The following is a 70959-nucleotide window of genomic DNA, read 5'->3' on the forward strand; positions in this document are numbered from 1 at the left end:
TAAAGATGGTTTCTCATGAAATTCCTGTCACACTTACTACATGTGTCTTTCTGTTGTGTATTTTTCCTCTCTGTCAAAGCCGCGGATGGCCTGATGATTTCACCCACCACCACCAGCAAGTTACCCGCAGGTGGAGGGTGCTACTGTCTTGTGTGACACTAAAGTTTATGTAGTGTCAGCTTCTGTCAAGCTTAAGGCCATTGTACAACAAGAAAGCAAGGTACAGCGTAACGTGCAAAGTTGATGCTTTCTCTGCAGACTGGTTTACTCTCGCGTGTCATGTCACCAGAGTGTAATCACAGCCTTTGCGATTAGAAAATCTCGTTTTATTACATCGCCATAATATCGCAAATGCAATTAATCGTTCAGCCCTAATTGCTATTACTAGTGCAGAGCACTACTGACTGAACTGACCGGGAACCTAACAATTGTTTTTATCAAACTTATTTGCCGACCCCTGACCTACAGCATTGATAACACTGAAACAACACACAGTGGGGGAGATACTGCTAGATATTCAGCGCTTCACTACATTACTTTCTAACATATATCAAACCTGCGTGATGACGATAACTCGATTTCAGATGGATGCAAGTGTATTTGCTATTCCAACAACGTGGGCGCTGGGCGGGAAAATGACAACTGCGTCAGTTGGAAACTAACCCTAACCCGACAGGATCGATCAGGATCTAATATTAATTCATGTTCTGTGTGCTTCTCCACAACCAAAAGGTCTGGAGAGTTTCCTTTTTCATGTCATGTCTAGTTTATAACTACAGTTTTTGTGTTTTCCTGCTTAAATGCCCCACAACATTTGTTGTGACTTTATTGCGCGCATGGAAACGTTTAAAGTTGCCTTCCTGATCATGAAAGTAAATTGTTAAAGAAAACACTTATACATCAATAAAACACAAAATAAGTTCATCATAGTTTCTAAAAATGCAGCAAAGTGAGGATCCATAATCCATGTATGGTTTGTTCTTTCATAATTTTGTTTCAAAACCAAATCGTAAATAACGTTTTTTGGTTTTAAAACCAAAACGATTGATTTTGATGGGCTATTAAATGAGTCTGATTGGTGTAGCTTTGTGTGTTACACTTGATAAACCTTCAGCAGATACACTTGGGCAATGGTGGTGCCTGATTAAATGTAATTAAGATGAGCTTGAACATTAACATAAGTGGGTTTTTAAAAAACAGGACAATATTATATAGCTGCAGTACTGCAGCCAGCCTATATATTATTGGCTCAACGTTCAGTTTGTAACTCACTAACAACTGGAACAGGAATGCTTTCCTGAGAATCCTCTGGTTCTATTTTGTATAGGCTTCGCCCTCTATGGCTATCGCTGTTGGGTTTACCCCTGTGTGACACTATGTGATACTACAGAGCTCATCACCCTTGCTTTGCAATATCAATCCAAATGTTATGTTGTCTCTGGAGATAGAGGTTGGGAATGAGGACATCTGTTGCTTAACCCATTTATGTATATCACACTAAAATGTCTGTATCACATTACGTGAGAAAAACACATGGTCCGTAGTTTCGATATCATTTTCACAAAATGTACATGTGTTATCATCCATGCCAAAGCGAAGTCTCAGTAATTCTTTAGAGGGGTAAATGTTGTTCATTACTTTGAAGTGTGTTTGTGCATTTTCTATCCACAACAAAGATTCCTTGAATTGATAGTGGGGCCAATTGTGGTTGTATTGGATGATATGCCAAAATGTTTCATGTTAGAAAGACAAATTTTTGGGGTAGTGCTCTATGTGATTTAATAAAGTCTGATTCTAAGGGTTTGAAATTATGTTTGATGCAAAATTGTTCATAATTTAAAAAATGTCCGTTGGTATCCATTAAGTCAGCTAAACCAATCTTCAAAGAACAGAGATCTGTTGCGGTGCAAAACATATCTGTTGTTCCAGAGTGCAGAGGTGTGGGGTGATAAGTTATGTACATATAACATTTTCCCATACAAGTATTTGTCTGTGAAACTCTGACAATGATATAGGTAATTTGTCAACACTAAAGTCCGCTCTAAGAAGAAATTCTAATCCTCCAATTTTCTTGAATAAGGCATTTGGAATACAATACCAAAAGGAGTTGCTGTGTTTGATCCAAGATTTTAATTAGGGCCCGAGCACGACCGTGCGAGGTCCCTATTGAATTTGCTCGGATTATTAGGGCCCGAGCACGACCGTGTGAGGTCCCTATTGAATTTGCTCGGATTATTTTTTTTATTAGGGCCCGAGCACGACCGTGTGAGGTCCCTATTGAATTTGCTAAGATTATATATATATTTAGGGCCCGAGCACGACCGTGCGAGGTCCCTATTGAATTTGCTTGGATTATTTTTTTAGGGCCCGAGCATGACCGTGTGAGGTCCCTATTGAATTTGCTCGGATTATTTTATTTATTTATTTATTTATTTATTAGGGCCCGAGCACGACCGTGTGAGGTCCCTATTGAATTTGCTCGGATTATTAGGGCCCGAGCACGACCGTGCGAGGTCCCTATTGAATTTGCTCGGATTATTAGGGCCCGAGCACGACCGTGCGAGGTCCCTATTGAATTGCTCGGATTATATTTTTTTTTTATTTTTTTTTTTTTTTTTTTTTTTCTGCAAAGTAGGCCCAAATGACATGGCCTAAACATACTCGAAAACTCACCAAAATTTGCAAACATGTCAGAACCGGTGAAAAATTTCGTATTCTACAAGTTTCGCACATGGGCGTGGCAAAATGACTCGCTAGCGCCACCTAGAAAATTGGAAATGATTAGCCCCTCGTTCACGTTCAACCTACATGTACGAAATTTTCTGGGGACATGTATCGTATCAAGACGCACAAAAAAGCCTCAAGAACCCATAGCCTAAAGTCAACAGGAAGTCGGCCATTTTGAATTTTATGGCCATTTTTGGATGATTTACATACTTCGTACTTTAACGAACTCCTCCTAGGGATTTAGTCGGATCGACCTCAAATTTCTGCTGTGCCTTCTAAAGGCATTGACGATGAAAAGTTGTGCTATTTGCGCGTTTTCGTCAATGGGCGTGTCCGTGGCGTCGATGATTCGCAATGAAACAGGAAGTTGTTGTAACTTCAGTGTACATGCTCACATCTGGACCAAACTGTACATGTAGGATGAGAGTCCCGCCCTGAACACATGTACATGCCGACATTCACCCACAGTCATAGCGCCACCTGCTGGCAACAGAAAGTGACCTTTAACGAAGCAGCCCCCGCCGCACGTTTCACCTACGTGCACGAATTTTCTGTGGTACGTGTATCTTGTCCAGACGCACAAAAAAGTCTCTTGGAGCCATAGCCTAAACCCAACAGGAAGTCGGCCATTTTGAATTTTACGTCAAATTTTGGATGATTTACACACTTCGTACTTTAACGAACTCCTCCTAGGGATTTAGTCCGACCGACCTCAAATTTGTGCTGTGCCTTCTAAAGGCATTGAAGATGAAAAGTTGTGCTATTTGCAAGTTTTCGTCAATGGGCGTGTCCGTGGCGTGGCGTCAAAGATCAGCTCTTCGCCATGACACGGAAGTTGTCGTAACTTCAGTGTACATGCTCACATCTGGACCAAACTGTACATGTAGGATGAGAGTCCCGCCCTGAACACATGTACATGCTGACATTCACAGACAGTCATAGCGCCACCTGCTGGCAACAGGAAGTGACTTTTAACGAAGCAGCCCCCGCCGCACGTTTTACCTACGTGCACGAATTTTCTGTGGTACGTGTATCTTGTCCAGACGCACAAAAAAGCCTCTTGGAGCGATGCCTAAAATCAACAGGAAGTCGGCCATTTTGAATTTTACGTCAAATTTTGGATGATTTACACACTTCGTACTTTAACGAACTCCTCCTAGGGATTTAGTCCGACCGACCTCAAATTTCTGCTGTGCCTTCTAAAGGCATTGAAGATGAAAAGTTGTGCTATTTGCAAGTTTTCGTCAATGGGCGTGTCCGTGGCGTGGCGTCAAAGATCAGCTCTTCGCCATGACACGGAAGTTGTCGTAACTTCAGTGTACATGCTCACATCTGCACCAAACTGTACATGTAGGATGAGAGTCCCGCCCTGAACACATGTACATGCTGACATTCACCCACAGTCATAGCGCCACCTGCTGGCAACAGGAAGTGACTTTTAACGAAGCAGCCCCCGCCGCACGTTTTACCTACGTGCACGAATTTTCTGTGGTACGTGTATCTTGTCCAGACGCACAAAAAAGTCTCTTGGAGCCATAGCCTAAACCCAACAGGAAGTCGGCCATTTTGAATTTTACGTCAAATTTTGGATGATTTACACACTTCGTACTTTAACGAACTCCTCCTAGGGATTTAGTCCGACCGACCTCAAATTTGTGCTGTGCCTTCTAAAGGCATTGAAGATGAAAAGTTGTGCTATTTGCAAGTTTTCGTCAATGGGCGTGTCCGTGGCGTGGCGTCAAAGATCAGCTCTCGCCATGACACGGAAGTTGTCGTAACTTCAGTGTACATGCTCACATCTGCACCAAACTGTACATGTAGGATGAGAGTCCCGCCCTGAACACATGTACATGCTGACATTCACCACAGTCATAGCGCCACCTGCTGGCAACAGGAAGTGACTTTTAACGAAGCAGCCCCCGCCGCACGTTTACCTACGTGCACGAATTTTCTGTGGTACGTGTATCTGTCCAGACGCACAAAAAAGTCTCTTGGAGCGATGCCCTAAAACAACAGGAAGTCGGCCATTTTGAATTTTACGTCAAATTTTGGATGATTTACACACTTCGTACTTTAACGAACTCCTCCTAGGGATTTAGTCCGACCGACTTCAAATTTGTGCTGTGCCTTCTAAAGGCATTGAAGATGAAAAGTTGTGCTATTTGCGAGTTTTCGTCAATGGGGTGTCCGTGGCGTGGCGTCAAGATCAGTCTTCGCCATGACACAGGAAGTTGTTGTAACTTCAGTGTACATGCTCACATCTGAACCAAACTTTACGTGCTTGATAACTCTCCCACCCCGTTATGGAGGACCGATCCTGACACAGTCAGAAATAAATACAGAAATAAATAAATGCTCAATAAATAAATAAGCTTCCAATTAAATACACAAAAAAATAAAGTAAATAAATAAATGTTGGTAGTAATTAAATTATACAAGGAGACATAAATGTATATATTTTAATTAGTGCCTTTACTTATTCACCTTTGTTATAATTACCTTATTATTTATTTCCTTATAATCTTCAACTTTATTTATTACTAATTTTTTAATATATTTATTTATGTGTGTGTTTTAATATTTTTGTCTGTTTTATTCTTCCTTTGTATTTTTTACCTTATTATTTTCACCCATGGTATTTATTTCTGCCTGTCTTTTTAAATTTTGTATGCATTTCTGCCTCATTATGCAAATGAGGAGGGGCTGTGTCTCAAGGGGTCATCTTCTCTGCTATTGGTGGACCAGTCAGACAGGAGAGCTAGGCCTACTCTGCCTGCAGACATCAACGATCTTGCCCCTCACACAGTCAGATGGCTTCCTTCAGTGCGCTGAGGTGTTTAACAACTCTGAAGACACTACCAGCATGTCTTCCTTCTCTTTTCACGTAGACGCTCCGACAGACAGTGCTTTCAGTTTGCTGCATGCATGGACACAGAACTGCGGTACAGCACACAGTAACGATGAAATGTGTGCTGTTCTCACATTCTTCCTCTGTATGTACACATAAACAACAAGGCAGGGAAATATAAAAGGAATTTATTTTATTGTTTGGGTACATTATTGTTCAGTGTACATGCTCACATCTGAACCAAACTTTACGTGCTTGATAACTCTCACCCCCAGACATCTACACGTCAATACCGATTTATATTCATAGCGGCAAGTGCTATGTATCTCCACATAGGGGACACAGGAAGTGACATATAGCACCTTCATGCGGACATAACCGTGTAGGAAATTCACAGCCGCACCGGCAGAGCTCCAGAATATGCAACTCGGCCGGCTCACACGCGGACGCGCTTACAAGTGCGAGGGCCCGCCCAACGCTGCTTGCAGCTTTAATTAGGGCCCGAGCACGACCGTGCGAGGTCCCTATTGAATTGCTTTATTTTTTTTTTTTTTTTTTTTTTTTTTTCTGCAAAGTAGGCCCAAATGACATGGCCTAAACATACTCGAAAACTCACCAAAATTTGCAAACATGTCAGAACCGGTGAAAAATTTCGTATTCTACAAGTTTCGCACATGGGCGTGGCAAAATGACTCGCTAGCGCCACCTAGAAAATTGGAAATGATTAGCCCCTCGTTCACGTTCAACCTACATGTACGAAATTTTCTGGGGACATGTATCGTATCAAGACGCACAAAAAAGCCTCAAGAACCCATAGCCTAAAGTCAACAGGAAGTCGGCCATTTTGAATTTTATGGCCATTTTTGGATGATTTACACACTTCGTACTTTAACGAACTCCTCCTAGGGATTTAGTCGGATCGACGTCAAATTTCTGCTGTGCCTTCTAAAGGCATTGACGATGAAAAGTTGTGCTATTTGCGCGTTTTCGTCAATGGGCGTGTCCGTGGCGTCGATGATTCGCAATGAAACAGGAAGTTGTTGTAACTTCAGTGTACATGCTCACATCTGGACCAAACTGTACATGTAGGATGAGAGTCCCGCCCTGAACACATGTACATGCCGACATTCACCCACAGTCATAGCGCCACCTGCTGGCAACAGAAAGTGACCTTTAACGAAGCAGCCCCCGCCGCACGTTTCACCTACGTGCACGAATTTTCTGTGGTACGTGTATCTTGTCCAGACGCACAAAAAAGCCTCTTGGAGCCATAGCCTAAAATCAACAGGAAGTCGGCCATTTTGAATTTTACGTCAAATTTTGGATGATTTACACACTTCGTACTTTAACGAACTCCTCCTAGGGATTTAGTCCGACCGACCTCAAATTTGTGCTGTGCCTTCTAAAGGCATTGAAGATGAAAAGTTGTGCTATTTGCAAGTTTTCGTCAATGGGCGTGTCCGTGGCGTGGCGTCAAAGATCAGCTCTTCGCCATGACACGGAAGTTGTCGTAACTTCAGTGTACATGCTCACATCTGGACCAAACTGTACATGTAGGATGAGAGTCCCGCCCTGAACACATGTACATGCTGACATTCAGACAGTCATAGCGCCACCTGCTGGCAACAGGAAGTGACTTTTAACGAAGCAGCCCCCGCCGCACGTTTACCTACGTGCACGAATTTTCTGTGGTACGTGTATCTTGTCCAGACGCACAAAAAAGCCTCTTGGAGCCATGCCTAAAATCAACAGGAAGTCGGCCATTTTGAATTTTACGTCAAATTTTGGATGATTTACACACTTCGTACTTTAACGAACTCCTCCTAGGGATTTAGTCCGACCGACCTCAAATTTGTGCTGTGCCTTCTAAAGGCATTGAAGATGAAAAGTTGTGCTATTTGCAAGTTTTCGTCAATGGGCGTGTCCGTGGCGTGGCGTCAAAGATCAGCTCTTCGCCATGACACGGAAGTTGTCGTAACTTCAGTGTACATGCTCACATCTGGACCAAACTGTACATGTAGGATGAGAGTCCCGCCCTGAACACATGTACATGCTGACATTCACAGACAGTCATAGCGCCACCTGCTGGCAACAGGAAGTGACTTTTAACGAAGCAGCCCCCGCCGCACGTTTTACCTACGTGCACGAATTTTCTGTGGTACGTGTATCTTGTCCAGACGCACAAAAAAGCCTCTTGGAGCGATGCCCTAAAATCAACAGGAAGTCGGCCATTTTGAATTTTACGTCAAATTTTGGATGATTTACACACTTCGTACTTTAACGAACTCCTCCTAGGGATTTAGTCCGACCGACTTCAAATTTGTGCTGTGCCTTCTAAAGGCATTGAAGATGAAAAGTTGTGCTATTTGCGAGTTTTCGTCAATGGGTGTGTCCGTGGCGTGGCGTCAGAGATCAAGTCTTCGCCATGACACAGGAAGTTGTTGTAACTTCAGTGTACATGCTCACATCTGAACCAAACTTTACGTGCTTGATAACTCTCCCACCCCGCTATGGAGGACCGATCCTGACACAGTCAGAAATAAATACAGAAATAAATAAATGCTCAATAAATAAATAAGCATCCAATTAAATACACAAAAAAATAAGTAAATAAATAAATGTAGGTAGTAATTAAATTATACAAGGAGACATAAATGTATATATTTTAATTAGTGCCTTTACTTATTCACCTTTGTTATAATTACCTTATTTGTTTATTCAACTTTATTTATTACTAATTTTTTTAATGTATTTATTTATGTGTGTTTTAATATTTTTGTCTGTTTTATTCTTCCTTTGTATTTATTTACCTTATTTATTTTCACCCATGGTATTTATTTCTGCCTGTCTTAAATTTTTGTATGCATTTCTGCCTCATTATGCAAATGAGGAGGGGCTGTGTCTCAAGGGGTCATCTTCTCTGCTATTGGTGGACCAGTCAGACAGGAGAGCTCCTACTCTGCCTGCAGACATCAACGATCTTGCCCCTCACACAGTCAGATGGCTTCCTTCAGTGCGCTGAGGTGTTTAACAACTCTGAAGACAATACTACCAGCAATGTCTTCCTTCTCTTTTCACGTAGAGCACCGACAGACAGTGCTTTCAGTTTGCTGCATGCATGGACACAGAACTGCGGTATAGGGAGAAGCACACGGTCAGCTGGCTGCAGCTAAATCTGGAGTGCACTCGTATTCAATTCTGTATGGTAAATTCAGTTTTAACGGAGCAGAGCGAGCTGACAGGCAGAGTTAGAGACTTTTTCTGTCTGTTTCTCTCTTTACAAAGACGCATGTTGCAGTCAGAGTCTTCTCTGAGATGCGAGCACGACATACAACACAATTTATCAAATTACACAACGGATATACAGTATGAAAATAAGATTGATTGGATTATACTCACAGGAAGTATAAAACCTCTTACATGGGTCTATTAAAAGTAAAGTAACACAAAAATGTCAGGGAAATTACTTTACTTAGATTTAAGTACTGCAGTTGTACATTTGAAATACCTTCCTACCTTTCTGATAGGAAGCCTTCTTGAGGTGGTATAAAACATTTCTTCTTATATTCTGATTTGAGTTGTGGACAACTATGACCACATGAATTAAAAAAACATTTCACTGCCCAAGTCAGCTATAACACAAGTCTTGTTCATCAGACTACATGCTGTACAGTATTTGTGGACAGATTTTGTCCCAGGATTTCTTATGCATTTCTTCTTCTTCGTTGCATGATTTAGAATAATAAGGTGAGAAATGGGTCTATTCTGAGTTCATCCTGCACTGCAGCAGCTAATAAAGTCCATTTAATCCCAAAAACGCTTTTCTTTTAGGCAGGCTGGAGCAGAAAACAACTCACCTTTCTCAAGTTGTACAGTAATGTCACATGTGTATGAAGGTGGATCAAACAAGCTAATCTTAAATGTCAAAGTAGAGAGGAGCCTAGTAGGCCTATTTATTTTCATTCATTACACAATATGAATAAGCTATGCAGACAGTTGTAAAGAAAGAACATCTTTTTCTTCTGTTCTCTACTTGTTATAGTTACACAGTATTAGGGGTGTGGGCTGTATTAAAAGTATCCACTGTTCTCCCATGCTCTAACACACAGTAACGATGAAATGTGTGCTGTTCTCACATTCTTCCTCTGTATGTACACATAAACAACAAGGCAGGGAAATATAAAAGGAATTTATTTTATTGTTTGGGTACATTATTGTTCAGTGTACATGTCACATCTGAAACAAACTTTACGTGCTTGATAACTCTCCCACCCCGCAGACATCTACACACCAATACCGATTTATATTCATAGCGGCAAGTGCTATGTAGCTCCACATAGGGGACACAGGAAGTGACATATAGCACCTTCATGCGGCGTCGGAACCGCGTAGGAAATTCACAGCCGCACCGGCAGAGCTCCAGAATGTGCAACTCGGCCGGCTCACGCGCGGACGCGCTACAAGTGCGAGGGCCCGCCCAACGCTGCTTGCAGCTTTAATTTTTTTTTTTTTTTTTTTTTTTCTGCAAAGTAGGCTCAACTGACATGGCCTAAACATCTCGAAAACTCACCAAAATTTGCAAACATGTCAGAACCGGTGAAAAATTTCGTATTCTACAAGTTTCGCACATGGGCGTTGCAAAATGACTCGCTAGCGCCACCTAGAAAATTGGAAAAATTAGCCCCTCGTTCACGTTCAACCTACATGTACGAAATTTTCTGGGGACATGTATCATATCAAGACGCACAAAAAAGCCTCAAGAACCCATAGCCTAAAGTCAACAGGAAGTCGGCCATTTTGAATTTTACGGCCATTTTTGGATGATTTACACACTTCGTACTTTAACGAACTCCTCCTAGGGATTTAGTCGGATCGACGTCAAATTTCTGCTGTGCCTTCTAAAGGCATTGACGATGAAAAGTTGTGCTATTTGCGCGTTTTCGTCAATGGGCGTGTCCGTGGCGTCGATGATTCGCAATGAAACAGGAAGTTGTTGTAACTTCAGTGTACATGCTCACATCTGGACCAAACTGTACATCTAGGATGAGAGTCCCCCCTGAACACATGTACATGCCGACATTCACCCACAGTCATAGCGCCACCTGCTGGCAACAGAAAGTGACCTTTAACGAAGCAGCCCCCGCCGCACGTTTCACCTACGTGCACGAATTTTCTGTGGTACGTGTATCTTGTCCAGACGCACAAAAAAGTCTCTTGGAGCCATAGCCTAAACCCAACAGGAAGTCGGCCATTTTGAATTTTACGTCAAATTTTGGATGATTTACACACTTCGTACTTTAACGAACTCCTCCTAGGGATTTAGTCCGACCGACCTCAAATTTCTGCTGTGCCTTCTAAAGGCATTGAAGATGAAAAGTTGTGCTATTTGCAAGTTTTCGTCAATGGGCGTGTCCGTGGCGTGGCGTCAAAGATCAACTCTTCGCCATGACACGGAAGTTGTCGTAACTTCAGTGTACATGCTCACATCTGCACCAAACTGTACATGTAGGATGAGAGTCCCGCCCTGAACACATGTACATGCTGACATTCACCCACAGTCATAGCGCCACCTGCTGGCAACAGGAAGTGACTTTTAACGAAGCAGCCCCCGCCGCACGTTTCACCTACGTGCACGAATTTTCTGTGGTACGTGTATCTTGTCCAGACGCACAAAAAAGCCTCTTGGAGCGATGCCCTAAAATCAACAGGAAGTCGGCCATTTTGAATTTTACGTCAAATTTTGGATGATTTACACACTTCGTACTTTAACGAACTCCTCCTAGGGATTTAGTCCGACCGACTTCAAATTTCTGCTGTGCCTTCTAAAGGCATTGAAGATGAAAAGTTGTGCTATTTGTGAGTTTTCGTCAATGGGTGTGTCCGTGGCGTGGCGTCAGAGATCAAGTCTTCGCCATGACACAGGAAGTTGTTGTAACTTCAGTGTACATGCTCACATCTTAACCAACTTTACGTGCTTGATAACTCTCCCACCCCGTTATGGAGGACCGATCCTGACACAGCCAGAAATAAATACAGAAATAAATAAATGCTCAATAAATAAATAAGCATCCAATTAAATACACAAAAAAATAAAGTAAATAAATAAATGTAGGTAGTAATTAAATTATACAAGGAGACATAAATGTTTATATTTTAATTAGTGTTTTTACTTATTCACCTTTGTTATAATTACCTTATTTGTTTATTCAACTTTATTTATTACTATTTTTTTAATGTATTTATTTATGTGTGTGTTTTAATATTTTTGTCTGTTTTATTCTTCCTTTGTATTTATTTACCTTATTTATTTTCACCCATGGTATTTATTTCTGCCTGTCTTTTTTAAATTTTTGTATGCATTTCTGCCTCATTATGCAAATGAGGAGGGGCTGTGTCTCAAGGGGTCATCTTCTCTGCTATTGGTGGACCAGTCAGACAGGAGAGCTCCTACTCTACCTGCAGACATCAACGATCTTGCCCCTCACACAGTCAGATGGCTTCCTTCAGTGCGCTGAGGTGTTTAACAACTTTGAAGACAATACTACCAGCAATGTCTTCCTTCTCTTTTCACGTAGACGCTCCGACAGACAGTGCTTTCAGTTTGCTGCATGCATGGACACAGAACTGCGGTACAGCACACAGTAACGATGAAATGTGTGCTGTTCTCACATTCTTCCTCTGTATGTACACATAAACAACAAGGCAGGGAAATATAAAAGGAATTTATTTTATTGTTTGGGTACATTATTGTTCAGTGTACATGCTCACATCTGAAACAAACTTTACGTGCTTGATAACTCTCCCACCCCGCAGACATCTACACGTCAACACCGATTTATATTCATAGCGGCAAGTGCTATGTAGCTCCACATAGGGGACACAGGAAGTGACATATAACACCTTCATGCAGCGTCATAACCGCGTAGCAAATTCACAGCCGCACCGACAGAGCTCCAGAATATGCAACTCGGCCGGCTCACACGCGGACGCGCTTATAAGTGCGAGGGCCCGCCCAACGCTGCTTGCAGCTTTAATTTGATTTAAGGTTCCATTAAGGCAGTCAAAATCAGTAACTTTGAGTCCTCCATCCTTTGTGTCTTTAACCATACTGCTTTTCTTCATATAATGTGGTCTGTTTCTTTAATATGAAATTTAGGTTGATTTGGTTGAAAGATTTAATCAATTTGTTTGGAATGGCATTGGAATAGGCTGGGTAAATATATCTCGATAAACATTCCATAAGTCCCTCTCTAGCCATATATTTAGTCTTGACTTGCATTCTTTCATTTTATTTTCTACATTCAGAAGTTGGCTTTGTTGATGATCCTTAGATAGGTAAATCCCCAGGTATTTAATTTCTGATTTAATAGGGATACTACAGATGTCTTTCAGTGAAGTGTCGTGTACAGCCAGCAATCCACACCTTTTTTAAGTTTAATGTTAGGCTTGCTGGAGAATTTTTGGCAATAGTTGTTGAAATTTGGTATCTATCTTTTAAGAATATTGTTGTCATCTGCTAGTTGGCTGATTATAATATCTGTTCCAAGTACATTAAGTTTTTTAATATCATTACAGTTTTTAATGTAGATTGCTAGCATTTCTGTGGCTAAGCTGAACACGTATAGTGAGATGGGGCAACCCTTGAGGAAGACCCACATTAATCTTGAAGCTTGGGGTGGTACCACTAGGTAATAGGACACAGCAACTAATTTTGGGATCTTTCCCAGGTTTTGGAATTGAGACGATGACCCATGTCTCATTGTTGGTGGAAGCACATGTTTCAAATATTTCAGTAAAAACTTGCAGCAGTAGGTCTCTTAAATCTACCCAAAAATGTCTGTAAAAGTCACCTGTGAGACTGTCGGATCCGGGGGCTTTGTTAAGAGAGAGATGACCAATTACTGCATCAAGTTCAGTAATTGTTATTTGATTATCACATGTTTGTTTGAGGTCATCCTCTAACAAACTTCTGTCTGTCTTCTTTTTTCAAGACCACAGAAATACACTTGAACTTCCAATATGTGTGTGAGTGGACATTGTTGTCATTGGGTTTGTAAGACGACACTATGATCAGTTAGTGGTGCAGCAGAAATATCAGAGCTAATATTATAGAGTAGTAAATGATTTGCAATTAACCAGTGATCAATTCTGGATTTAAATTTGTGGTTTGAGCTAAACAAGGAGTATTAAGATATTCCTGGATTTAAGTATCAACCAAATTATGTTTTTCACAAAAGTTTGTGAATATGGTGTTTGGATGACTTGCAGAGTATCTGCAAGGATATTTATCAAAAAATTCATCATGAACTAGGTTTAGATTGCCTCCAATTATGATGTTATCAGTTGAGTGTGTTAATTTGAGATTGTCTCAATGTAAGCCAATTTGTTCAAGTAAGTTTCAGTTTTCTCTGCTAATGTTATAGCCATAAATGTTGACTAAGATAAATTTCTGACCATCAATGTTAAGATAAGATTCAGCCAGTAACCAAACTCATCTGCCATATAGGACACAATATGACCTTTGAAGTTATTTAGGAGGATGGCGACTCCTGCTGATCTTGGAGTGCCATGGCTAAAATAAGCTCTCCCCATAAATCTCCCCATTGTTTAGACCAAAATAAACCATCATCACCCTTTATATATATATATACAGTGAGGAAAATAAGTATTTGAACACCCTGCTATTTTGCAAGTTCTCCCACTTAGAAATTATGGAGGGGTCTGAAATTGTCATCGTAGGTGCATGTCCACTGTGAGAGACATAATCTAAAAAAAAATATCCAGAAATCACAATGTATGATTTTTTAACTATTTATTTGTATGATACAGCTGCAAATAAGTATTTGAACACCTGAAAAAATCAATGTTAATATTTGGTACAGTAGCCTTTGTTTGCAATTACAGAGGTCAAACATTTCCTGTAGTCACCAGGTTTGCACACACTGCAGGAGGGAATTTGGCCCACTCCTCCACACAGATCTTCTCTAGATCAGTCAGGTTTCTGGGCTGTCGCTGAGAAACACGGAGTTTGAGCTCCCTCCAAAGATTCTCTATTGGGTTTAGGTCTGGAGACTGGCTAGGCCACGCCAGAACCTTGATATGCTTCTTACAGAGCCACTCCTTGGTTATCCTGGCTGTGTGCTTCGTGTCATTGTCATGTGGGAAGACCCAGCCTCGACCCATCTTCAATGCTCTAACTGAGGGAAGGAGGTTGTTCCCCAAAATCTCGCAATACATGGCCCCGGTCATCCTCTCCTTAATACAGTGCAGTCGCCCTGTCCCATGTGCAGAAAAACACCCCCAAAGCATGATGCTACCACCCCCATGCTTCACAGTAGGGATGGTGTTCTTGGGATGGTACTCATCATTCTTCTTCCTCCAAACACAGTTAGTGGAATTATGACCAAAAAGTTCTATTTTGGTCTCATCTGACCACATCACTTTCTCCCATGACTCCTCTGGATCATCCAAATGGTCATTGGCAAACTTAAGACGGGCCTTGACATGTGCTGGTTTAAGCAGGGGAACCTTCCGTGCCATGCATGATTTCAAACCATGACGTCTTAGTGTATTACCAACAGTAACCTTGGAAACGGTGGTCCCAGCTCTTTTCAGGTCATTGACCAGCTCCTCCCGTGTAGTTCTGGGCTGATTTCTCACCATTCTTAGGATCATTGAGACCCCACGAGGTGAGATCTTGCATGGAGCCCCAGTCCGAGGGAGATTGACAGTCATGTTTAGCTTCTTCCATTTTCTAATGATTGCTCCAACAGTGGACCTTTTTTCACCAAGCTGCTTGGCAATTTCCCCGTAGACCTTTCCAGCCTTGTGGAGGTGTACAATTTTGTCTCTAGTGTCTTTGGACAGCTCTTTGGTCTTGGCCATGTTAGTAGTTGGATTCTTACTGATTGTATGGGCTGGACAGGTGTCTTTATGCAGCTAACAACCTCAAACAGGTGCATCTAATTTAGGATAATAAATGGAGTGGAGGTGGACATTTTGAAGGCAGACTAACAGGTCTTTGAGAGTCAGAATTCTAGGTGATAGACAGGTGTTCAAATACTTATTTGCAGCTGTATCATACAAATAAATAGTTAAAAAATCATACATTGTGATTTCTGGATTTTTTTTTTAGATTATGTCTCTCACAGTGGACATGCACCTACGATGACAATTTCAGACCCCTCCATGATTTCTAAGTGGGAGAACTTGCAAAATAGCAGGGTGTTCAAATACTTATTTTCCTCACTGTATATATATATTATAAAAAATTATATTTGACTTCTTACCTTTACAAAATAAGAAAATACTTTTTCTCTTTGTCATGTCTCTTAAACCCCTTGCATTAACAGAGATTAGAGAGATATTACTCTTTAAACTGAACATAGAGCAAAAACAAATTAACAACAATCAACAGTGGATTGCTGAACTTACTTAAAACAACAGTAGAAGTTTCCTATTAGGAATATATAATAGTAGCAAAACCCTGAGAATACATTTTGATTCAAACTCTTCAGAATTCAAAAACCCTGGATAGTCTTTGTCCATTAATGAAAGCATGGGGGCCCCGGAACATTGTCTGTAGACCTGCCTTCCTTGCTTGTTCAACTTTCGTCCATACTGCCCTCCGTGCCTCTCTGTCTTCTTTGGTGAGGTCTTCTGCAAAGCTGATGTTGAGATCCTTGCAGACAGGGTGAAATTTGGTGATCCGCCAGAGTTAGTCCCTTAAGTGGCGCCCTGTGAACTGCATGATGATCTGACAAGGGCAGTTGGTGTTACTCGGCCCTAGTCGGTGCACAGAATCCAGGATGAACTCCGTCTTCTCCCTCCGGTGTGGCACGATCTTCCCGATGATGTCAGAGATGACTGATGATGATGATTTGTAGTGTGTTTTTGTCTGTTTCTTCCTGTAAGCCATTTACTCGCAGGTTCCATCTTCTTTTATAACGCTCCAACTCTGCAGCTCTTTTTTCCACTTCTGCGGCTCTTTTCCCAAGTTCTGTGTTCTCCTCTTTGAGATGTTTCAACTCGACGTGCAGTTTTTGGCACTTTTCTTTACATTCTTTGATTTCAGCAGAGTTAAACTCTACCGCTTTCGCGATGTTGGTCAGCGTGTTCTGCTTTAGCTCTCCTTTGAAGTCCTGCATCATGTTTTGAAGAGTGCCGATAGCAGCCAGGATCGCAGCGTTGGAGGCGTCTTCAGCATGGGCTCCAGCAGCCACAACGTCGTCTGGTTTTGACTTTTTCTGTGGTGCTGGTGGTTTGGAAGGCGATGTTAAGGTGTTTTTGGTTCCTCTGGTGTTATAGTTTCCATACTTTGTGGACCACAGTAGTCGTGTGCTTGGAGAGCCTTCAATTTAGCATTAGCTTTTGTGCTAGCCATGTTATGGTCTGCAGTGTTGTTCTCCAAGAGGTGCTCAGGGTTACTTACACGTTTCTGAAGTATTTTGATAAGTTCCCTGCGGTTTTAGATATAACTCATCCGAAACCTGACTTATTATAAGTTGATTCCGTTGATTTTTTTAAGGCTTTACTACTCTGAGCAATTCACAGTGTGTCTGCTCTCTCTGCCATCTTGTTGGGCTTCCAGATCTGCACCAAACTGTACATGTAGAATGAGAGTCCCGCCCTGAACACATCCATATGCCAACTAACACACAATGTCATAGCGCCACCTGCTGGCAACAGGAAGTGTTTTATGCTGTTATGTACTACTCCCAACATATTTACCTCACCTGCTTCAAAACAGTCTCAGAAGAGCCTGAAGACATTGATGATGCTATGTTGTGAATCTTGTGAGTTGTCGGAGAACAGTGTATCCTTGGCGTGGCATCAAAGTTCGATGCTTTGCCATCACACAGGAAGTTGTTGTAACTTCACTGTAGATGCTCATATCTCTACCAAATTTCACACATTTGATAAGGGTCACGCTCTGAGCACATCTACAGGTCAAAATTCATTCACCCTCATAGCGCCACCTGCTGGAATCAGGAAGTGTCCCTTCAAAGATGTAGCCCCTGCACACTGAATCACCAAGATGCACAAAACTTTTGTGGTACATGTATCATCCCAAGACGCACAAAAAAGCCTGTTGGAGCCATTGCCTAAACCAAACAGGAAGTCGGCCATTTTGGATTTAATGTTTTTTTTGCAATTGAAACACTTTAACAAACTCCTCCTAGGGATTTAGTCCGACCGACTTCAGATTTGTGCTATGCAGTCTGCACAGAGCATTGACTATTAAAAGTTGTGCGAACGGTGAGTTTTCGTGGAACGGCGTTCCTGTGGCGTCCAAAATCGTTGATTCGCCATAAAACAGAAAGTTATTGTAACTTCAGTGTACATGCTCACATCTGCACCAAATTTGGAGTACACTATAAGAGTCCCGCCCTGAACACATCTATATGCTAATATTCACTTAAAGTCATAGCGCCACCTGCTGGCATCAGGAAATGACACGTTTTATGCTGCAATGTACTATTCCGAGCAGGTTGGACATATGACCTTCAAAACTGTCCCAGTAAACCCAATAACACATTGATGAGACCATGTTGTAAACTTGTGAATTTTCGGTTAACGGCTTGGCAGTGGCATGGCGACGAAGTGCCATGCTTCGCCATGACACAGGAAGTTGTTGTAACTTTACTGTACATGCTCAGATCTGTACGAAATCTTACATGTTTAATAAGAGTCCCGCCCTGAACACATGTACATGCCAACATTCAACCATGGTCATAGCGCAACCTGCTGGCAACAGGAAATTACTTTTAACAAAGATGCCCCCCTGGCACTTTTCACCTACATGTATAAAATTTCTGTGGCACATGTATCATGTCCAGACCTACCAAAAAGCCTCTTGGAGTGATGCTCTAAACACAACAGGAAATCAGCCATTTTGAATTTTTGGATGATTTACTCACTCCATACTTTAACTCCTTCTTTTGGCGACAGCGCTAACCACTGCACCACCGCGGAGCCCAGAATTAGAACATGTAGAACAAAAATTTAATTATAACATTTATAACATTTGAACAATTCACATTAACAGTAGGGAGACAACCGTTTCATTCTCAAAATAGATAGATATATTTTATTAAACCCACAAGGGGAAACTCAATGTTTTCACTCACTCACTCACTCACTCACTCACTCACTAATTGTTAGTATTTTTACACATGGAGAGATGTCAGAGTGAGGAGGACTGTAAACGTAGTGATTGTGTTGACCTGAACTTAAGCAGCTCAACTACCTTTCTCTCCTTCCCTTACTCCCTCGTAGTGTCTGGAGCTATTCTTCTGGTACGGTGTAAATCTTTCTTGCATGCTGCTTCCAGAATGCAGATCCTGTTTTGTATGGATTTTATAACCATTAGTGTCTATTAACAACACAGAGCAATTGCTTTAAATGTGTTGTTATAAAGAACATTAGGTATACACACTTAAAAGATACTGATGTCTCAACATGAATAATGAAAACCACAAACTGACTGGCTGGAGTGTTCACTAACGATATGCTGTGTTAATATCACTACACTGTAAAGTTTAGTACACTTTACTGTCTGGCAGGAGTAGCTATTACTTACCCATGATAGAAACTAATGTGCGAGTATCAGCTGTTATCAATCATACAGTCGATGGTCCTGTCACGCAATGCACACAATAACTCCCACTACATTTTATGGTGAGCTTACTTTAATTTACGCGGGGGTGGGGGGTCTATTACTCTGTTGAACTGTATGTAAAGACTTCTCATACCATTGCCTCTGCCTATGCACTGGTAAAGCGGCCGTTAGTAAAATGCATGTTGCAGACTGTGTATAAGTCATCTGTCCTCCAACACTGCATGCACAAATGCCATAATGAACATACCTACTGTAAGTTCTAAGTAAATTACATGATAAATTGGTTAGCTAGCTCCCAACGATGTTTATCAGTTTGATGTTCTGTCTTAATGAGGCGTGGCGGCGTGACAGTTTTTTAACGAGGCATGACAGTGCGCCTGCTCAAGCTTGGAGAATGACGTATGACGTATTTGGCAAAAAATATTTGGCAAACTATGTGGGTTATCAACATTGTAGGGAAATGACTCAGAAAAATATGAAATATCATAGAAATGTCAAAATACACGGGGGCGGGGGGGCTTTAAAAGGTTGCTTGTATTAATATTGTTGTTACACATTCATGCCAATAAAGCTAATTTGAATTGAATTGAATTAAGGAAGCCAGAGGGAGTTATGCCTCACCCTGCAGCTCTGCAGAGCTTTTTAGCATCTTGCAGCTCATAGATTTGGTTGCATGGTTCTGCAAAGCATTGCTTTGGTGTCCAGCAGCAGGCAGCTGTACACTATCTGCCCAGCATCAGACAGCAGGCATACTAAGTCGGGTTTATACAAAGTCTTGAAAGTTTTAAAAATGCTTAATTGTAAGCATTATGTTGACAAGGTTAGGAATATCCTTGATTTTGAATACACTTGTTGAATACACTGATATATGATAATACACTCCTTGAAAAACGCTTGATTTTTAACATAATCTGGTGTTTCATTTACACAGTCACTCATCAAGTGACCTGAAAATGTGACCTACGTGATGTGTTAAAAATATATTTTATGGTCATGTTAGCTTCTCTGTCCTCTGCTCTGTGTGTTTGACCGAGGGTGGGGCTCAGCTCATAAGCGCACAAACACGCCTGAAATTCAGCATGTTGTTGTACACTGAGCTGCTGGCTAAGACAAAGCAGCCCTTCTCTCTCTGCCCAGTACCTGCAGGCAGTGGCACAGCAGCAGAGAGAGGAGCAGGAGGAAGGACTGATACTGTGTTTTTCATTCTTTCTAAAATTCACTCAGTGTTTTGATGTCAGGAATAGGATTTATTAAATTTTTTTAGATTTGTTTCCAGTGAGATATAGTGAGATATTTCTATAGTGACTTTGCTGTTGTAAACATCATTGATGCTGCTGTACAAACATTTAGTTATATTTACAGTAAATATGGGGGTATTGCACGATCAGTGGATATTGACTATTACCTATGTACAAGCAGCTGTATTCTAATGTTAACATAGCTATCGTCATGAGCTAGGCTCATTACATGCTTGCCAATAACTGTCATGGGTAATTGAGTGCAGTGGCAGGAGGTAGGACTCAAACGCAGACACTAACAGGAGGATTCAGTTCAACAGAAAATATTTATTTAAACAAAACTTAACTGTACAAGGTACACGGAGCTCAGAGCAAAAGTCCAAACAAAGGTAATCCAGAAGAAGTTAAATCCAACACAAAGACAGAGTAATCCAAAACAGGGGAACTAACCAGAAATCCAGGGAACAGCGCACAAGGCAGAACACTCAACATAGATGCAAGGACGTGACAAAAACTGAAGACAACTGAGTATATACACTGGTCAACGAGCAGGGAGGGAAGCACAGCTGAAATACATCAGGTAATAGTAAAACAGAAAACGTTGAAAGACAGCAACATCAGGTCACGGACAGAGACGGGACCCAACAGGAGACAAGACTACACTAAAACATGCAGATTAGGGCTGTACATATCGATTATTTTTCAAGTCGATTAATCTAACGATTATTTTTTCGATTAGGCGATTAATCTAATGACTAATTTTGTTTAAAGAAAGAAAAGTTGCCTATTAACATACCAATTTATCCAAAATAAATATCAAAAACGTCAATAAATGAACATCAATAAATCTATATTTTATTCAGTCATCCTGATGAAGCACATTAGAATAATTACAATAGCAGCAAATCTTAAAATGAATCAAATTTCCACGTCACTGATGTGTTGTGATAATAACAATAACAGACATTAATTAGGCTACTTTACTTAAAACTTTAAATGTTTCTAACATGGATTCATTTCAATATTAAGTAATGCAGTATGATAATAAAATGTATGCATCAGTGAACACCTGAAAGGACTCTCAGACTGTACAGTCACAGATTGTCTGTAATCAGATTCAGCTGTTACCATGACAGCAGCAGGGCAGAAATTACTTTTAACATGAAGGCAATGAAGAAATCCTACGTGTCCTCGTGCTGATAATGTTCGGTGCTTGTGTGGCGACAGAAAGTAAACACGATTTGCGGTGCTGCCGTCTAGACAAAGTGCTGCGGGATACTTTTGTTTGACATGTTTGTGCTGCTTCATGTATTCGTGGACAGCAGCTGTGCTGCAGTGAAGCTGTTTCCAGTTCACAGAGCTCACGGAGCAGCACGTTGTTGAGTGTCTGTCTGAAATACTCCAAACTTTAGACGGTCGAAGGCGCGGTCTTGTAGCTGGAACTTGTCCGGGATAATCCCACACCGGATACAGTGTATTTACGTAATCACCCCAGCCCTAATGCCGATATAAGACACAGACAGGAAAACACGAAAACACAGGACTAAAGACATAATGGCAAAAACCAGAAACCCACAGGGACAAAATACAACTCATAACAATAACTTATTTGAAGGTGGGTGTCCAAGATTGACAGCGTGTTTGTGAGAGAAAGAGGGAGCGAGAGGAGGTCCTGACTTAATCCGCGCACTGCAGGCAGCTCTAAGTGGATTTTTTAAAGGGATCAGCATTGATATTGTGGCAGGGCGCCACAAATAATTCTATGTATGGGAAACTCTGAATAATGTGTATTAAAAACTACTGGTTGGCCACTAACACTTTTTGGAAATGTCCCTTTTTGTCTTTCAGAGGCGATGCAGTTCCTGCATGGAGACAGAGGATGTGACCACTGATGGTATTATGTAAACATGTGACAATCTTCCTGTACAACACTGCAGCACGCTGCTGGAAGAACTGTGTCCAAAACACTCTCTCTTATCAGCCAACAGGACCAAATCCATACCATACTATACAATCATTCTGTACATTGTGTACTATGTACTTATTGTCATAATATACTGTTTAGCACTTAGTATACAAAAACCCCCGACTTAATCTTACTTACTATACTATATATTAATACTTAATCGCTTCATACTAGCAGGAAAAAAGTTTTTTCAGCTGTGTGCAGCTCCTCCTTTTCCTCTGTGCATTGCACTGTGGGAGAAGAGCATCTATAGCACACACACAAATCTACATATTTAGTATGCATGAGCTGTGCATGCATCCTTTATTGTTTGAAATTGAAAAACCATCTATTTAACTTGTACGTGCTCCTTTTAAACTAAACCGATCATCTGACCCAGTCTTCCTCTTCTCCCCTTGTTTGTGAGTTGTCCATTTTTGTCTTCTAATCTAATGTTGGACGTGTTCCCTCGCAGGTTCCTGGTCACAGAGGTCCATCTCCCGTTCCTTGCAGCGAGCTGAGACTTTACTCAGAAGCACCTTTAATCCCAGCCTGAAGTGGCTGTTTCATGGCTGCAGTCAAGATGAGGAAGAGGAAGAGGGAAATTTTGTGGTAGCTCACAACCTAGTGTCCCGGTCCTCTGCACGTCTCCTGTGGCTGCAACAAGCTCTTCTGACTGTGGCACCCCAGTGGCAGCCAGTTGGTGGGGCACAGATGGGCTCTCCACAGGTGAGTTCCAGGGATTTCAACAGGTGTAAGGAAAACAACACAAGTAAAAAATGAATGCATCTTTGTCACGAGGAGACACTATTGCTGATGTGGTTGACGATGGATGGATAGATGGAAATAGTTATTAGAATATTTATTGAATACTTTCACCAAACCAGTCAACACACACCACCTGTCCCCTTGTTGTAAATAGTAAATAAAGTAAGTAAAGTAAGTAAACCCTAATAATCAGAAAATCTACAGATCTACACAATGGCTAGATAAACATCATAAATTAATTAACAGCTAGACAATCACTTCAACATATATGCAATGGAAAATATGAAATATGGAATAAATGCAGCATTTCTTAAATTGTGAGAATCTGCACACTAAACATTATTAGCCTTCCAAAACAGATAATAAACCAACATTTACTAAAAGAAAGGTCCGTTACTCATGCATGCACACACAACAGCAACAAGCAGCTTCTAAAACTGAGCTGTCTCTTCCCCTGCAGACACTGAGCAACTAAACGTCCAGCTCCCCTGCTCCTTCACTCTCTGACAGAGCTCCCTCAGTGACCTAACAGGCCCAGATATGCTCCAACCTCATAGGTAGTCACTGAGCTGTTAGAACACAATGTATAAATAATTGAGAAACATCAGAAGAAAAAGAAAGAAAAAGAAGAAACATTAAATAATAATAAAAATAGAAAGTATACTTCTGTAAGTCATTGCTTTTCAAATAAGAACTCTTGATGATCAAACAGGAACAAGAAGCAATGTCATGATGTGAGCTGTCCTGACCACTGGGAAAGAAATCTCTGATTTGACAGTTTTGACTGAGTCCGTACGCTGTCTCCTCCTCCCCCATCAGGTGTATGTTAAAGGACTCCCAGCAGATGCAGGTGTTCTCCTCCTGCCCTCCTCCTCCTTCCTGCAGGGGAACTACAGAGCTCTGTGCAGGCTCCTGGAGCAGCGATCCCTGCTGCTCTTCATACACGAGTACACTAGGAGGGCTCGCCTAACAGTGGCATACATATCCAGAGTGAGACACCTTCTGGAGGATCAGCTGAAGAAATCCCATCTGACGCTTAACCAGGTTAGGCTAAGCAGCAGGAATTTTTCAAACAGTAAAGGATTCTGTCAGCCATCTCTGTGATATGAACATGTCATCAGATTGTGTGTAATGTGAAACCCACTGAGAATCAACTATGTCAATGTTCACGAGCTAGTCTCTAGCTGTGTCCGTCAGCTGTTTGGTTCTCAGCAGGTAGTATACAAAGGTACTTTATACTTTATTTATTTCTCACATACACATACATGTAGTGAGATTCATCCTCTGCTTTTAACCCATCCCTAAGGGAGCAGTGAGCAGCCACTGTACAGCGGGGAACCAACTCCAGATTGAAATGCAGTGTCTGGTTAAATGACACTGACTGGAGAACCTACTTAACATGTTTTTGATGGTGGGGGAAACTGGAGCACCATGCAGACACTTCTTGGGACCTTCTTGCTGTGAGGCCACTGTGCTGCCACCAAGCTTTTTTGATGGAAGTGACTGTGTGTGGGTGTTGATGAGAGTGGCTTTCATTCAACTGTACAGTAACATGCAGTAACAACCCAAACAACGAGCTAAAAGATGCTAAAAAACAACTGATTTTGGCAGATTAGGGACCTTTTTTGTGGATTAATCTGTACCCTGTTTCCTGTAGACCCTCTGAACTGGACGCACAGACTGACAGATCCTGCAATATAATGAAGCTTAGAGGCGCACAGAACGTGTGTTTCTGTGTTCAAATCAATTACTACTGATAGATAAAGATGAGCTATGAGGTATAAAACCAATGCGGATATCATGAGTTACTGAATCATTTGAATTATTACAGTGACATTATGCATTGCATACAGGTATATTAAGCTCACTGTAAAGTCACTTATCATATTAGATGTTTAGTCCCTGTAATGATCTTATCACAAGGTCTGAAATGTTTTATGATTTATGTGATCATCAGTAGCATAGTTGTAGTCCTGCTGAATAATACTGTATCACATCTCTAATCACATCTCACAAATGATATTTTCATTCTGAAACTAATGGGAGAGTAAACGGTGATGAGGTTCAGTAGCTGAGTTGGCTGGTAGAGGGTGTCTCTTTGCCTGCACCGTGGCTTGCTGTCTTCCAACACATACCGCCAGGAAACCAGAGGCCTTCTATACTCCCCCTCTGTCCCTCTCCCTATGAGAAATAACTAATTCATAAAAATGGCAATCAGCAAAAAGGAAGAAGTAATCATGCAGTATGGAATATGAAATATGAATATGCATGCTTGGAATGACTTAAAGTGCACCCCTGAATGTTATGCACTGTGCAGCTGTTCCACAAAACATCACGTACATACCCAGCTTTTTCAGTCCAGTGTCAGGGTATTTCTACAGGATGCACATAAGATCAACAGGACCATGAGAAGAAGAGTCCTACATAAACATGGCCCACAGAGTAAAGGTTCCAGTGAAGTCTCACAGCCATTAACTCCACGTTTGGAGTGAACCTGAACTGATAACAGGCTGCTACACAGCAGCTTCACCACTTTCAACTGGAAAACTGTAAATTACTGAAAGCTCAGTCTTCTAATGGTTTTGACTTCTTTCTTGATCATTTTGACAGTTATAGACTGTATTTTATTTTAAACAGTTCTTGCATGGCTGCTTGTGTTTAGACCGCTTTTGACATTCCAAACCTTTGGCTTCCTTTCCTCAGTGTAAAAAAAGGCGTTTTTATGATTGTATCATTTTGGGGTCAGTCCTGACACTCTGGAACCGTATCAGTACTTACTTAATTCACAAAAGCATTGTCCTCTACCTTTCCAGACCCCGTCCAGCTGGCCTTCAGTCAAAGTTGGTCTCTGCTCACTGAGTCAGGAGCTCCGGGTCCATCTCAACCACTGGTCTTGTCTGTTCTCGAAAGTCCAATCTGACCACCATCTGAGACCTGCTGTGGTCCAGCAGACCAGGCTGCTGGTGAAAATCAAACAGACTTTGGACTTACTTGGTCTGCAGGCGCTGGTTTTGATGGAACATTATGTGTATGTCATTCTGTGTGCTATAGCCCAGACTGAATTAGAATCTGTACCAAGAGAAGTCCTGGAGGATATTTTAGCTGGTACAGACCTGTATAATCAGGCGGTGGGGGAGCAGAGAGCGCAGCACAGAGCCACCCAGATGAGGACTGCAGTATTACAGCAGGCACATTATTCCACACTGGTTTCTGGTCTTCCGGACTGCAAAGGCCATCACCCTGCTTCCTTCTCAGTCAAAGAGCTGATGAGGATTTTAGCAGTGCATCATGCAGACACGGCAGCCAAGCAGCTGCACTGCTTGGCCTTTGAGCAGAGCTATTGCATATGTCAGGTCCACACCAACTGCGAGGCCAATGCATGTTCTGATAACTCTGTTAGTCAGGCGTCCAGGGTCCGCTGTGGGACCTCCGCTCTGAGATCTGAGTGGACCTGGGAACAGCTGCTGCATACCTACCTCAATGCCTCTCCTGTCTTCTCTATTAATCATCATGCCCCTCTGCAGTCGTCATCTCATCACACCTGCCATAAAACCCCTCCTGTTTACACCACTGACCTGCATCTGGGCAGCACTATCTTGGAAAACCACCATCCTGTTTTAGCCAAGCCCACCTTTGTCCAATATAGAACACAGGGCTCTGACAAAGATCAAACTAGCCAGAGCCAAGCATACATACCCCAGACTTGTCTAACTCAGAGCACTGTCGAGCCAAATCTAGAAAGACAGACCAGTTCAGAAACCTGTAAACTACTGCAGATCATTTCATCCCCATCCCCCTCAGCCCTGCCTCTGTCAGGAGTTTGCCAACAGGACTATTCCTCAGTAGAACTACTTTTTCAGCTGCTATTTTCCTTCAGTGACCTGCTTGCTCCGCTGGCATCACATACACCTACAGCAGAGGCCCAGACCGAACGACTGCTCCCACATACAATAACAGATGTCTTATCACCAAATGGAAAGACTGGCCCGATGATTTCAACTGCTGCGATCATAAATACAGCTGATTCAGTGAAATTGACTAGACTGAATACAGAACTGAACACGAGCCAAGATGTGGAAGGAACGCAGCAGGAATGGGCTGAAGTGGAAATAACAGCCAGACCAGAAGCCACTGTCAGGTAATGTCAAGATTAACCAGCCACCGTTATCTTGATTGTTGATCCACTGTTTTTCCACATGTACTGTAAGGCTTCAGTATGCTTTGATCAAATTGCTCATGGAATCTCCTGAATCCCCTTTTGCAGTGATTCCCATTTGAATGATTCATTGCTTATCACCCCACTCTAGGGCCCAAGTTATGCTTTCTGCACCCCATTAGCTCAGAGGCTCAAGGCCGACCGTCCACATGCAGCCCATAATGTATAACCACAAAGACTATGTACTCAACAAATGTGTGAACACATCTGCCTTTGTAGACATCCCATTTAGGATTCTATCTGCCTTTTAAAGGCCTTTTCACACGAGAAGCGATTTACGCACCTTGTAATTAATTTTGAATGAGAAGCGAGCGTGCAGGAAGGGAAGCACAGGCATTATGATAGGCGGAGCGACAAGTAGCGCATTCCCGTGAAACTGTTGCAGTCGTGCTCGTCTCACGCACACACCCGCCTGCTGCCAGAGTTGAATTGTCTTGAACTTTTTGTTCGTGACTTGCAGCTCAAATCAATGGTGGAGAGACTGATCTTCGCTGTTTGAGAGTTTCCAGAACCTATTACTTTTACTATTTACTAAATAGTTTTAAGGACATGAACAGGAGAGAATTCACATGGCAGAGCATCCCCACAAAACTGAATGTATTAGGTAACCTGTATAATTTTAACTTAAGTTAAATAGGCTGCAGCGGTTCAGCGCACATAAGCCGTTGCCATGGTTACTATGCAAAGAGTGCCTTCTGTTTACTCGCGGAGCGCTTGTCTCCCTGTCTGTTTACATGTGGAGCGCAGAGCAACCCCGCCAGGCCAAGTGACTACGCAGGCAGAGTCACTTCCCGTCTGAAAAGACCTTAAGATGGCAGGCTTCTCATTGCCTTGAGTGTGACGGAACTGACAGAATCATCTGATGAGCATCTGTAATCAGTGTATGAGTGCAGGGCTCGACGATAACGGTGACGATAACGGTGGCCCGATGGCCCAGGGCCCAGTGGGGTCGCCAGGAATTTTGGGCCCCATGACAAAAAAATCAAATTGGACCCCCTCTGCACAGCTGTTGTGATCTGTTCTGTAGGACTTAACTGTCCCATCAAAAGCCTTACATAACTCTAATTAAAGGCTTGCAAGTGTCTGGCTTCTTGTAGTTCAATATTAGTAGTAGGACAGTATTTACTGCTGGTAATTTGCACATGCAAGTCTGCATACAGGATGCAGTTCACCATTTGCTTCTCAATTAAACTGCCCTTCATAATGGGAATAGTAAAGTCTGTATCTATAGATGTCATTAGCGGCCATAATTCAATTTAAATGAACGTATCAAACTGGATTATTTTCATATAGTCTGTAATTTACATGCAGGCTGAGGTAAGCTGCTGTCCAGCATCCAGTACAGACAGGAAGTTGTATTTTTATTTTATTTCATAATGATCATTATGTGAGAAAATAACTTGTGTTTGAATTTCTGTCATTAAGAAATATTTAATTGTCTTTTTTTGTTATGATAAAAAGAGCAAGAGAGACAGAGAAATCCCCACAGACTCCCTGGAATGATGCTAACTGGCATGTCATTAACACAGTGTTGTTCGCCTTCTTCACTGGGACATGGGGGGCTACAGTTATGGGGAGACTGAGGTGCTGCTGACTTATCTGTTGTTAGTCTGCCAAAAGGGGCAGGGACAATGATTTAATATGAATATCTTGCTAAATGTTTCCTTGCACTGATTAAATGCTGATGAAATGTAGGCTAACACTAGTCTGTAGCTAGCTAGCTTATTTCACTATGGACATTAAGCCAACAGGTTAACACCACTCGCAGACTAAAGGCTACTTTGATGTCTTGTCATTATGCAGCTATTATTTTGAATTGGTAAGGCTACAGCCTACTTCTTATTTCTCTCATAAATACAGAAACAGAAGGGGGGAGGTCACATTAAACTAGAAATAAAATATGTAAAAAGTATCGATACCAGCCTGGGTATTAGTTGGTATTGGATCGGATAGGAATTAAGTGGTATCAAACATCACTACTACCGATTGCATCTAAACACCGTACATATATATACATATATATATATATATATATATATGTATATATATATATATATATATATGTATATGTATATATGTATATATATATATATATATATATATATATATATATATATATGTATATATATATATATGTGTGTGTGTGTATATATATGTTATGTATATATATATATATATATATATATATATATATATATATATATATATATATATATATACATATTGGGACTGGGGCCCAAAGATCTTTACAACTCACCTGTCCAAGTGTTTTTCCGTAAGCATAAAAATGTTGTTACTGTGTAGATACAGCAGTTGACAAAAAACTCAAGGGTCTACCTATACAGAATGTGAGGCAGTCCCCTGATATAAGTCTAATTCTGTTAGAATGAGAAAATGTTTTCTCTGTCACATACACATTTGACTTTGGCAGGAAAGCATTTTTGCACCTATTACTATGGGTTTAAAAGCTAAGGTGTACTGCAAATCCACCAGTGATGTGGCCAGAAATATGTTCTGTTGTGCTTGTCATCTCGTCAAATAGTGACACTGTATACCACTTGGATGTTTGTAAATGCAAACAGCCTGCATATTCATCTTGTTTTGTTGCTCTTGACACTGACAGTTCCTGCTACACAGTCCTTGTACAATAACCACACACTGTTTGTGTCCTTCAGCTCAGGTTTTCATAGGGACCCAGAGAAAGAGGATACTGTGCGAGCAGAGGGGATGACAGGGGAGGCAGACTGTCTTCGCTGGCCTCACTCTGTGCAGTGGTTGGACCTCGGTCAGTCACTGCTGTTTGCTGACCTGTTTGGACAGTACCGCACCCTGCTGTGGACTCTCTGCTGCAAAGCCCTGTGGCTGCAGCTCCATGTGCCACAAACAGGAAGCACTGCAGGAAGTATCAGCCTCCAAGACAACCACAGGAGGCTCCAAATCCTGCACAGGATCAGTCAAGTTGCAAAGACAGGTAAGAAGTGTGTTTAAGAGCCTTGAACAATAGCACAAAACTGTAGTGTTGCTCAGGAAATGATACAATTCACTAGTTTATAATGACAAAAACAATATTGTTACCATTTTGCATGTTGTTACCTTAGCAAATATTTAGTTGATTGGTAGAATTTGTGTTTATTTCTTGTGATTGTGAATTGTTGATGATACTGCATGTGGTGTCCACATTGTTTTAAGGATAGGAGAGTGTGTTTTTAAGAAGGGTACACAGGGGTTAAATGTTTAAGCTTAAGATGAGTTATTTTTCATAGGGTGGAGAAATGGTTTTTCCCCTAAGAAATCCAATTTACTGTGCTGTCTACATGACACCTCTGGGTTTTGTGCTGTTTGTTGTAGATCTGTTTCCAATGGAGTACAGAACCATGCTGGAGGACTTCAGTCTGTTACTATTAACCATTACAGCACATGCTCAGTGGGACTATGGTTGGTAGACATGCACACACACAAATCACTCATAGTAAAATGTTGTTAGAGGCAAAGCTGTTGTAGAAACAGTATTCTCAGTGTTAAACAGCGACAGGCAGAGCTACTGAGCAGGACCAGATTTACATACAGTGGGTACGGAAAGTATTCAGACCCCTTTAAATTTTTCACTCTTTGTTTCATTGCAGCCATTTTCCAAAAATCAAAAAAGTTCATTTTATTTCTCAGTAATGTACACTCATCACCCCATCTTGACAGAAAAAAAACAGAAATGTAGAAATTTCTGCAAATTTATTAAAAAAGAAAAACTGAAATATCACATGGTCATAAGTATTCAGCCCTTTGCCGTGACACTCATATTTAACTCAGGTGCTGTCTATTTCTTCTGATCATCCTTAAGATGGTTCTACACCTTCATTTGAGTCCAGCTGTGTTTGATTATACTGATTGGACTTGATTAGGAAAGCCACACACCTGTCTATATAAGACCTTACAGCTCACAGTGCATGTCAGAGCAAATGAGAATCATGAGGTCAAAGGCACTGCCTGAAGAGCTCAGAGACAGAATTGTGGCAAGGCACAGATCTGGCCAAGGTTACAAAAAAATTTCTGCTGCACTTAAGGTTCCTAAGAGCACAGTGGCCTCCATAATCCTCAAATGGAAGACGTTTGGGACGACCGGAACCCTTCCTAGAGCTGGCCGCCCGGCCAAACTGAGCTATCGGGGGAGAAGAGCCTTGGTGAGAGAGGTAAAGAAGAACCCAAAGGTCACTGTGGCTGAGCTCCAGAGATGCAGTCGGGAGATGGGAGAAAGTTGTAGTAAGTCAACCATCACTGCAGCAATCCACCAGTCGGGGCTTTATGGCAGAGTGGCCCGACGGAAGCCTCTCCTCAGTGCAAGACACATGAAAGCCCTCATGGAGTTTGCTAAAAAACACCTGAAGGACTCCAAGATGGTGATAAATAAGATCCTCTGGTCTGATGAGACCAAGATAGAACTTTTTGGCCTTAATTCTAAGCGGTATGTGTGGAGAAAACCAGGCACTGCTCATCACCTGTCCAATACAGTCTCAACAGTGAAGCATGGTGGTGGCATCATGCTGTGGGGGTGTTTTTCAGCTGCAGGGACAGGACGACTGGTTGCAATCGAGGGAAAGATGAATGCGGCCGAGTACAGGGATATCCTGGACGAAAACCTTTTCCAGAGTGCTCTGGACCTCAGACTGGGCCGAAGGTTTACCTTCCAACAAGACAATAACCCTAAGCACACCGCTAAAATAACGAAGGAGTGGCTTCACAACAACTCCGTGGCTGTTCTTGAATGGCCCAGCCAGATCCCTGACTTAAACCCAATTGAGCATCTCTGGAGAGACCTGAAAATGGCTGTCCACCAACGTTTACCATCCAACCTGACAGAACTGGAGAGGATCTGCAAGGAGGAATGGCAGAGGATACCCAAATCCAGATGTGAAAAACTTGTTGCATCTTTCCCAAAATGACTCATGGCTGTATTAGATCAAAAGGGTGCTTCTACTAAATACTGAGCAAAGGGTCTGAATACTTATGACCATGTGATATTTCAGTTTTTCTTTTTTAATAAATTTGCAAAAATTTCTACATTTCTGTTTTTTTTCTGTCAAGATGGGGTGCTGAGTGTACATTACTGAGAAATAAAATGAACTTTTTTGATTTTTGGAAAATGGCTGCAATGAAACAAAGAGTGAAAAATTTAAAGGGGTCTGAATACTTTCCGTACCCACTGTATTAGCATGTTAGCCTATTTTAGGTTAAGGGAGTGTGGTGCTGAATTTTGTATTTACTGTTATGTTTGATAATTTGTTATCAACAGATACTATTAAATTAAATATTAAATCACAAGTTTTAAACCTTGATCTGGACATCAGAACATGCACTTCAAATGTTTCATTATATGAATAAGTGTGTGTGTGTGTGTGTGTGTGTGTGGGCGTGTATATATATATATGTCTTTCTGTTGCATTATTTCCTCATTTTGTCCTCATGCTGTCTGTCTTTCTCTCCTTCTGTCTCTTTCTTCAGTGGTGTGCAGAAGTTTAGGTTCAGCTCTGAAAGACAAGTGTCTCACAAATGTAAATCAAGGCAGTAACTGTTTGATGCCTTCATCGGAGCAAGATGGAAGTGTGATGATGTCAGTGACCATGGAGCACTTCCTACTGCTGTCCCCGCCTCTCATGTCATCTCTGTGCTGCCATCACTCAGACAGCAGGTCCTCAGGTGAAGAGACATACACAGTGTTTCCTCCACAGTTATTCAGTCACCTTGTGCATAATATCAGCTGATTCATCAGTGTGTGCCAGCAATCACTCTGTCTCTGAAACAGTGTCATGTCCACCAAAGCTCCACTTAACTGCTTTGGTAGGCCAGTGTTGGTGTGTAGATCTACTATTGATACATAAACCATATGCAGATTGTAGCAGAAAAATAATCCTCTTGCACTGCACACAGTATTATTAGTGGGATCTCTGGGAGCCAACATTAGTGCCAAATAGTTAGCTTCCACAGACAAATGTCCGCATTTACTGTAGCAGCTGGCAAATTCTGTAACTAATCACAGTTGTGATGTGTTCTGTTTACCAGGCGAAAATCTGTGTGCACACATAGCACCAGCCTCATCTGGCTCGTTTTCTGTAGTTTCAATAACGATAACGTTTGTGTCATCTGCTACAGCTGCAGTATCACCTGTCCGGAGCGGCAGGAGATTCAGCTGCAGGCTTACCAAAACACTGAAAGGGTGTAGTTTGAGTTTGCTTGCGTTTCACATCTCCTTTAGTGATTCACATGAGTTAACTTGTGCTGAGTGCTACGCAGCTGTGTTGTTGTATGGTAGGTGAAGTCAGATCCTGGTCACATGCCACAAAGCCCCAAAAGTCAGTGCTTCGCAACACAGACGGGGTGAATTTATAAATGAACGTGTGAAAGTTCTGTCACAAAACGATGTTACATATCATCTCGCTATTTTAAGTGGTATATGGAAATCTATGACTGTTGGGTATACAGCGTATACCTGTGTATCATGTTGACTACACCACTGGGATGCACCAGTCGATCGGCTAGGGACCGGAACTGGTTATGTTTTTTTTACAAGCATGGACTAGGTAAAGCAACAGTGAACAAAGCAGTTGGTGCTGATGTGGTCTCGTTCGCTAACTAACAACAACAACAACAACACAACAAACAGAAACAGAGAGAGAAAGAGAGGGTGTGTCAAGAAGAACAATGAAAAACAAGGTGAGCAAATTACTGTAGTTTGTGAGGAAACACTAAAACAAGGTGGAGAATTAAGTAGAATTAAAATGGTGAGATCAGAAATAGGGAAATTTATTCTTTAAAATATTTTCAAATAAATACAAATATAGCCCCACCACTGCAGTTACGCTGTCATTCTGTGCGAAACACTGAGCTGTGTTCTGCAGTTTATTTTCAGTTAGATTTTATTCGTACAGAAAGCTCTGTCCAGCAGCCTGACCTGGAGCACTTTTTATTTTGAGATGTTTTTAGAGTGACATGACAATAACCTACCTGTCACCTGTGTGTAATGGTTTGTGCATCTTGTAAACATAGCCAGGACACTCAGCCTTTGCTAGTTTAGTAGAATACAGCACGATTTACTTGTGTTCACTCTACTAATTATCATTAGCCTGTTAGTGCTTTGGCTTTACTTATTATGATGAGACAAGTCAGCATTCCTCCACTGTACATCTAAACTAATTTTTGTATTGTTCGAAAGTCTGTTACTTTCTATCCTTTGTTTTATCTGTGTTCTTCAGAACACCTTAAAGTGTTTTACATTACAGTACACATAGAGGCTGATTAGACTACCTCTGTCTCTCTGTCTCTCTCTCTCAGGGTTCTATAGCCTCTTCCCCTCCAGGCACACTCTCCAAAGGCAGACTGTTAGCTTGGCATTAGCCACAGTGCAACTGTCTACAGTCTGGGTCATGTCCAAGGCTTTCCAGTTCCTCTCCTCATGGAGCCTCAACAAGTTCCTGCTCATCACACAGGGAGACCTCAAAGTAGGGTACTCATTTATATCAGTTTATATATTTTAGTCGGTGGATGAACAAAGAGTTACATTACACAAAAGAAAGCCTGTTTGTCCTGATACAGGGATAATGCTGTATTCACATGCTCCTCGAATGGTCACATTCCCAAGTTGGGAAGTCGTTCTCCTGACTTCCCAACAGCGTGTTCGTGAGCTTTAAGTCGTGATGATTTTTGTATAGCGTCTGAGTGATGGGTTATTGGAAATGCTCCGTACTTGTATAGCGCCTTTCTAGTCTTTTCGACCACTCAAAGCGCTTTTACACTACATCAAACGGAAACTAGCACTCACACTCACGCTGGCCAGGAGCAAATCGGGGTTCACACAACCAGGGGGAGCCAGGGATTGAACCGCCGACCTTCCGATTAACGGCCAACCGCTCTACCTCCTGAGCCACAGCTGCCCCTTATTATGGATGTGGTGTTACTATCCAAATAGGCTGAAACCTATTGAAGTTTATCCAACGAAGGTTGCCCTTGACCTCAGCCTCATAGTTATCCAATGAAGGTTGACCTCAACCTTTGTTGGACCTGGATGACTGAGAACCATCACAGACATATTGAAGCTTAGTGATTTTGTTCCAGATTTGTTGCTGTAACAGTACATTCCATAAAACCACTAAAATATTATAGTCTAATACTATTTTACAAAATATATATGAGCAAAAAATGTATACACACTATGTGAATTAATGAAAAGCGTTTACTATTCAATTCAAGAAAGCTTTATTGGTATGAGCATGATGACAATATTCCCAAAGCCACATACATACACATATAAAAGCAGAATGATAAAGTTGAACAGAATTGAAATTAAATAAGATAGTTGACGTAATGATTCCAGACAGAAAAGGAGTTGGTGTCTTCACTGGCCATCCCTCAGGTTGTGACAGGCTGCTACATATACTGCCAGTACGGCCAAATCTTTGTTCTCTCCCAGAATGTGCTGTAGTTTTTCTTCATTTGTGTAGTTTTGAAACTCAGGGAGGATTGAGTTGAATTTACTGAATGAAAATTGGTTATTGCTGTTTGATATTCATGCCAATAAAGCTGAACTGAATTGATTTGATTCTCTAATTTCAGTATATTTGGTACATTGGGTTAAGAAGTGCAACTCAGTCTCTGCATCCCCTAGACTGCAGTGCAAGCACAGCCTCTCCTCTCTGGGCAGCCAGGTCTGCCTGTGTCTGCCTTTTTTGATGGCGAGGCTGTGCTCACTGATTCTGTACGCTGTCAGGGTTTTCCTGTGTTTTAGTCTTTTTAGTGTGCTCAGGTAAGCAGTAGTTGTATATTTGTGTTTTAGGACCGAATTGCGTTGTAGTTTGTGTTGTGTTGTAGTGACTTCTTTCCAGTGCTTTATGTAATTTTCCTTTTCAGTGGCGGTGATTTTGTTGGGTCTGATGGTCCTGGCTAGTGTGTTGCTGTCCTGAGCCCCTGTGATGTGAGCTGGTGTTAAACCACTGAGTCCCCGGGGCGAGTTGGTTCAGTGGGCTCCTTCTTTTTTCCAGCTCTTGGCTTTTTAGAGCTGTGTAGTGGAGTGAGTGTGAATCACTCATTTTTAGTTGTTGCCAGGTGTTTGAATGCTCTTTTTTGCATTTTGATAATAATTGTTGGGCATTTTCCTCTGGACCCAGAGGATACTCTTGCAGACCTCTGCATGCAGGTGCAATGCAGTTTCATTTTGTGAATGGACCCCACAACTCACAGCCATAAAGTGCAATGGGTTCAATAATTGATGTAAATAGTTTAATCCACGATTGAATTGCTAACTCTAATTGGAATGACCTCTTGATGGCATAAAATTCTCTTCTTGCCTTTTCTGTAAGTTCCTTCACAGCCAAGCCAAAGTGTCCTGTTGAACTGATAGTTATGCCTAAATAAGTGTAGTTGTTTGTTAAATTTTGATGTTGCCAATTGTAAAATTGTTGGTGTTTCCCTGTAGCCTGGAGTGTTTTTGAAAGATTAAAACTTTGTTTTTTGGTGGATTTATTTTCAGTGCCCATGTTTGACAAAATATTTTGAGTACATCCATGCTGTGCTGCAAGCCCTGTTTTGTTGGTGACAGTAAAACCAAATCATCTGCGTAGAGTAAATACTTGATTTTAGTGTCCATCAGAAAGAGTCCTGGAGCTGTAGAGTTTTGTAATTCAATTAAATTATTATATAGTGCCAAATCACAACAGTTATCTCACAGCGCTTTTCATAAAAGAGCAGGTCTAGACCGTACTCTATTATGTTATTTACAGAAGCCCAACAATTCCCACCAAGAGCAAGCACTAGGCGACAGAGGCAAGGAAAAACTTCCTTTTAAGAGGCAGAAACCTCAAGCAGAACCATGGCTCAGGGTGGGCGGCCATCTGCAAGAGAGGGCAAGAGAGGAACAGAGAGAAAGAGAGAGAGAGGGATGGAAGGAGAGAGAGAGAGGCAGCATACACAATATACACACAGAGGTACAGTACAATAATCGCAATGTTAATAATTATAATTACAATAGGACTAGTAACAATAGTCGTTGCAGCAGAGGGTGTCGAGCAGGAACACGGGGCAGCAGGTAACTCGCAACCACAGATCCAGACTCCACAGCTCCAGAGCCAGAAACACCTGCAGGAAGTGATAGGAGGAGAGAGGAGAGGGACGAGAAAGCTCAAGACTATGGGAAAGGGAAGAAGTCGAGTTAGTAACATGCATTAATGGGATGAGGTTGCATACAGAGGGAGAGAAAGTGGAGGAGAGAGGAGCTCAGTGCATCATGGGAAATCCCCCGGCAGTCTAGGCCTATAGCAGCATAACTAAGGGATGGTTCAGGACTCACCTGAGCCAGCCCTAACTATAAGCTTTATCAAAGAGGAAAATCTCAAACCTACTCTTAAATGTGGAGATGGTGTCTGCCTCCTGAACCCAAACTGGAACCTGGTTCCACAGGAGAGGAGCTTGGTAGCTGAACGCTCTGGCTCCCAGTCTACTTTTGGAGACTCTAGGAACCACAAGTAACCCTGCATTCTGGGAGCGCAGTGCTCTGGTGGGGTAGTAAGGTACTATGAGCTCTTTAAGATAAGATGGTGCCTGACCATTAAGAGCTTTGTGGGTAAGAAGAATGATTTTAAATTCTATTCTGGATTTTACAGGAAGCCAATGCAGAGAAGCTAAGACAGGAGAAATATGATCTCTTTTCCTGGTTCCTGTCAGAATACATGCTGCAGCATTCTGGATCAGCTGAAGAGTCTTAATGGAAAAAAGGTGGTCCTTGAAATTTGCTTAATGTGAGACATAAACGACATGTCCTGATCAAAGATAACTCCAAGATTCCTCACAGTGGTGCTGGAGGCCAGGGCGATGCCATCAAGGGAAACTAAATCTTTAGTTAAGGTGTTTGCCAGCTTGTTAATGTAGATGTTGAATAGTTTAGGACTCAAACTGCAGCCCTGTCACACCCCCCTCAGTTGGTGGGAAGTTTGACTGCACACTTACTGCTGGAGGACAGAGATTTAATAACATCATACAGTTTCCCCCTTGTTTAACAGTATAAATTTGCTGTCCCCTCAATAACACATCACACAACCATTAATGTCTAAACCACTGGCAACAAAGTGAGTACACCCCTAAGTGAAAATGTCCAAATTAGGTATTTACACTCACTACTTAACATTGTAGCAAAGTGTCATTTCTTCAGTGTTGTCACTAGGGGTGTAACGGTACACAAATCACGGTTCCGCATGTACCTCGGTTTAGAAGTCACGGTTCGGTTTATTTGTTTGGTTTATTTTTCGGTACAATAAGGGGTTGGATAGCAAACTTGATTATATAATATATAAATTAAAAAAGAATAATAAATAAAATACTGTTGAAAACTACTACTAAGTTCTCCACTAAATTAAATATCAAAACAATACCACATATAGCTAATAAAATATAATAAAAAATATAAATAAATATGGATTACAGTGCAGCATTCTCTTCTTCTTTTATACCGTCTATGAGCATTATCAATTCCAACTAGAAGGCCTGCTCAGATAAAAAAAAACTTTTACGATGTCTAAAGTCTGGCGTTTGCACTGTGCTCGTATTTGTTTTTTTCATTTGTCACAAAGACGTTCTCATTCATTGAGAACATTAGTGAGTTATCAAGTTTGACGTGTTGCCAGAAACATACCTGATCAGTACTGAGAAATGTCAGCCCACTGCTTTCATCTTATTGACTTGTCTTTGTCTGTTGTTGTATTTCTATTAGGAAACCGAAGTGTTCCCAAAAAGGAGACTTTAACAACAAGGGAGGGTCTTCAAGCTCTGGCTTCTCTGCACTGGCCATGATGCTCAATTCGCTAGTTAGCAAGAGGCTTTTATTTTATTAAGGGTCCAAGCCAGCGGAGCGGGGAACCCTATTGTAATCATTCTCGTTTAATTCCACTACTGCAGCCTAGATGGTAACTGCTAGGGATGCCATTATTAGGGGCACTATATAAGCATGACCATCTCTGGACCAAGCTGATAAAATTTGTAGAGGAAAGTTTGATAAAAATATTTGCTAAAACGCTAAAAACAGGAAGTGACATCATATCTTAGGTTTGGAATGGCCGATCAGCACCAAACTTGAGGACCTTATGTGCCATGCTACCCTGGATGGGCTGTGCAAAATTGGTGCAGTTAGCCCCTAGTTGGCGCTATTCAAAAAAATATCCCTATGACTTACATTAATTTTTTATCTCCGTAACTACAACTCCGATTGATATCAAATTTGGATAATTTGTTCCCCATGGGCCCCTGATGATACCTGAAAACTTGGATGCAATTCGGGCTAAAGGTGGCACTATAATCGAAGCTCAAATACCGTGGAAAAACCCCATTCATTTCAATGGGATGTCGAACCAACGCACATTTTGCCTCATAACTACTATATCTCACAATCATAAACCTTATGTCTACGTGTTTAGGGGATACTGCCAGTTCCTATGGTATAGGACACGCCTCTGTGCGATGACGTTTTCATTTCTCTACATCCCAAAAACTGGAAAACATATTTTAATTAACTCCCCGAATCCACAAGTTTACATGTTCCATTAGTTTCCAGGGAGATACTGATTTTATATAGTGACTTTGCTGCTGTAAACTTTACTTTTGTTGCTGCTCTGAAAACAGTTTGTTATAATAAAATATAAAATTTGATTACTGTTCTGAAGTTATTCTTTTTTAAATAACATATTTTTAAAAGGCAATTATTTAGTAATGAAAAACCAATAAGAGTGTAGATAAAGAACAGAATCAATAAATAATATCAATAAATAGTATCAAAAAATAATATCAATATTAACAATATAAAATAAATGCAAATGGAAAAGACAAGACCTACAATGAAGTGATCCTACTAACAGATTGATATATCGTATTCCCCTGTGCCGTAGAACTCCATTTTTGTGTGAAAAGCATTAAGAAAAACCTAAAGTAGCCATGCGGACCCCAAACAGACCACTTAAGTGATTGATTAGGGCTATCATTGTATTTCTGGCCACCAGTCCAATATGAACTTGCTTTTTATCTCAGTTTTTACTTTTTAGTGCTGAAATCAAGTCAGCATCAGTTTGATAAAGTGTGTGTGTGTGTGTGATGTATTTGTATTTTATTTCTTTGTCTCTGCAGGTGCTGAGAGGGTCTTTAGAGATTATGGTGCATCGGACTAAGTCCCTAATGATGGATTCAGACAATGACCATCATTCCACTCTTCATGACCACAACCAGCTTCTGCTGAGACAGCAACTTGAAGCACTTGACAGGGCTGTATCTATGCTGCAGGTGACCTGTCTGATTTATTCTACAGGTCTTACAGGTCTTAGTTAGTTTACACCTGCTTTATCAATGGGCTAGAAATGTGTAATGCATTTATATTGTTGGATTAATTCTTCTTATAAGACTTATAACAACGAGATGAGCATGATTGTGGCATTGTGCAAACCAAAGAATGTAGATGTCATCTGATTCTGATTCCACTGCTCTGTGTCATTGTCCATCAGACCTTCTCTTGTCTAGTGCTGAAGACCTTTTCCAGGGACTGCAAGAGGATTTCAGGGGTGATCTTTGAACAGACCATGCCTTCTTCTGGACACTGGAGTCCCAGCCTCAGGGCAGGTACTGAACTCTGACTGTTATTAATGGAGAAGACATAAACTCAGACAACAGATATTTGCTGAACCCCAACGACTCAGAAAGATATGTTAAAGGAATACATTATATGGGCTGTTGTATGTCCGTCATCCATCCATCGTCAACCACTTATCCTGCGTACAGGGTCGCAGGGGGGCTGGAGCCAATCCCAGCTGAGATCGGGTGAAAGGCGGGGTGCACCCTGGACAGGTCGCCAGTCTATCGCAGGGCTGTTGATGTTAATTTTGGAATGGCCCTCCCTTCATTTCATCACCCAAAGCCACTGAAAACCTGGCTTCGAGCCAGTTAGCCCGGAAGTACTTAACACCTAAAGTTTAGTGCTGCTTTGCTGCATGCATGTTCTATTCCTCAGTCATCCAGAAGTTCACTTCATGACTCTTTATGGTCATTTCTAAATGTTAGGGTTTGAATGGGATCACATAAAGTTAGTAAAGTAAAGCAGTGCAGCTTTTTCCAGGTAGTCATGCTGAGCGTGCCGTGAACAGCTGCAAGCAGATGGCACAGTGCGAGTGAAAATCAGGGAGGCAGTTTTACAGGCTCAGGCAGCACTTAGACACAAGGATGTTGTACGACAGGTACAGAGCAAAGGGGGGGTTGGATTGAGTTGAACAGCCTTAATGGGGCAAAGCAAAGTAATAGGCAGGAGGAAACTGGTTATAGAGGAGAGTCTCCAATATCTTTGTCAATGGTTAGGCGAGGATCCAACATGTCCTTTGTGTTGAGGTATAGTTTAAAGAGGTGGTATTATGCTCATTTTCAGGTTCAAAATCTTAATTAGGGGTTGTACCAGAACAGGTTTACATGGTTTAATTTTGAAAAAAACACATATTTTTCTCATACTGCACATTGCTGCAGCTCCTTTTTTCACCCTGTGTGTTGTACGCTCCGCTCTTGAGCTACAGAGTGATGCATCTTACTTGTACAAAATCTTTGTTGGGAGTTGCACATGCACAGTTCCCAGGTAAGGACTACTAGCCAATCAGAAGCAGAGAAGGGCGGGTCATAAGAAACAAGGTAGTGTGATCCAAATCAAAGCCGCTTCAGACTACGACCGTAACCTAGAAGATGGTATAAGTTACTCAAGTCCACAACCACACAACATCATTGTTCCACATCTTACCATTAGGACTAAACGTTGAACTGTTGCTGGTGTTCTGAAGATCTATGCTGCCTTGCCAACGTAATGACAACTGCTGCGACGTAATGTTCAGTGCGACACATACACCAGCGATCCACACAGCTCTTAAAATATATACAGTCTACGGTTAAAACGTTTAAACATTCCTCAGAATGTAAAGACAGATAAGCGGTATGAAAACTTTCCAGCTGTGTTTTCCTCTGCCGTTGTTGCTGTGTGACGGCGGGAGCAGAGGGCTCTGTGAGCGGGCGGCTGGCCGCAGCCACTTGCGGAGCTCCTCAACTCCGGAAATATTCAAGCACATTTTTGTTCCGCCATCACTTTTCATAAAACTGTCAATATTCGAAATCTACACAGCTGATTTCTCACCTCAAAACTTCTCAGAAGTGGATTTAGTGATTAAATTCCATACGAAACTGTAAAATATAAAACTTTCTGTTGCTGGCCTCTGTCTGGCACGCGCAATGATGATGCAGTGAATAGTGAATATTCTCTCTGACCAATCAGCAGTCTGTCATGTTTTCACGTTACATTTTAGTATCCCTCAGCTCGCTTAGAACCTCGATGGAGGTAAGGTGCTACGAAAAAAAGTACCTGGAAGCAGGTACAGGTACAACATTTCTACAATGGAAAAACAAACAAAGGCTAGTCGAGCCAAAGGGCCTCCGCTCAGACTAGCTTTGTTTGAGGGCGTGCCTGACCCCGCTAGCCGCTTGGCAAGCCTTATGACGCGTTTTCATTGTGACGTCACAAGTAAAGGAAGTGAAGGGCTGGACTACAAACGAGCTGTTTTCAAGCGGTTCAGAGCAGAGCTTTCTGTGGGAGATGGGAACTCCCTTTGGGCTGGAGTTTGGGCTTTTTCACTTTGCAAACCTGTTACATGCACAAAAAAGATATATAACTCAATAAAGGAGAGGGAAAAAGCCAAAAGCATAATACCACCTCTTTAACTTAGTATATGAGCTAGTATATCAATACTATATCTTGAATATCTGCTGAATTTATATCCGAATGTAAAATAAGCAGTAGCATCTGCTGAGAGCAAGCAATTAGAAGTAACCTCACTGGATGCAAAATGAGAAAAACTCAGGCAGCAAGCAATTTTGAACAAGCATGATCTAGGGCAGCTAAGGGCAGGAAGTGATGATGGAAAATGAAAACAGCTTATAAAGGAGACGGTGCCCACTAATCTCAGAGCAGATTTTGTGTGCTAAAAAACACTGTGCATTCAATGCAGCTTAAAGCTAGGTTAGGTCAGGGTTAGAGAACAGCGTTCCCTCTCAGAGGGCCCAGTAGATTTATGACGGCACAGCCTGGTCCCCAGTGCAGGGCCCGGTCATAGGACAAAACATTTAACAAGAATACTGGGCTTCCAAAGGAGTTCTCACCCAATGTTTTGGTCCATTTCACTGTGAACTGATCATTCTGTGTTTCTCTGTTGGTGCACAGGTTTTCCCAGCAGTCCCAGTGAGTATGCATCTCTTGCAGCTCAGACTGTGGTTGGTCAGGTTTTAGAGGGTGTGGCACCATTGTCTGATGATGCCCGTGTCCAAGCACTGAGTATAACAATGACAGCTTTCATGGAGGCATGGATGGAACACATCCTGAAACAGAAGATCAAATTCAGGTATGTTGTGGTCATGGCATCATACAGTGTCCACCACAGTGTTATCCACCAAGTCCATGACACCATTTAAAACAGACATTAAGAACTTTTATGGAATGGGGCACACTGTAGTAGTGTTGTAGTTAAGACCACCCAAACCGAGACCAAGTCATGACCAAGACCAGAGTGTATCGAGACCGAGACAAGACCAAGACTTTGAGGGACTGAGACCAAGGCTACATCCACACAACTATGTTTTCATTTTAAAACGCAGACCTTTTTCCACGTTCCAGACTAAAACGGTGAATCCGAACACCTAAAACTCCGGGGACAGCTGAAAATGGAAGACTTTAAAAATGACGACGCAGACACTCACATTTGGCTACCTGATTGGGTCATGCAAAGCTCTGTACTCCTGTGTTGCTTTCAGTAACAGTAACACCTCGTCTGTCAGTCCATGCAAAAAAATCTCTGTTGTGGTTCTTCGCCATTGCTATTCTTTGTTCGTCTGTAGTAGTAGGCTTTCTTCTTTCGCTGTATCTTCTGCAACTGTGGAGTAGACAGTCTGTTTCCTGTTTACACCAGCAAGTGCATTGCCAGTTTACGTGAATGGCCACTAGATATGCATTTCAGTCATTTTAATATAGACAGAAATCAATTCTGATACGCAGCTAAAACGCTGGAGTGGACGGAGATAGTTTTCATTTTAAAACTCTGTTTCAAACAAAAACGTAGTAGTGTGTATGTAGCCCAAGCCAAGACCATGACCAAAGGAGGGCGAGACCGTCTCAAGACCAAGATCAGTGTCCCACACTACATGACACACAATAAAATGTGGAATGTGATCATACAGGGTACCCACGGGGTCTTAAAAGTATTGAATTTAATATTCTCAAAATGAGGCCTTAAAAGTATTGAATTTCATTTACAAAGTCTTAAATTTTGTTAACGAAGGTCTTAATTTTTGTCCTTTCGTAGAATTAAATAAATACTGTAACATCATAAAGAGCTGTCAAATGTATAAATGTTTTGTGTGTGTTATGTTACAGTTGACTACTTGACCACTCAGCTGACTGTCAGCTCTACACTAACTTGCCACCACTCTCCTTACAGAGCAGTGTCATCATTATTTTAGCCACTTTTCACAGTTACCTTTGTATACTGTTAATAGTATTTGCTGTTCAATTTTGTATTGTATTGTATTGTTTGTTTTGATCATTCCAATAGCCTAATCACCTTAGTGTTTTTAGAAATCGAGTTACCTTAGCCAGTTATCCTTGTTGGCTACTAAAATGAAGAAAAGCATTGTCAAGCTTCTAAGGAGATCCGTCAGCGCTACAGAGTTTTGTCAGACCCTCTCTGTGAGCTTTCACTCCATACCTGCAGGAAAACCGGGAGGGGGGTATGGGGGAGAAAAAAAGACGAGAGACAACCAGCCGAACAACAGCAACAAACAGTACTGAAAAGAAAACATATGCGGGAGGAAAATAGTCAAGCAGAACAAACAAAATGACACAGCACAGCAATTCGGAAGTGTAATAATGACAATTAGTTAAAATAATAAACTCGATGAAAAGCATAAATAACAACGCAACTATCAGTTTGGCAACCACAGACAACCCAAATTCGTGTGTAGATCCTGGAATGGAATAAAGTTACAGTCCTGAATGACATGCTCTAAATGTCTTATCTCTTTATTGTACCACAATGGGGATTTTAGTTTTTTCTTATTTTGCAGGATGTCAGGATTGTTCCAGATTGGAGTAAGTCTGCATGGGATAGGTGAAGACCTAGATATTGTGAGAAATTCCCACCAGTCTGCTAGGGATGTGCTCATGTTAATTAATACTTTTAAAGCAGGTATGATGTTTGAAACTGGAGCTGATGAATGACATATCGGAAACTTTAATTTCTTTACAGAATGTTTTTTATATGGCCGTCCATGAGTTGTCCAGTGTGCTCTGATTGATCCATTTTAAAATATATTGTAGTGCGTTTTTAAACTGATTCGTGGGGGTTTATTTTTCCACAATAATTTAGAGATATTTGAGTCCAGTAATTTAAACCAGACAGCAGAGGGCTGGGTGCATAACGTTAAAAACAGGTAATTGATTTTAATTAGGACCATGGTGGTGACTCCTCCCTTGAGTGATATGGGCAATTTTGTCCATCGCACAAGTTCATCCGTAGAGGCATGTAGTTTATCCCTTTCAGTTCTGACAGCCTGGAGAAAATATTGACACCCTGATATTTAATATTCCCTGACTTTAGCGGTGTGGTAGATATACTCTGGAAATCACACATTACAGGTAAAACTATGGATTTACTCCAGTTAATGGAGCAGTCTGAGATGGATGAGAATTTATCCATAAGTGTGATTGTCTCAAAGAAAAGTTTGTGAGTTTAGGAGGAAAAGTAATACATCTGCATAAAGGCTTATCTTGTGGTGTATATTTTCTGTTTGAATTCCTTTCATTTTTAAGAGCTTTATTATTCGGTATATGTAACAGGGCTTCGTGGAGTGTAGCTATTGAAACAAATAAATCCAGAGCCCTGATCTGTTCATCATCTAACCTTGGCAAATCTGTATTGTTCAGAAATACATCGATGGCTGGATGGATCAATTTGTGATGTATATAAGGTTTTATAAAAATCTCTTTTTCTTTATTCAATTGTAATTGGTTGGCTAAGAATCTGCTGGATTTATTGGCATGTTCAAAGTTCTGAGCCTGTGCACTCAACTTTATTGCTCGACCATGGCGAGGCCTGTTGTGGAAGCTGTCCTGTTTAATCACTGTGTGGTCTTGGCCACTGTGCTGCATCTCAGTTTCAGGGTCTTGGCAATCTTCTTATAGCCTAGGCCATATTTATGTAGAGCAACCATTCTTTTTTTCAGATCCTCTGAGTTTTTTGCTATGAGGTGCCATGTTGAACTTCCATTGACCAGTATGAGGGAGTGTCAGAGCATCAAATTTAACACACCTGCTCCCCATTCATACCTGAGACCTTGTAACACTAACGAGTCACATGACACTGGGGAGGGAAAATGGTTGATCCATCTCCAATAAACCTCCTTCTTATCAGGAACAGGACTTAGCGTCGCTCCAGGACCTCTCATGGAAACTGGTCGTTCACGCTGAAGTTTGTTCCTCTCAGCTCTCTGCCGCTGCTTTTAACCAGTTCCTTCTGCTTGAAGTGTTCAAACTTCGCAACGATGGGCCTGGACCTCTGATTTTCCGGCTGCTGTCCTTCCAGGCGGTGAACCTGGTGGATGCTGATGTTCTTCACGGTGTCCACGGGAGCTTCATCTGATTTTGAATGAAGCGTTTTACTGTCTCTTCTGGGACGTCGTCCGCCTGCCCCAGGATACCTGAGATGACCAGATTGTCCCGCATACTGTGAGCCTGGAGATTGATGATCGTTTCTCTAATGTTTTTATTTTCCATGGAGACCCCTGTCATTCCCTCTGTGAGAGATTTTACTGAACCTCGTTCACCTTCGTTTTCCACTGCAAGTTCAGCCAGTTTCTGGCTGAATTCCAGGGATTCCCGTAGAGCCTGAATCTCTTTGTGAAGGACTTCCACCAAAATAATCAGGCATCAAAGCTGAACAGTTTCTTGTTTGAGTCCAGGATGTCTGCGAACTCACTGCTTTGCGTGGAGACAGCTACAGGTGAGTCTTCAGTGCGGTTTCTCTTGGGCTTCCCCATGACTAAGGGGACCAAAAACTCATCTTCGAGGTCCTCCAGAGCGATGGGATTGTTTTGATTGTTATTGGCTTAAATTTGCAGATTGTCCGATTAATAAAATGTTTGTTTAGCTGCGCGCCACCATGTTTGAATTGCACAAAGTCTCACGAGATTACACAAACGCTCATTGTGTCATCTTATCCTCACTGTCCATCTCTCTCTCACTCAGATATTTTTCAATTAAAATTCAATTGAATTCAGATTTTCACTGTGCAGTCTAAACCCATTGACAATTAAGTTGTACAAAGTTGTCCCATTGGTAGCGTTGGAAATATATGATTTGCAAGAAACAGGAAGTTGTTATAACTTCAGCGTACATCTCACATCTGCACCAAACTTTACATTTATAATAATATTCCTGCCCTGAACACATCCATATGCCAACATTCACTCAAAGTCATAGTGCCACCTGCTGGCAACAGGAAATGACACGATTTCCGCTGTGATGTACTACTCCAAGTAGGTTAGCCATATCAACTTTAAAACTGTCCCAGAAAACCCTCAACACATTGATGTTATGTTGTAAAGCTTGTGAGTTTTCCTTCAATGACATACCTGTCGCGTGGCAGTGAAGTTCAATGCTTTGCCGTTAAACAAGAGGTCATTGTTACTTCACTGTACATGCTCAATTCTATATCAAACTTGACATGCTTGATGGCGGTCCTGCATACAGAGGGAGAGAAAGAGGAGGAGAGAGGAGCTCAGTGCATTATAAGAAGTCCCCCGGCAGTCTAGGCCTATAGCAGCATAACTAAGGGATGGTTCAGGACTCACCTGAGCCAGCCCTAACAATAAGCTTTATCAAGGAAGAAAGTCTTAAGCCTACTCTTAAATGCGGAGATGGTTTCTGCCTCCTGGACCCAAGCTGGAACCTGGTTCCACAGGAGACAAGCTTGAAAGCTGAACCCTCTGGCTTCCATTCTACTTTTTCAAGTAAACCTGCATTTTGGGAGTGCAGTGCTCTGGTGGGGTAGTAAGGTACTATGAGCTCTTTAGCTAAAACAGGAGAAATGTGATGTCTTTTCCTGGTTCCTGTCATAACACGTGCTGCAGCATTCTGAATCAGCTGAAGAGTCTTAATGTATACTGATGTATACTGTATACTAAAGGAAGCATATTTAAAGTGAAGAGGATTGGTCCAAGCACAGATCCTTGTGGAACTCCATGACTAACTTTGGCGTGCATGGAGGATTCATCGTTAACATGTACAAACTGAGATCGATCTGATAAATAGGACTTAAACCAGCTTAGAGCGGTTCCTTTAATGCCAATGAAATGGTCCAGTCTCTGTAATAGGATCTAATGGTCAATGGTATCAAATGCTGCCCTAAGATCTAATAAAACCAGTACAGAGACAATCCTCAAATAAACTATTGCTATGTAGAAAGTCACACAACTGTTTGGTAACTGCTTTCTTAAGGATCTAGAGAGACATGGAAGGTCAGATATAGGTCTATAGTTTGCTAAAACATCTGGATCAAGGTTGGGCTTTTTCAGAAGAGGTTTAATTACAGCTACTTTAAAGTACTGTGGTACATAGCCTGTTGATAAAGACCGATTGATCATATCGAGTGAAGAAGTGCTGACTAAGGGTAAAACTTCTTTAAGCAGCCTAGTCGGGATGGGGTCTAAAGCTGCGTTTCGACCAAAGGAACTATACCCCGGAACTCACTGCGATTCTGTGAGAACATTATTAAATGTTCAATTTCAATACCATACACCAGAACAAGTTTGAGGATGTGGTTAACAGTGAGTCGGTTTATTAACACTTTGAATCTAATAGAGAGATAAACGCAGTACTAAGGCTGTCATTCTCAACGTCCACATGAATATTAAAATCCCCTACAATAATAACTTTGTCCGTTTTTAAGGACTTAAGTTGACAGAAACTCTGCAAATTCAGATAAGAATTCAGAGTACGGACCAGGTGCTCGGTACACTATAACAACTAGAATTGGTAGCAGTGATTTCCAACTTGGGTGTGAAAGACTAAGAACAAGGCTTTCAAATTAGTTATAATTTAGTTTATGTTTAGAGCTGATTAGTAGGCTAGAGTCGAAGATAGCTGCAACTCCACCTCCTTGGCCTGTGCCTCGAGGAATGTGAGTGTTAATATATTATATATATTCTCTCAGGTGAAAAGAAAGGGAGACAGCGCTCCGTGAGTGAACGGCAGGCGCTCTATGGATAGTAACCATGGCAACGGCTTCTATGCGCTACACAGCCGGAGCCTTTTTAACGTAAATTAAAATTATACATAGGCTAACTTAACCTAATAGCCCTGCATTTAGTCCTGATAACTATTTAGATTCTGGAAACTCAAACAGCAAGGATCAGTCTCTCTTCCAATGATTTGTGCTGCGCGTCGCGTACAAAAAGTTCAAGACAATTCAACTTCGGCAGCAGGCGGGCGTGTGCGTGAGGCGAGCACGACCGCGACAGTTTCACGGGAACGCATGCAGTACACCTTGTGCTCGACCACTTCACCTCACTGTAACAGGGAAACTTGGTACTGAACATAGACTGTTTCTGCTGCTCCCTGATAAAAGAAAAATGTTTCTGCTGATACCTGCTCAGAAAAAATCCCAAGAAAACTGGACTCTGATGGTAACTTGTTTTAACAAGCTAGATAAAAGGTAATTCCCTGGCAGTGGCAAATAGCTTTGGTTTAATATTTGATTTGATTACAATAATGTATAAGTTGAGATTTCTAAGAAATATTTTATTGCTACTGTGTAATGGGAATACTGCTGGTAAAAAGCACCTTATTTGTTTAGTGTTTGCAAACCACGTTATTGCACTTCTGTGTACATAGCAGTACTTTTAAATCAAAAGTGTGCAATACACTACAGTAGAATTCATTATTCAATTTTGCAAGTAACAATACGATTAATCGCAAGAAAATCATGCGATTAAAATCTTTTTATTTTTGCCTAATATTAATTCATTTACTAGTACACCTTTAGAGGAGAGAGATCTGATGTTTAAGAGTCCACATTTAATGATCCAATTCTTTTGCAGTGTTGCACTTGTGGTTTTAATTTTAGGTTTTTATGCACAGCTCCTCTTCTGTTTACCTTTGATTTAAATCATTTAAATGGTTGGGGGCAGACACTGTCACTATGGGGTTCTGACTAGGTAACTCCTGAAATGGAGGAGCAGTGTGTTAGACTGTGACTCTGCGTAGGGTTTTTGTTGGGTAACTGCTGAAATAGAAGGGCAGAGAAGTGTGTTAGACAGCGACTGCCTCCTGTTGTCAACTGTAGGTTGTTATGGATTTGGTCCACTAATAAACTTGGCAAGATTTAGCCAGCAGTTTCAAATAAGACTCGATGCCTGTAAACGGGGAAAAAACTTGAAAATTGAAGACTAGAGATGATACATTGGCCCCCCACATTTCATACAGCTGCATAAAATGTACATCAGGGGCTGCTGCTTTGAGATATTGTAGGGGGCGCTATTGAGCCATTTTTCCACAACCACGCTGCGCAACAATAGTAGACTATAAAGTTTTACAGTTTTCTGAGGTTGTAAGCATCCCTGACCATGTGAAAGCTAAAAAGTCTCACATTTTTGTCCCTATGGTTATAAAGTGTTATAAAAATATGCTTTTTTGAAATTTTGTAGGGGGCGCTATTGAGCCAATTTTCCACAACCATGCCCCCAAACCATATCAGCCAATGCACAACAACGGTTCTGATGAGTGTGCAAAGTCTTGTGAGGGTTTGACTATCCCTGGCCATGTAACTGCTAAAAAGGCTTTGGGGGGTGCTATAGAGCCAACATGCCCTCAGTCTTAAAAATGACATCAAATCGAAACATTACCAGTTTGAGACTGGCTGCAAAGGTTTGTAGCACTTTGAGTACATTAAAGGCCTCAAATATCCATCCATCCATCCATCCATCGTCAACCGCTTGTCCTGCATACAGGGTCTCAAATATCTGTTTAAATAATTGAATATGATGCAGGAAGCGCAACATGGCTTACTTCCTGTTGAGCAAAATGTCATTAAAAAGCAGAAATGTGGATTTTGCAATAAGACCAATAATCCCACCAAATATCATGAAAATCAAATAAACTTTTTCCAAAACGTGGTGTTTGTTTAGGGGCGCTATTAAGCCCCCTGGCCACACGCGACCCCAATCACTGCAGAACATTGGATTTCCCACCAGACCGGAGGTGTGTGCACCTCCGAGGATTTGAATATCCTAAGCAAAAACAATAGGTTCCTTGCACTTTGGTGCAACCTTTGGTTGGTTGACCATAAATATATAAGTTTATTCCAACACAAATCTGAAATCAAAGATCTTTGTACAGCTTGCATATGTGGAAACCGTCAGAACCACAAACGAGCCTCAGCTTTATATGGTACCTAATCCTTGACGAAATCATGTCATAAGGGAGAGGTAGACAAAGCGTCTGTGACTGACGGCCAAGGCCAAATTTCGTATCATTTACCTCAGCCAACAAACCACTATTTTGTCAACCTGCATTTGCACATGGTGACATTTAAATGTATGCTGTGTGTGTGTGTGTGTTTGCCTCTCCTTCAGTGTACATAACTGGGTTCCTGGTGCAGCAAGCTACTGATATATTCTTCCCCCCTGAGCAGTGTGTTTGTTGTTCCTCAGTGTGCAAGGAGCTCTGCAGCTGAAACAGGACTTTGATTCTATCCGAGAGTTGATCAGGTCAGACAAGTATGGGCTGTCAGCTGAACTCCACCAACGACTGCTGAGCCTCCGGTATCACAATCTGTTTTACATCCTGCCTTTTAGATAGCTATTCATGATGAACATCACCACACTGTAATGCAGCTTAAGTTTATCGAACAAGACCAGGCACATATATTGATTATCAACATAAGTGTTGTTTCATGTTTGTAATGAACTGTGAATGTTCAAGTGAATTGAATTAATGTGTTTCACTGTAGAGTAAAATCAGGCCTACATTTCTGTGAATGGTCACAGCTGTACTATCTACCACACATTTTTGAGACAGTTGCTATAGTGGGAATTGGCTCCAATTTTAAGTGTGCATTATTTTAGACCTGATCAAACTGTGCCTTCTTTTTGGTCACTGAACAAGCTATCCTCAAATACAAACATATGAAATAAAATTCACTTCTATATGTTGAGAATATAAAAAACTGAAACTTTGACTGAGCTGAACTACATTTACATTACATCTATTTATTCATATTGACATTTTCCAATATAGATTCCTTAAAAATGTAGTCTTAAAGCCATGTTCCTAATTTGGAAAGGCCAAGGTGAAGAGAACCTACACGCATGGTGATCATTTTCATACAACTTTTGGTAATCCTCTGTCTGCAGGGTTTTTCAGCAAGTGGATTCAGCAGTGGTATGTCTGCTCCAGCAGCCACAGGCCAAACCATACCTACAGTCCAGAGCCTGGGAGCCCTTCACACGCTGCTGTGAGTATTCATTTCAGCTCAACTGTATTTATATGTGTCAATTCATAACAGAAATGATCTCGTTGCACTTTTCATACATAGCAGGTCTAGACCGTACTCTTTGTAAAGTATCACACCAGTCAGTCCGAAAGTCAGGGAATCAAACAATGTTCAAAGTCTAGAACTTTATAACCTGGATAACACTTTCTGTTCATGATCATTTCAAGTAGAAGTTGGCAAACTGAAATCACATTTTATCCTTTGCTGTGGGTCATTGGGACTATTTTTTCTGTACAAAGTACTTGAAAATCACGTTCTTTGGATTATCATAAATAATGAGGTCACTGCTCCTGGAAAGGCAAGTTGCATTTAAGATTTTCAAATGTCATTTTTATGCTTGCTGCACAGGACTAGGGATGAACCGAATGTTCAATCACCAAAATTAATCGGCCGAAAATAGCAAAAATGGCACTTTCGGTGTTCGGCCTAGTAAGTCAAAAGACTGATTAAATTTAACCAAACAATTACGTTGACATGTTGGCAGTGTGGAAGCATTTCAAAGTGTCAGAGAAAGACGCTTTTGCAGACACTGTTCTGCTGAATTGTCTCCTAGCACATCCACTCCATCTGTGGCTGACTTCTTAGAAAAGGCAACAAACGGTCACAATGTAATTTACATTATCCGACCTTGGACCCACCCGCCATAGTCTGAGTAAAAAGCACATTTTGACCATGTAATTTTTTTTGGTACAAAAAAATGTGAATGTACTTTGTGATGGCAATTCGAGTTTTCAAATAAACATTTTAGGCAAACACTTGTCTTTCTGTGTCTTTCTGTCGCAAAGACACTCAGCCCTAGTACAGACAGCACATGTTGTAAAACAATGAAAGGCATGATCCCCTGGACACATCACATACATTTACCCAGTAGCCGATAAACCAGAGGCCCTCAGTGAATGACATTAATTATATGACTGTGGAGATGGTACTCATGGAATTGCCATTACAACTTGTTCGGTGTTTGGCAAATGTTTTCTTTATATTTGCCTTTGGCTTCAGCCAAGAATTTTCATTTCGGTGCATCCCTACACAGGACTTGTACATGACACTCACTGAATCTGTGGTAGAACAATCAGTGAATTGCAGTTTCTGACACATTCCCAACTCAGTTAACATTTGGACTCAGCTACATGCCATTTGTTGTTTTTAAGCCATTTGAGTGTATTTTTGGCTTTGTTTGGGTTTGTTGTCTTGTTGGAAATAAGCCGTCTTCCAAGTCTGTGTCAGACTGATTTCTGTATAACTGTAACATCACATGACTTCCAGTACCCTTCCAAGATCTTGCCCTCCTATGTCCACAACAGGTGGCTGCATCGCGCTCTGGACCCATGTTCTTTTGGGAAAACTCTGTGTCACAAGAAGCCAGTGGCAGTAACCCCTGTGTGTGATTTCAGGTCCAGCCAACAGCAGCAGAGACAGCATTGATGCAGTGGTGGGGAGCAGTATAACCAACCTGAGGGAGGGTGAGGACCCGGCTCAGTCTGATTCCGCAGTTGTGATCACTGACCTCCCTCCGGTGGACCCATCTACCCCCGAAGAACCCTACCTCGCTCCAAGGTACAATTTTACAACTTGACGATGTGGAGGCAGTTATTTCTCAGTGATTTAATTGGTGTCAGTGCTGTAAAGCTGTAATTCTTTATTAGTGTGAATGCTATGCAATAGTTATTGGTGTGAATGCTTTACAGCATTCACAACATATGTTCTTCTATCGATTCCGGAATTCTTTATTTTTATTATTGGTGTGAATGCTGTAAAGCATTCACAACATATGTTATTCTACAGCGAAATTCTTTATTATTGGTATGAATGCTGTAAAGCATTCACAACATATGTTCTTCTATCAATTCTGGAATTCTTTATTTTTATTATTCTTCCGCTCGTTTTTTTGCAACCTAATTAGTTCCACAGTTTTCAACGTAGAAATGTCATGCAAAGCTTAAAATATTCATCTCAATTAGGAATTGATTGCTTGTATTCAGAATTTTGATAACCTTCATACTTTTAAAGATATTCAAGGCATTTTTCCCCATTCAAGTGGATGGATGGAACCTTCAAAAGTCCCCATTTTCACCCATTTTCACACTTTTTCAAGGCTTTTCAACTGTTAACTACTCATTCATACTTTCAGCTACAAAGTCCATTCAAAATGGAAAAGTTTCCACATCTTTCCTTCTTTCTTCGTATTATTCAACTTTCAAATCCTATTCAAACACTTCAATCTATTCAACTTTCTTTTAAACTTTGTTACAATGAACGTCAATGAGAAAATCATTCAAACTCACTGATTCAACCTCTTCCCACCAATTCATACATTCATGTAGAAAAACCATTCCACCTTTAAAACGTTCACAAACCTTTGGAATCTTTCCAGTGAATTCAACTTTTTCACATATCTTATGCTTTTTACACAATGTCAATTCAAGTTCAAGTTTCATATCGTTTTCAGCCTGTTTTCTGAGTTTATAATGGGAGCAGATTGAGCGGAATGTTGGCAGCTAGAGGCAGAGGACCAACCGACATAATGGGAATTCACTTCAAAATCGCTGTATCGCCCACATTTTTCACTCTACATACGTAATTTTTTCACAAGTTGTAGGAAAACTTGATCTGACGATCATGTCCAACTTTGAAATTTTGACTTTCACAGCTGGTACAGTCGGCTTGAGAGTGAGAGGAGTCCCACTCAACTGTCACATAGACTCCCATACTAAAAAAGTTCTGCAGTTTCAGGAAAGAGGCAGAAAGGTGGACATTTCTATACTGCTGCTGTGAAGCCATTTTTGACAGTAGACACACCTCTGCTGTCCTCCCTGAACACCAATAGCTGCACCTCCAGTCACCAAACCACCAAGCTCCTGTAGTGTGCAGATGACACCACTCTCACTGGGCTCTTCTCTTGTGGGGGATCAGTCTGCCCACAGGTGGGAGATTCACCATCTGGGGTCCTGGAGCAGTCAGATCAATCTGGACATCAATGCTCTGAAGACAGTGGAGATGGGCGGGTAGTCCAGGAAGAGACCAGCCGCACCATCGCCATCAATCTGTGCAACTCCACACTCAACACTGTGGAGTCATTCTGCTCACCCAGAACCTCCAGCTGGAGTTGATACGCTTATGTCACCTTCATACTAATTACACGATTTCAAACTTTTCCAAATTTTCTTACCCCTTTCTAAATATTTCATGTCATGTCTTCAGAACACTTCTTTTTCTCACATTTCTTCAACTTCTTCATGGCTTTCAGCTAAAAACTACATTCAAACCTTAAAATGTTCCACATTTATCAGTTTATTCAACTTTAAAATCTTATTCATATTCTTTAGAACATTTCCCATGTTTCCAAGATTTCATAGTCCTTCAGCTACTTTCTGCACATTAAAGCCAGCAATGCAGTGTAGCGTCAGCTTTTCAACAGTCCTTAAAACCTTCCACATCTTTTGTACTATTCAAATTTGTTCAAGCGAGCAATTCAGTTTAGCGCAAGCCCTTCATCATTCCTAAAAACATTCCACTTCTTTCATACATTTGTACTATTCAACTTTTTTCAAGCCAGCAATTCAGTTTAGCGCAAGCCCTTCAGCAGACAGCATTCACACCGCAATTTCTTCAGGAAATGCTTTTCTAGTTTGCAATAGGTATTACTTTTAAGGCCTGTCCCCCTTAAAGTACCACTTAAGGTTCTGTGTTATTAGTATGTTTTGTCGGACAAAAGAAAAAACAATTGTGATGATGGAATTCACTAGTAAGAATTGTACTGCCTTTGTTTTGTGCTCCCAGTCTAGCTTTGGGTGCTGCTCAGCAGGAATGGTTGGACCTGAGGATCCACAGCAGCGCTCGTCGCTGGAGGCTGCCAGGACTGCAGTGTCTCTCCAAGTCTGAACCCTGAACACACAGAGATCTGACACACTCTCACACAGACATACATACACTTCACATTAATCTCTTTGGCTCTTTCCTTTACACATGGTAAGAACCATTCAGGAAAGATCCATTCATCAAAAGGTTTATTTTTGTATTTTATGTGTGATACCTCTGGAGGTTACTTTGAATGTTGCAAAACCTATTTATTTACTGATGTCATATTTGTGTTAATTAACAAATATTTGTTTTACCACTTGTCAGAAAACATTTTTATATTTCATAATAAAAATGTTTTTTATTCATGTTTCGTCATTATGGCTTCATGATTAAAAAAAATGCTTTGCACACACAACATTTTTTATGTGCATATGGTGCATTCCATACTTTGCTGTATGGCAATGAAATGGAGTCTGTCTATAAATGTTCTGTATATACCACTCAAAGCTCTTTACTCATTCATACACTGATGACCGGAGGCTAAGGTGCCAACTGCTCACTAGAAACAGAATCTCATTCATATACACACAGTGATGGCAGAGCAATTTAGGGTTCAGTGCCCAAACACACTTAGACATGCAGAGTGGTGGAGCCTGGGATGGAACCACTGACCTTCCTATAATGGACGACCACTCTACCCCTGAGCCACAGCTGCCCCATGAAATGCACCGTGAAAAATCGTGTTGCATCTTTGCTGCAGTGTTGGTGAACAACTCTCTCTAGCACTGGATTTAGATGAATTCAAGTCGGGGCCATAATGGTTTACAGGTTCTGGAAGCAGAAACACACTTAGACTAGGTGGTAGTGAAACAAAAAAAGGGTTTTATGCAAACAGAGAGAGGGGTTGATGGGAATGGCGATGAGGCAATCTTGCATGGGTATGCAGAGGGCATTATTTTTTTCCCTGCCATAGTTTAACAACTCTGTCTCTGACTGATTAGAACTCATTGCCTCCTTTAGTTAGGGTTAAGGCCCATTTATACTTGTGCGTAGGTGTGTCCGTCATTCTGCGATTACACCCCCAAACGCTAGTCGGCAGTAGCGCTGCAGCGTCCACCGTGTTGACTTTTGCCGGCCAAGCAGGCTAACTTCCATAAATGGGGTTAAAATTGTATATGTGCGGCTGGTGTAGCCTTTTCAAATGTTGTCGACCGAATGGATCACATTCTGATAGCGAAACGAGTCATTTCGCTCGGGTTGCGAAGGTCAAATATATTGATTCACTTGTGTTACAGCTGCCGTTTTGGCCGCTAGTAAATGTTACTTCAAAGTGCTGGGTACTTCCGGTCGGCTCTGCAGCATTGTGAGCCTTCCCAGCCGACCAATCACAGTGCTTACGGTCCGACTCGACTCGACGTGTAGTTACATATTTGAGGAGGTGCACGTCAGGCGATTCGACGCAGAAGTATAAATTACTCGTTAGGGTGGGGTTAGAAAACTGAACCTGTCGCCCATAATGGGAGACAGGAGGTCCACAGTCCATCCCTTGGAAGCCACCCCTCCTAACGTTCCAGGAAGCCTGGTACTGAGGTGTCTCACAAAAATATCGTGGTTAATTATCAAATGGGGAGCGATTACGGGAATACCCGTACCTCTTCCCGTAGCACACCACTGTCCATCCTCCATCATGAGCAAAGCCCATGATCCAAAAGTTGTTGTTAGTCTATACCAAAATAACAAAAAATAAGAAAATAAAAAATATGAAATAAGTAGACATTATTGTTTTATGTGTTTTTTTAACTTAAATTAATATTCAAAAATGAAAAGTTATTATTTATTAAATGTGATAATGTGCCTATTCGCGCAACGTTTCAACCCAGGTGGGTCTTCTTCAGGCGTAGGCACAAAAAACAAAGAAAGAGAAACTAACTGGCTTGCAGACTAGCAAAGATGTTGTCTCTTTGAAGGTCAGAGCTATGATGAGCAGGGGGCCCCCTGAAATCTATTTAAACCCTCCCTTGACTTTAACCCCATAAATGCCAGTGAATAGTTTTAATAGCCTACTGAAATGAATTAAATTGCTGTATAAATATGTAGTTATGTACGTTAGAAATTTCTCTAAAATATGTTTTAATCTATTATTTGATATTTATTGTTTTAATATATTTGTATATGTGTATATGCATAATATATATATATTATGAGTGTACTCTCAACATCAGATCCACCCAGGGCTGAGACTGAATTCAATTCAGTTTTATTTACATAGCGCCAAATCACAACAACAGTTATCTCACAGCGCTTTTCATAAAAGAGCAGGTCTAGACCATACTCAGTGATGTTATTTACAGAAGCCCAACAATTCCCACCAAGAGCAAGCACTAGGCGACAGAGGCAAGGAAAAACTTCCTTTTAAGAGGCAGAAACCTCGAGCAGAACCATGGCTCAGGGTGGGCAGCCATCAGCCTCAACCGGTTGGGGGTGAAGGAAGTAGACGGAGAGAGAGGGCAAGAGAGGAACAGAGAGAAAGAGAGAGAGGGATAGAAGGGGAGAGAGAGGGGAGGGAGGCAAATTTGGTATCAATCGGAGTTGTGGTTGTGGAGATGTAAAATGCATGTAAGTCTATGGGATTTTTTTGAATAGCGCCAACTAGGGGCTAACTGTACCAAATTTTGCACAGCCCCTCAGGGGGACATGCCACATATGGTCCTCAAGTTTTGTGTTGATCGGCCTCTCCATGCCAGAGATATGTCATACTTGCTGTTTTTAGCGTTTTGGCAAATATTTGTTAGCTTGTAATTGGAAAATGTTTTGTCAGATCAAAATTCCCTCTACAAACCTTCTTCAGCTCGGTCCAGAGATGGTCTGTGCCAAGTTTCGTGTTGATCGGACTTGTGGCTTTGGATGAGTTCATTAAAATAGGTTTTCCAGTTTTCGCGATTTGGCGAAATGAAAACGTCATCGCACAGAGGCGTGTCCTATACCATCGGAATCGGCAGCATCCTCCAAACACATAGACGTTAGGTTTATGAATGTGCAATGTAGTGAGCCGTAGTTATCCTGCAAAATGTCCTTTGGTTGAAAATCCCATTGAAATGAATGGGGTATTTGAGGTTCAATTATAAGGCCGCCTTTTGGCTAAAGTGCACCCATGGGGAACAATTGACCCAAATTTGGTGTCAATCGGACTTGTGGTTATGGAGATATAAAATGCATGCAAGTCAATGGGATTTTTTCCCCCCATCTTTAATCTGCTATAACAGCGCCACCTATGGGCATATTTGGGTGAAGTTTGGTGCATTTAGTAAGGGGACCATGCTGAACCATTCGGCACTGGTTTCATGTCAGTGTGAGTTGTGGTAATAGAGGAACAATTTTCTTGGATTAAATAGCACCACCTAGGGGCGAGTTGGATATAAGGTTTTTGATATACGCCTTCGTAGGTGGAAGTTCCAAGGCCAAACGCGTTGACCTTGCTTATAGCACCCCCTAGAGGTAGAAGTCTGCGGATTTAGGCGCCTGAGGTACTCTTGAGGCTGTGAACCTACCTTGTGAGTTTCGTGTCCCTAGCAGTTACCGTCTAGGCCGCAGTATCAGTTTTATGCACGGAAGAAAAAAATAATAAAAATCCGAGCGAAAACAATAGGGTTCCCAACTCCACTGGATCTGTGAACCGCGATGCCTCGCAACTACAGATCCAGACTCCACAGCTCCAGAGCCACAAACACCTGCAGGAAGTGATAGGAGGAGAGAGGCGAGAGAGGCGAGGGACGAGAAAGCACAAGACTACGGGAAAGGGAAGAAGTCGAGTTAGTAACATGCATTAATGGGATGAGGTTGCATACAGAGGGAGAGAAAGTAGAGGAGAGAGGAGCTCAGTGCATCATGGGAAGTCTAGGCCTATAGCAGCATAACTAAGGGATGGTGGTTCAGGACTCACCTGAGCCAGCCCTAACTATAAGCTTTATCAAAGAGGAAAGTCTTAAGCCTAGTCTTAAATGTGGAGACGGTGTCTGCCTCCTGAACCCAAACTGGAACCTGGTTCCACAGGAGAGGAACCACAAGTAACCCTACATTCTGGGAGCGCAGTGCTCTGGTGGGATAGTAAGGGCTCTTTAAGCTCTTTAAGATAAGATGGTGCCTGACAATTAAGAGCTTTGTAGGCAAGAAGAATGATTTTAAATTCTATTCTGGATTTTACTGGAAGAGAAGCTAAAACAGGAGAAATATGATCTCTTTTCCTGGTTCCTGTCAGAAAACATGCTTCAGCTTCAGCCTGATAATAGGGAATTGCAGTAATCCAGCCTTGAAAAAACTAAACAGGATGTTCCTAATTTTCGCAATATTTTGTAGGTGAAAAAAGGCGGTCCTTGAAATTTGCTTAATGTGAGACTTGGGCCCAGAAGGGAATGGGCAGTAATACCAGGGGAGCCAAGCACCAGCTACTGGTCGATAGAGCAGTCACTCGAGACTGCAAGACCAAGCAGACCAATCAGTGCACCTCCTGGATTGACTACAAGAAAGCCACTGACATCAAGAAAAGAAAGCTCCTCACAATGAATGGAGGGTTCCACCCCAAATCCAGCACCCTGAGACTGTACACCAAGCGTAGTGAGGGAGACCAAGGGCTAGTGAGTGTCAAGACCATTGTCCAGGATGAAACGACAAAGATCCAGGAGTACATCAGGAAGATGGCCCCCAAAGATGAAGGGCTTAGTGAATACCTCAGGCAGCAGAAACCCAAGGGTGAGGACAAGGAATACGGAGAACCTTCATGGAGAGACAAGCCACTGCACAGCATGTTGTCTGTGGTACATGCCATGCAGCGGCTTAAAAAACCACAGACAAATAGAAGAAGTGGCTGATATCAAGAAATCCTACCAGTGGCTTGAAAAGGCTGGAATGAAGGACAGCATAGAAGCACTAATCATGGCTGCACAAGAACAGACACTCAGTACAAGATCAATAGAGGCTGGGGTCTACCACACCAGGCAGGACCCCAGGTGCAGACTGTGCAAGGATGCCCCCGAGACAGTACAGCACACAACAGCAGGGTGTAAGATGCAGGAAGTGCGTACATGGAACGCCATAACCAGGTAGCTGGCATTGTGTACAGGAACATCTGCCATGAGTATGGGCTAGAAGTCCCAAGGTAAAAATGGAAGACACTTCCTAAGGTAGTTTAGAATGACTGAGCTAAGGTCCTGTGGGACTTCAAGATCCAGACTGACAAACTGGTGATGGCTAACCAACCAGACATCGTGTTGATCGACAAACAGCAGAAGAAGGCTGCAGTGATAGATGTAGCAATCCCAAGCAACATCAAGAAGGAACACGAGAAGCTTGAGAAATACCAAGGGCAGAAAGAGGAACTAGAAAAGATGTGGAAAGTAAGAGCAACAGTGGTGACAGTGGTAATTGGAGCACTGGGGTGTGACCCTTGTGGTGTCCGAACAATAATGCTGCGATGATGTGTTGAGAAGAAATCCCCTTGACACTGTTCTTGATCATAAAAGTTTATTACATCAAGGAGTTCAGCATCAATTACAAGCTCTGCAGCAGCTTGGAGTACCCAGCCCGATGGCCACTCTGTCTCTCTGTACATCAAACACAGGATAGGATATGTTTAGGTATCTGCTAAATACCATATAAGGGTCAGAGTCTGCAAACTAAGGCTCCAATCCATATAAGAGCAAAGTTCTATTAGGATAAGTGTAGACATCTTGTTGGACACCAGAAAAGGGTCTGAGCCTCCACATAACCACTGACTTCTACTCTCCCGTTAAAGGTCACTAATCCTCTATCCAGCTGCTACAGTGCTATGTTAAACTGTTATGCGTCAAATGCACATATGTTATACATCACACCCTCAAACTGGCTACAGCAGATACCAGGTAAAATATCAGAAGTCTCTGTTCAGAAGAGTGCAGTCGTAGGAACAGCTAAGATCCAGCGCAGAACCCTCAAACTCCCAGGCCTCTGGTAGAGGACCCGAGCTTGAGGATGACACATACCACCCCACAAGGGGTGAGAGGGGGAAATTTCTTTATGTATATGTATATATATTTTACAATGAATTTAGAATGCTGTGTATAATCAATTGTGTTAAAATTGGAAAAAATTAGCCCCTCGTTCACGTTCAACCTACATGTACGAAATTTTCTGGGGACATGTATCATATCAAGACGCACAAAAAAGCCTCAAGAACCCATAGCCTAAAGTCAACCGAAAGTCGGCCATTTTGAATTTTACGGCCATTTTTGGATGATTTACACACTTCGTACTTTAACGAACTCCTCCTAGGGATTTAGTCGGATCGACGTCAAATTTCTGCTGTGCCTTCTAAAGGCATTGACGATGAAAAGTTGTGCTATTTGCAAGTTTTCGTCAATGGGCGTGTCCGTGGCGTGGCGTCAAAGATCAACTCTTCGCCATGACACGGAAGTTGTCGTAGCTTCAGTGTACATGCTCACATCTGGACCAAACTGTACATGTAGGATGAGAGTCCCGCCCTGAACACATGTACATGCTGATATTCACCCACAGTCATAGCGCCACCTGCTGGCAACAGGAAGTGACTTTTAACGAAGCAGCCCCCGCCGCACGTTTCACCTACGTGCACGAATTTTCTGTGGTACGTGTATCTTGTCCAGACGCACAAAAAAGTCTCTTGGAGCCATAGCCTAAACCCAACAGGAAGTCGGCCATTTTGAATTTTACGTCAAATTTTGGATGATTTACACACTTCGTACTTTAACGAACTCCTCCTAGGGATTTAGTCCGACCGACTTCAAATTTGTGCTGTGCCTTCTAAAGGCATTGAAGATGAAAAGTTGTGCTATTTGCGAGTTTTCGTCAATGGGTGTGTCCGTGGCGTGGCGTCAAAGATCAAGTCTTCGCCATGACACAGGAAGTTGTTGTAACTTACGTGTACATGCTCACATCTTAACCAAACTTTACGTGCTTGATAACTCTCCCACCCCGCTATGGAGGACCGATCCTGACACAGTCAGAAATAAATACAGAAAAATAAATGCTCAATAAATAAATAAGCATCCAATTAAATAAACAAAAAAATAAAGTAAATAAATAAATGTAGGTAGTAATTAAATTATACAAGGAGACATAAATGTTATATTTTAATTAGTGTTTTACTTATTCACCTTTGTATAATTACTTATTTGTTTATTCAACTTTATTTATTACTAATTTTTTTAATGTATTTATGTGTGTTTTAATATTTTTGTCTGTTTTATTCTTCCTTTGTATTTATTTACCTTATTTATTTTCAGCCATGGTATTATTTCTGCCTGTCTTTTTTAAATTTTTGTATGCATTTCTGCCTCATTATGCAAATGAGGAGGGGCTGTGTCTCAAGGGGTCATCTTCTCTGCTATTGGTGGACCAGTCAGACAGGAGAGCTCTAGGCCTACTCTGCCTGCAGACATCAACGATCTTGCCCCTCACACAGTCAGATGGCTTCCTTCAGTGCGCTGAGGTGTTTAACAACTCTGAAGACACTACCAGCCATGTCTTCCTTCTCTTTTCACGTAGACACTCCGACAGACAGTGCTTTCAGTTTGCTGCATGCATGGACACAGAACTGCGGTATAGGGAGAAGCACACGGTCAGCTGGCTGCAGCTAAATCTGGAGTGCACTCGTATTCAATTCTGTATGGTAAATTCAGTTTTAACGGAACAGAGCGAGCTGACAGGCAGAGTTAGAGACTTTTTCTGTCCGTTTCTCTCTTTACAAAGACGCATGTTGCAGTTAGAGTCTTCTCTGAGATGCGAGCACGACATACAACACAATTTATCAAATTACACAACGGATATACAGTATGAAAATAAGATTGATTGGATTATACTCACAGGAAGTATAAAACCTCTTACATGGGTCTATTAAAAGTAAAGTAACACAAAAATGTCAGGGAAATTACTTTACTTAGATTTAAGTACTGCAGTTGTACATTTGAAATACCTTCCTACCTTTCTGATAGGAAGCCTTCTTGAGGTGGTATAAAACATTTCTTCTTATATTCTGATTTGAGTTGTGGACAACTATGACCACATGAATTAAAAAAATTAAACATTTCACTGCCCAAGTCAGCTATAACACAAGTCTTGATCATCAGACTACATGCTGTACAGTATTTGTGGACAGATTTTGTCCCAGGATTTTATGCATTTCTTCTTCTTCGTTGCATGATTTAGAATAATAAGGTGAGAAATGGGTCTGTTCTGATTTCATCCTGCACCGTGGCAGCTAATAAAGTCCATTTAATCCCAAAAACGCTTTTCTTTTAGGCAGGCTGGAGCAGAAAACAACTCACCTTTCTCAAGTTGTACAGTAATGTCACATGTGTATGAAGGTGGCTCAAACAAGCTAATCTTAAATGTCAAAGTAGAGAGGATCCTAGTAGGCCTATTTATTTTCATTCATTACACAATATGAATAAGCTATGCAGACAGTTGTAAAGAAAGAACATTTTTCTTCTGTTCTCTACTTGTTATAGTTACACAGTATTAGGGGTGTGTGCTGTATTAAAAGTATCCACTGTTCTCCCATGCTCTAACACACAGTAACGATGAAATGTGTGCTGTTCTCACATTCTTCCTCTGTATGTACACATAAACAACAAGGCAGGGAAATAAAAGGAATTTATTTTATTGTTTGGGTACATTATTGTTCAGTGTACATGGTCACATCTGAAACAAACTTTACGTGCTTGATAACTGTCCCACCCCGCAGACATCTACACACCAATACCGATTTATATTCATAGCGGCAAGTGCTATGTAGCTCCACATAGGGGACACAGGAAGTGACATATAACACCTTCATGCGGCGTCGGAACCGCGTAGGAAATTCACAGCCGCACCGGCAGAGCTCCAGAATATGCAACTCGGCCGGCTCACACCCGGACGCGTTACAAGTGCGAGGGCCCGCCCAACGCTGCTTGCAGCTTTAATTGTTTTTTGGGGCTTTTTGATTTGATAGTGACGAGGTGAAGAGGTAGACAGGAAACTGGGAGAGAGAAGGGTATGACGTGCAACAAAGGTCACTGGTGTTGCTCTCCCTCCACCGTAGCAGTCCAGGGAAACAAAGAGGGAATTCTACATTAATTACATTAACCTAACCCTAACCCTAACCCTAATCAGCTCTAAACCTAAACTAAACTATAACTCATTTGAAAGTCTTGTTCTTAGTCTTTCGCACCCAAGTTGGAAATCACTGCAACCAATTCTTTTTGTTATAGTGTACCGAGCACCTGGCCCGTACTCTGAATTCTTATCTGAATTTGCAGAGTTTTTGTCAACTTTAGTCCTTAAAACGGACAAAGTTATTATTGTAGGAGATTTTAATATTCATGTGGATGTTGAGAATGACAGCTTTAGTACTGCGTTTATCTCTCTGTTAGATTCCATCGGCTTCTCTCAGAGTGTTCATGAACCGACTCACTGTTTTAACCACACCCTCGACCTTGTTTTGGTGTATGGTATTGAAATTGAACATTTAGTGGTGTTCCCACAGAATCCCTCCCTATCCGACCACTGTTACTGTCAAATAATATTTATATAAAGTAAAGCACCGTATTTAAATAATAAAAGCTTGTAAATTTATTGGAGATTTATCTGTAATTACCAGATTGCCAGATTTCTACATGAAAACCTCTAAAAGGTAGAAGCAGGCTGTTTTAGCCTGTACACACTGAGTTGATGGCTTCCAGTGACCTGTTGTACTTTGGAGTCAAATTTAACTCACTTTCTTTTGTTTTACACAAATCAATCACAGGAAAGAGTGTTTCACCAGATCTCACCTTTACAACAAACAATACCATTTTCATACAGCCATATTTCACTGAACAGGACTCATGTAGAGATTTCTACATGAAAGCCTCTAAAAGGTAGAAGCAGGCTGTTTTAGCCTGTACACACTGAGTTGATGGCTTCCAGTGACCTGTTGGACTTTGGAGTCAAATTTAACTCACTTTCTGTTGTTTTACACAAATCAGTCACAGGAAAGAGTGTTTCACCAGATCTCAACTTTACAACAAACAATACCAATTTGATACACCCATATTTCACTGAACAGGACTCTCTTGCTTCTCAAGCCGAAGCGAGTGTGTAAAGTTCCTTTTGTGGACTTTATGAGCTAACAGCCACCTAATAAGTTTTAAATGGAGTTTTAATACCAAAATACAACTGTATGATGGGTGTGGGACGCTGATTTGAGCTGTTGTGATTTGGGGCCCCTATGTGGCCCCTGAAAGCAACTAGCTTGGGAAAGGCTGCAGAAGGTTGAGATTCAAGATTTTGATGGTGTTGTCTCTGTGAGTCTTCTGGGTAAGTTTGAAGCCATTTGGAGCTCAACTCAGAGATTTCTACATGAAAGCCTCTAAAAGGTAGAAGCAGGCTGTTTTAGCCTGTACACACTGAGTTGATGGCTTCCAGTGACCTGTTGGACTTTGGAGTCAAATTTAACTCACTTTCTGTTGTTTTACACAGATCAGTCACAGGGTAGAGTGTATCACCAGATTTCTTCTTTACAACAAAAAATACCAATTTCATACAGCCATATTTCACTGAACAGGACTCATGTAGAGATTTCTACACGAAAGCCTCTAAAAGGTAGAAGCAGGCTGTTTTAGTCTGTACACACTGAGTTGATGGCTTTCAGTGACCTGTTGTACTTTGGAGTCAAATTTAACTCACTTTCTGTTGTTTTACACAGATCAGTCACAGGACAGAGTGTTTTCCAGATTTCTTCTTTACAACAAACAATACCAATTTGATACACCCATATTTCACTGAACAGGACTCTCTTGCTTCTCAAGCCGAAGCGAGTGTGTAAAGCTCCTTTTGTGGACTTTATGAGCTAACAGCCACCTAATAAGTTCTAAATGGAGTTTTAATACCAAAATACAACTGTATGATGCGTGGGACGCTGATTTGAGCTGTTGTGATTTGGGGCCCCTATGTGGCCCCTGAAAGAAACTAGCTTGGGAAAGGCGGCAGAAGGTTGAGATTCAAGATTCTTGATGGTGTTGTCTCTGTGTCGTCGGTAAGTCTCAAGCCATTTGGAGCTCAACTCAGAGATTTCTATATGAAAGTCTCTAAAAGGTAGAAGCAGGCTGTTTTAGCCTGTACACACTGAGTTGATGGCTTCCAGTGACCTGTTGTACTTTGGAGTCAAATTTAACTCACTTTCTGTTGTTTTACACAGATCAGTCACAGGGTAGAGTGTATCACCAGATTTCTTCTTTACAACAAAAAATACCAATTTCATACAGCCATATTTCACTGAACAGGACTCATGTAGAGATTTCTACACGAAAGCCTCTAAAAGGTAGAAGCAGGCTGTTTTAGCCTGTACACACTGAGTTGATGGTTTCCAGTGACCTGTTGGACTTTGGAGTCAAATTTAACTCACTTTCTGTTGTTTTACACAGATCAGTCACAGGACAGAGTTTTTCACCAGATCTCAACTTTACAACAAACAATACCAATTTCATACAGCCATATTTCACTGAACAGGACTCTCTTGCTTCTCAAGCCTAAGCGAGTGTGTAAAGCTCCTTTGTGGACTTTATGAGCTAACAGCCACCTAATAAGTTCTAAATGGAGTTTTAATACCAAAATACAACTGTATGATGGGGTGGGACGCTGATTTGAGCTGTTGTGATTTGGGGCCCCTATGTGGCCCCTGAAAGAAACTAGCTTGGGAAAGGCGGCAGAAGGTTGAGATTCAAGATTCTTGATGGTGTTGTCTCTGTGAGTCTTCTGGGTAAGTCTCAAGCCATTTGGAGCTCAACTCAGAGATTTCTATATGAAAGTCTCTAAAAGGTAGAAGCAGGCTGTTTTAGCCTGTACACACTGAGTTGATGGCTTCCAGTGACCTGTTGTACTTTGGAGTCAAATTTAACTCACTTTCTGTTGTTTTACACAGATCAGTCACAGGGTAGAGTGTATCACCAGATTTCTTCTTTACAACAAAAAATACCAATTTCATACAGCCATATTTCACTGAACAGGACTCATGTAGAGATTTCTACACGAAAGCCTCTAAAAGGTAGAAGCAGGCTGTTTTAGCCTGTACACACTGAGTTGATGGCTTCCAGTGACCTGTTGGACTTTGGAGTCAAATTTAACTCATTTTCTGTTGTTTTACACAGATCAGTCACAGGAAAGAGTGTTTCACCAGATCTCACCTTTACAACAAACAATACCATTTTCATACAGCCATATTTCACTGAACAGGACTCATGTAGAGATTTCTACATGAAAGCCTCTAAAAGGTAGAAGCAGGCTGTTTTAGCCTGTACACACAGTGACCTGTTGGACTTTGGAGTCAAATTTAACTCACTTTCTGTTGTTTTACACAAATCAGTCACAGGAAAGAGTGTTTCACCAGATCTCACCTTTACAACAAACAATACCAGTTTCATACAGCCATATTTCACTGAACAGGACTCATGTAGAGATTTCTACATGAAAGCCTCTAAAAGGTAGAAGCAGGCTGTTTTAGCCTGTACACACAGTGACCTGTTGGACTTTGGAGTCAAATTTAACTCACTTTCTGTTGTTTTACACAGATCAGTCACAGGACAGAGTTTTTCACCAGATCTCAACTTTACAACAAAAAATACCAATTTGATACACCCATATTTCACTGAACAGGACTCATGTAGAGATTTCTTCATGAAAGCCTCTAAAAGGTAGAAGCAGGCTCTTTTAGCCTGTACACACTGAGTTGATGGCTTCCAGTGACCTGTTGGACTTTGGAGTCAAATTTAACTCACTTTCTGTTGTTTTACACAGATCAGTCACAGGAAAGAGTGTTTCACCAGATTTCTTCTTTACAACAAGAAATACCAATTTGATACACCCATATTTCACTGAACAGGACTCTCTTGCTTCTCAAGCCGAAGCGAGTGTGTAAAGCTCCTTTTGTGGACTTTATGAGCTAACAGCCACCTAATAAGTTTTAAATGGAGTTTTAATACCAAAATACAACTATATGATGGGTGTGGGACGCTGATTTGAGCTGTTGTGATTTGGGGCCCCTATGTGGCCCCTGAAAGAAACTAGCTTGGGAAAGGCTGCAGAAGGTTGAGATTCAAGATTCTTGATGGGGTTGTCTCTGTAAGTCTTCTGGGTAAGTTTGAAGCCATTTGGAGCTCAACTCAGAGATTTCTACATGAAAGCCTCTAAAAGGTAGAAGCAGGCTGTTGTAGCCTGTACACACTGAGTTGATGGCTTCCAGTGACCTGTTGGACTTTGGAGTCAAATTTAACTCACTTTCTGTTGTTTTACACAGATCAGTCACAGGAAAGAGTGTTTCACCAGATCTCACCTTTACAACAAACAATACCATTTTCATACAGCCATATTTCACTGAACAGGATCATGTAGAGATTTCTATATGAAAGTCTCTAAAAGGTAGAAGCAGGCTGTTTTAGCCTGTACACACTGAGTTGATGGCTTCCAGTGACCTGGTGTACTTTGGAGTCAAATTTAACTCACTTTCTGTTGTTTTACACAGATCAGTCACAGGGTAGAGTGTTTCACCAGATTTCTTCTTTACAACAAAAATACCAATTTCATACAGCCATATTTCACTGAACAGGACTCATGTATAGATTTCTACACGAAAGCCTCTAAAAGGTAGAAGCAGGCTGTTTTAGCCTGTACACACTGAGTTGATGGCTTCCAGTGACCTGTTGGACTTTGGAGTCAAATTTAACTCACTTTCTGTTGTTTTACACAGATCAGTCACAGGACAGAGTTTTTCACCAGATCTCAACTTTACAACAAACAATACCAATTTCATACAGCCATATTTCACTGAACAGGACTCTCTTGCTTCTCAAGCCTAAGCGAGTGTGTAAAGCTCCTTTTGTGGACTTTATGAGCTAACAGCCACCTAATAAGTTCTAAATGGAGTTTTAATACCAAATACAACTGTATGATGAGTGTGGGACGCTGATTTGAGCTGTTGTGATTTGGGGCCCTATGTGGCCCCTGAAAGAAACTAGCTTGGGAAAGGCGGCAGAAGGTTGAGATTCAAGATTCTTGATGGTGTTGTCTCTGTAAGTCGTCTCGGTAAGTCTCAAGCCATGGAGCTCAACTCAGAGATTTCTATATGAAAGTCTCTAAA

At 41.4% G+C, this 70959-nt stretch overlaps 1 protein-coding gene across 1 annotated transcript; it reads left to right on the top strand.

Annotated features, from left to right (window-relative positions):
• Window positions 1-22260: 22260 nt before the first annotated feature.
• On the top strand, window positions 22261-57163 carry ccdc142 (coiled-coil domain containing 142). Its single transcript, XM_038699675.1, has 15 exons — window positions 22261-22328; window positions 22855-23108; window positions 23967-24191; window positions 25961-27285; window positions 30039-30334; window positions 30712-30798; window positions 32857-33051; window positions 34684-34850; window positions 40510-40662; window positions 40881-40995; window positions 43619-43796; window positions 52156-52266; window positions 52858-52958; window positions 54392-54554; window positions 56778-57163. The coding sequence occupies exons 1-15, from the start codon at window positions 22262-22264 to the stop codon at window positions 56884-56886; spliced, it is 3546 nt and encodes a 1181-aa protein (XP_038555603.1). The 5' UTR covers window position 22261; the 3' UTR covers window positions 56887-57163.
• The last annotated feature ends 13796 nt before the right edge of the window (window positions 57164-70959 follow it).

The sequence above is a fragment of the Micropterus salmoides genome, unplaced genomic scaffold (genome assembly GCF_014851395.1).
Source record: "Micropterus salmoides isolate LMB-PRFRI ecotype aquatic unplaced genomic scaffold, ASM1485139v1 Ms_hic_scaffold_5, whole genome shotgun sequence".
Classification (NCBI taxonomy): domain Eukaryota; kingdom Metazoa; phylum Chordata; class Actinopteri; order Centrarchiformes; family Centrarchidae; genus Micropterus; species Micropterus salmoides.

Coding starts and splice junctions, on each gene's coding strand:
- ccdc142 (XM_038699675.1), top strand. CDS start 22,262: ATGTCCCTTTTTGTCTTTCAGAGGCGATGCAGTTCCTGCATGGAGACA. Junction 24,192..25,960: donor CCCATCTGACGCTTAACCAG/GTTAGGCTAAGC, acceptor CTACCTTTCCAG/ACCCCGTCCAGCTGGCCTTC. Junction 30,799..32,856: donor ACATGCTCAGTGGGACTATG/GTTGGTAGACAT, acceptor CTCTTTCTTCAG/TGGTGTGCAGAAGTTTAGGT.